Raw genomic sequence first — 72,089 nt, 5'->3', positions numbered from 1 at the left:
CTCAATCAACTTTTACTAGTGGAACTAGGTTCTTTTTATAATATGGAGACCACGACTGTACACAGAAATGCAAATCTGGCTTCCCAAGTGTGTTGTACAGATTAAGCAGAAGCTCTGTGCTATATTTTCAAAATAAATTATTAGCATTTGTAATCACTTTTATTAATGGTCTACTTGTGGGTCATGAGGACTCCACTAGGATTTCCATTCCCTTTGCCCTCTATATAGATGCTCCTCACCCTCCCATGTGTAAATGTATATAATATTTTACCTTCTGTGTGTGAATCTTAATATTTATCATATAACATTCTCAGATTCATTTAATTCAATCCAGAGTATCAGGGATAATTATTTTCATTGACTGTTGACTCATGGAAATTGATCTCCATAAGTCTGAAGAGGAATCTGTCTCTGCATTTGTGGCCACAATTTCCTTCTTACGATCACAGTTTAAACTTCAGAGCCGGTGACCACATGGCAGTGAATCTGCTATTTCAAAATCATACTTGTAAACGATCCCTTAAAAATTTAATTTATTAAACAGAAATTATTTAGTTTTCTTAATCAACAAGCATTCTGATAAGTCTAAATTAATTGGTTAATTACTCATAAGCGTTGCAACCAAAAGTGCTGTGACTCCCAGCAACCATGAACTGGATTACCTTGGCTACAAAATAAAGGATGGATACACAGATGGAAAAATATAACTTGTCAAGGCTACCAGTTGAATTCAAGTTTGTGTATTATGCAATATGATTTACAGCAATTCATGACTCTAAGAATAAATAATGAAAATGGAATATTTCTCCAAAATCACCTTATACTTAAATCCCTTTAACACAAGGGACATCACTTACACTTCCGAGAAGGTAAATAAACAAGTAAATTAACAAAAGACATAGCTGGAAGGTGAAGGAATTTCAATTTGTTGTACTTACTTCATCTGTAAATACCCCCTCAGTAAATTTGTTTGGTTGGTGGAGAAAAAGAGCAGGAGAAAATGATGGGCTTCACCTTTGTGAGTCCTATCTTCTGTGGCAATCATATGCCTCACACTAGGGGCTATGTTTTTAACATTTCTATACTAAAAACATCATTGCGTGCTGAATTTATTGTAAATAAATTACAGACAATTTCTAATTCATAATTGACTTTTGCATACTTTTTAAGAAGTACATATTAAAAAGACATACACAATAGCCAGTAGGTTAATACCAAGCATCAGAGTTAATTATGTGTGGCAAAATATCAGCTCAAAAGCTCTCTTCTCAGACGCCACAGGGAACAGAATAGCATTGGGGCTTTACCAAAAAAGAAATGAATATCAATTTACTCCATCTTAAGTGCTCTAATTTGCCTTTCTGAACAAATGGTTTCAAAACAGGTATCACAGAAAAGCACTCTGAAGTTTTGCCATTAAGATTTCATCAGTGCAAGCAAGCATAAAAATAAGTCTACTTGCAGTGATGAAGCCCTGGGGGCAAAACGTCAGTGTGAGTTCCACACAAACTGCGATATCATAAACTAAGCAAAGTTTCACTAGTATATATTCAGTATCCTTGATAATGATGGCCATATTCATCTAGTCAATAAAAAGAAACTGAACTTATTGATTTCTTATAAAAATATTAGCACTTTTCATTTTATTACCCATTAAGTACCTTATATTGCCCATTATTAGTAACAAAAAGAAAATGACAGATTATTACAAGTCAAATATCTACGAGCACTGTAATAAACAAACACAAACAGTAAAAGTACATACAGTATAGTATAATCATATTTTCAATATCTTTTCTCATACTTAAAGCAGAATTCCAGCTTTATGATAGCAGTATAGCCTCATATCAAACGTCATTAGTCAAAACAAAAAGAGGGTGTGGACAAATTTGTTGGTACCCTTATAGCTGAATGAAAAAGTGCTGTATGTCTCCTGAAAAGTGATTAAATGAAAAGCAACAGTCCCATGTATACCTGCATGCCTTTGATACATCACTGAGAAAAGCAAAGCAAGTGTGAAAAGATATAAATCATTGCTTATTATATTCTAGGTATTCTAAAATGGCTTTGACACATTTGTTTTTACCCCTAGAAAAGATCACAAATAATTGGATTAGAGTGACTTTTCAAACTATCTGTTTTCTTTAATTAGTATCACACATGTCTCTAATCATGCAGTCACTTATTCAGCCTTTTTAAATTGAGAAAAGTAGTCACTCTTCTGTTTGGTATCATCATGAATCGCATACTGAACATGGACCAACAAAAGTAAAGGAGATAGCTGTCTGAGGAGATCAGAAAGAAAATTTGTTAAAGAGCAAAGGCTACAAGACAATATTTGAGCTGCTTGATGTTCCTGTGACAACAGTTGTAAATATTATTAAGCCGTTTAAGGTCCATGAGACTGTAGCCAATGTTGCTGGACGTGATCACAAGAGGAAAATCGACCCCAGAATGGGCAGAAGTATAGTGAGAATGGTAGACAAAAAGCCAAGGACAGTTTCCAAAGTGATACATTCTGAATCCAAGGTCAAAAGCCATCAATGTGGGTCTGCACTGTCACTTTTTGATTGACAGTGGGCTTAATGGAGAATTCCACTGTTGAAAGAAAAACTTAAAACAGTCTTTCTTGAATTTGTTGAAATGCATATTCACAAGTCCTTTGGACAGATGAGACAAACCTGAAGATTTTTGGCAAGTCATATCAGCTCTATGTCTAGATGCAAAAATGAAGCTTTCAAAGACAAGAACCTCATACCTGCTATGAAACATGGAGGAAGCTTTGTTATGTTTTGTGTATGCTTTGCCGCATCTGGTACAGGGTGCCTCGAGTCTGTGCTGGGAATAATGAAATTGCAAGACTGTAAGAAATTCTGGAATGAAACATACTGCCCAGTTTCAGAAAGCCCTATCTCAGTCACAGGTCAAAGATCCTCCAACAGGTCCCAAAACATACAGCTAAAAGCACCCAAGAATGGCTAAGAGCAAAACATTAGGACTATTCTGAAATGGCCTTCTAAGAGCCCTGATTTGAATCCTGCTGAACAGCTATGGAAAGAACAGAAACATGCAGTCTGGAGAAGGCACCCTACAAAGATGATACAGCTGGAGTAGTTTATTCAGGAAGAGAGGGCCAATCTACCTGTGGGCAGAAGCAGAAATCTCACTGAGAGTTCCAGGAATTGCTTGTTTGCAGTGACTGCCTCTAAAGGTCATGCAACATAATATTAGGTTATGGGTCCCTTCATTTTTGTTGATGGCATTTTCATTTGGGTTTATTATTTGTGTTGCTATTTGTTCTTAAGTCCTTACACTGGCTCCTGGTTAATTTTAGGGCAGATTTCAAAATCCTCCTGTTAACATATAAAGCATTAAATGGCCAAGGTCCCGCTTACTTGTCTGAACTTATCATGACTTACAAATCAGAGTGCACATTAAGATCTCAAGATCTCGGTCTGCTTATGATTCCACGGATTAATAAAACAACAGTAGGAGGTCGAGCTTTTAGTTACAGGGCCCCTAAACTATGGAATGGTCTGCCTTCTACTATAAGAGATGCCCCTTCAGTCTCAGCTTTTAAATCCCGGCTGAAGTCTCACTACTTCCGTTTAGCATATCCTGACTAGAGCTGCTGATTAACTGTACAGACTGCATCTCTGTTGATAGTCATTAACACTAAAACATAAGTAACATAATAGTTATAATTTGTTACTAACCCTCACCTATTGTGTTTCTCTTCTCGGTACTCAAATGTGGCACTTAGTGCCACAGCCCACCTGCCAACTTGTTTTGCCTGCTTAAGGTAAAGTCATCCCTGATGGAGGATCGCAGGAATCGTGGGGTAGAGGGGTCATTTCATCAGATTGGCTGGCCAAGCAATGTTTCAACTGTGGAATGGCCAAATGGGGGAGGCAGCTTGATGGCTGAGGTCTCCAGGACTCTAAACAAATCCAAATCATATTATGTGATATCCTCTACTGTTAAATTCTGGTCCATACTTGTAAAATTTTTATTTTTATACTGTACTGAGGATTTGTTCTGATCTGTGTATTGTATTGTATTGACCCCCTTCATTTTGATACCCACTGCACGCCCAACCTACCTGGAAAAGGGTCTCTTTTTGAACTGCCTTCCCCAAGGTTTCTTCCATTTTCTTCCCTACAAGGGTTTTTTTTGGGAGTTTTTCCTTGTCTTCTTAGAGAGTCAAGGCTGGGGGGCTGTCAAGAGGCAGGGCCTGTTAAAGCCCATTGCAGCACTTCTTGTATGATTTTGGGCTATACAAAATATATTGTATTGTATTGTATTTACTTGTAAATTTTGGTTGCTATACAGTGAAAAAAAAAATCAGAAGTGTGTTCCAGTGTTCTGCATCCATAAATGCCTTGATAAGTAACACATGCAAAGTTGAGTTACTGAAGTGGAACTGGGCAGATCCTACAATGTGTCCTGCCATGGAGAGATGTCAAGGATACACTAGGCAAGCACTGGGGTGCCCCGAGGATCAATGCTGGGACCTGTCCTACTATCTCTATACACATCTTCACTGGACCTTATCATCCAGTCACATAGTTTTTCTTATCAGTATTATGCTGGTGATACACAGCTGTCCCCCCAGAGGACAACAAAGTATCAACTAGAATCTCTGCATGCCTAACTGATATTGCAAACTGAATGAAGGAACACTATCTCTAGCTCAACCTGGAAAAGACAGACCTACTCGTTATACTAGCTTTGCAATCTATTCAGCACCACATTTCTGTACAGCTTGACTCACTATGGCTAGCACCTTCCTAATCAGTACACAAACTTAGGGTGGTGACTGATGACCAGCTGTCCTTCAGGGAGCATTTTGATTTGTTCTCTTAGTGTTATGGATTTTCTCTGTACAATGTCCAGACTGGTCCAGGGTTTGTTCTTGTCACGTCCAGACTACTGCAACTCTCTGCTGGCTGTAGCACTGGCATACGCCACCAGGCCGCTGCAGATGATTCAAAATGCAGCAGCATGTCTGGTGCTCAACCAGCCAAGGTGGGCACATGTCACTCCTCTCTTCAGATCACTACACTTGCTTAAGTTCAAATTCTTGATGCTTGCCTACAGATTGGTCAGTGGGTTTGCACTTCTGAGGTCTTATGCTCCTTTTCGACCACTCTGGTCTGCTGGTAACTGATGCCACCTCTGCGTGGTATCAAATCTCGGTCCAGAGACTCTTTTCATGTGTAGCTCCTAGCTGGTGGAATGAGTCTAACGGCTGACTGCCTCAATGTGCTTAAGAAGCATTAGGAGACTCTTTTGTTTGGTGAATTTCTATAGCTTGTACAGCTTGTATTTTGCTCTGAGCTCTTCAGTTGTGATTATCAATTTTGTACCCTTGTTCTGTAATACTTTATTCGATTATGTGGGCCTCCTTTGTAAGTCGCTTTGCTTAAAAGCATCTGCTAAGCAAATAAACAGAAATGGAAACTGAACTGTAGTCTACACTAAAACATGAGACAATATAATCAGCTTTTTTACTTTATATGAAGATTCATTTTAATTATTGTTATCTGGTGAGAGTGAGTGTGCGTATTTGTGAGTGTGTCCTGGCTATAGACTGGCTACCCTCCAGTGTTGGTTTTCACCTTCACCCATGCCAGACCAGGGGATGGTAGGGTGCACTTTTTTATCGGCAGACCAACCATAGGAAATTTTGCCTGTACTCGAGGTTGTCACTTCCAGTTCTGGAACCGATGACATCACTTCTGGTCCCTGCCCCGATAACATAATTTCCAGGTTCTTGCCACGATGACACCACTTCCCCTGCCCAGCTTTAAAACCACCATCTTTGCCTGTTATGGTTGTTCTGTTGTTGGACTGAAGTCTGTTGAGACCTGTTCTATGGTACCAACCTTTCAATTTTGGCAGCCTAATTCAAGTATAAGGGCGGCTGCCCCCAAACTTCTTCCTGTGTCTGTCCAATTTTTCACATTATATATTTTATGACAGTACTTGCACCATACTGTGCATAGAAAAAGAATTCCTCATCCTGGACATCTTCACATTTCATTGTAATACAACACTGAATCACAGTAAAATGGCTTTTTTGACACTGATCAACAAAAAAAGACTCTTTAATGTCTTCAGTGTTATAGCAACTATACTTAAAGGACATAGTCAATTCACTGCCTACAAGGTGTTAGAATTTTCTCTTCGTGTCTGATTTAGTTTTCTTCCAGATACTTCTGTTTGGTGCCCACATTGCAAAGATGTGTATGTTAAGATTGACTGGTAACTCTAAACTGGCCTAGTGTGAGTGAGCATGAATGTACGTGTAAATAGGTCCTGTGTTGCACTGAAACCCATCCAGGAACATTTTAAAACCAACAGCAGCTGGTTTCATAAACATGTGAAAGGACTGGCAGTGTTGAGTAAACCTGAAGAAACAGTAACTAACTGTAAATATGATGAGTCCAACCTGTTCTTTTTATATCAACCCCACAGTACAGGTATAATTAGTCACAAAGGCAGCTCAATAGAGACCACCAAGTAGCAAAGCAATGCAGCTCAATGTGGGATGTCACTAATATGACTGTTTACCGAATTAGACACACCAGCTCTGAAAGACAACCTTGTCTGATGACACACTCACTCCAGAAGTGCTACAATAAACTAAACATAAGGTAAACTCAGCACATTTTTTTCTGCCATATGCTTATGATGTTATTCTGCAGGGAACCAATTAAAAGTACAGTATAGGAATTTTGGAACTTGGCCACACTGCAGAACAAGGCAACTTGTCTTGTCACTAGAATGCTTGCTTAGTAGAGTGATAAGGGAGAAAAATTATTTTGGGCTAAAATACACTCTAAATATCACTGTCCCATAAGAATTTCTAACAAACATACATCATGAAGTTTCTGTGCTGCAATGTATTAGTAGAAATATGTGGGGCTTTTCCAGTCAGCCTGAGTTTGCATTTTTTATATTACAATAATACTAATGGGAATTTCCTAGTTCATTTTCTGCTACTATGTACTCCTGTTTGTTGTGAAGGATGTGAAGCGCTGACACACGGATGTGCACAACAAATTGGCTGGTAAACATGTGGAAAAATAAAGAAGAAAATGCAAGAGTCATCTACTACTATATCTTCAAAGGTTCTTTCTCCAGATTTTTAAAACATCTTCGAGAGGAAGGTCCTGACTGAATGCACAGTTTCTTTGGGAATGAGCCATTTATGAAAGGATCCATAAAAATTAAGGAACTGTTTATTTGCAAAGGGACTAAATGGAACGATATTGCCAGAGTGCAGTATATTTGCTGTATTCTAATGGTGTAACTACAATATGATTGGACCTTGTACCAAAAACATTAACTAAGCTCCCCCTCATGTGCAATTAAATTAAGTCAAATAAAAAAGACCATTATCAATGAAATACATCAAGCATATAAAGCATATGAAAAAGTCATAATTAAGACTTATGGAGTTATGGTCATGCTAACACCATTTACCTTTTCATTTCCACGTGAAGGAGGCAAGCATGATAATAAACAATACCTGGCAAAAAAATAACCATGCAGTATCCACTGGCCCAGTTCTATTATGATTATTACAGACTCTATTATTATAGACATTATTGACTCCTGTCAATCACGAATAATCCACTGCATCCACTGAACAGTGTCATCTCCAGGCAGAGGAGTAGCTTCAGTGACAGACTTTTGTCACTGTCCTGCTCCACTGACAGACTGAGGAGATCGTTCCTCCCCCACACTATGCAACTCTTCAATTCCACCCGGGGGAGTAAATGCGAACATTAATTTTATTTTATTTTTTTTTTCATTTTTATTACTATTTAATTTAATATTGTTTCTTTGTATCAGTATACTGCTGCTGGATTATGTGAATTTCCCCTTGGGATTAATAAAGTATCTATCTATCTATCTATCTATCTATCTATCTATCTATCTATCTATCTATCTATTGTCTCACCTGCACTACTTATAGTTATGTCACTGCTGTTTTTATAACACAAGTGAAAATCTTCATACAAAGTGATAAGCAGCTCTTACTTTAAATGTTCTGATATATTGTTATAATGATGGGATATATATAGTATGTGCACTGCAGCTGAAAAGCATCCTGCAAGGATATTACATTCAAAACAATAAACACAACAGAGGAAGATTAAACTAGATGAGCAGATTCTTTTCTAATAAGAGTTGTATTGTCAGGTATATAAAAAAGCAAGTGAAAACCTCCACAATTTTATTACTACTGCAGTTGTCTTCAAGAAACAAGTCAGCAATAAACAGAAGTTGGAATGCATCACTAATGTTTAAAAAGGCCCTCTGTGCATATAGCACATTGAATTCTTGATCGCTTTCTCAGTGAAATGTACATCTATCCATCCATCCATCAATTTTCTGTACTTGCTTATTCTAACACTGGGTGATGCCTAACAGAGGCAGCATCAGGCATAAAGCCAGAATCAACCCTGGGCAGGAGGGCACTCTCACACTGGCTTCAGGCAGTTACTGATTAATCTGAAAGCATATGCTTGGAATATGACAGAGAAACCTGAGGATGCAGTTAAAATGGAGACGATGAAAAAGAAAAAGAGACCAAGTTTGAATATAAACACCTCTGGAGCTAATCCATGCATACATGTGACTCATTTATCTATTTATCTAATGTAAAATTTAAAATTATTTATTGAAAAACAGGTGGCATAGTGGTTACAACCTATTCCTCGCAGGGCCAGGACTTCACTTCTCTTCCCAGATACTGTATCTTTCCATTAAGATTACATGGTGGCGTGTGGGGGTGTTTTCTGCATTGTTCCAGCATCTTGCTCACAGTTCTATAATACCTTGCACATTCTGCTGTAATGGTGCATTCAGGGTTACAGAAAACACTGAATAATTCAGGTTCGGAAAATGGAAAAATGGATGATCGATGAACACTCTTTCACATTTTAGCACAATATAACATTCTTAGACCCTCTTAATCCAGCTCAAAGTCACAGAGAGCCAGGTCATTTCTTGACAGGATCAGACGCAAAACTGGAAACGGCTCTGAATAGGGAGCAAGATCATTACAGTACCAATCATGAACACCACCAATCTGGAAATAACTAACCTGCAGATATTTGGGTATGTGGGAGTGATACAAAAGTTCTCTGAAAAATAACTCACACGGACATGGGGACAAGGTGCAAGCTCTGCACTAACAACATAAGGGTGTGAGATCTGAACTCAACACATTGAATCAGCAGTGCCACTCCTCTACATTTTCTTTAACTTAAATCATTAAATCACTGTATTAATCACAAGTATTATGAGCAGACATAGACTACTAAACTATGAATAAACAAGCACTCTAGAAAGTGCCTACTCCATTTGCCCTTGGTACATAAGTAACCCTGCAGTCATCATTATTTCCTTTATAGAGTAAGCTGTCATGTGAGTAAATGACCCCAGCAAGAAAAATAAGCTAAAGTTTAACTTTTCATGGTTTAGTACTTTTTTGGCATTAAATAACTCTTTATGCAGCTCTGACTTCAGTCAACAAGTATATTTTTGTATTACTTGTTAAAGTAATAAGAAGTAGAAGAAGAAGAATTTACTGCAACACTGAATTGAATAATGTCTAAATGTCCAATGTACCTACACCACCACTGAGACAACAGGCAGTGGCACAATGACTTCTTCAATACCATTCCTTGACAATACTCAAATAATAAATTTGCCGAATTCAGAGTTGCCAGGAGCTGAAGTTTCTCTCCCAGCCAGTCCATCACTCAAGAGACACTCACACAAATATCTGCTCCCAATTTGGAATAACCAGTCTTCTTACTAGCATGTCTTTGAGAGCCAATGAACTCAAAAGGAACCCCATGCAGATACTGGGAGAATATGGACAATGACTGGGAGCAGGATTTGAACCCCGTGTTGAATCCAAGGGGCAGCCACCACAGTGACATGCCACCCTGTTCAAATAAAACACACATTTATTTTTTTTTAACTCCATGTACCATGATGCCATACTCTGTACAAAAGCGCACCCTTCCTCTCCTTTGTTGAGGATGTGCTTCACATTCTTTCGAGTACGTAAAACACACAAGGTTCAGAAAACAAACACTCTGCCATAATGTCAACACATGTAAAGTTGACTCTTCAAATCTTCTAAAAACAAAGTCTTGGTCTCACCCTGCTCCCCTTTAATCTGCTACTTATAATACTGTATTTTGTAATGTGTGTTATCTTTTCAACCTCCATATAAAACTTCCTTCAAGCCCTTAACGTCTTTCAAAGTGGGTATCATTGTCTATGATGTTATGCTGTGCTTTGATAGATAGAGAGACGGACGGACAGACAAACAGACAGACAGACAAATTTATTATAGCACTCTGCATTACTATTAAAGACAAAATAGAATTTTTGCATAAAAATAAAATTACTTTGGAACAAATTACAATTTTTTGTGGTCTGCTTTGAGAGGCTGCATAAATAAAATGCCAATCTGTTGATTTCCCAGGTGCTTTAGATTAATGTAAATGACAGGACGAAGGCACTAATAAAAACACACCCTAAAGTAGTCTCATTTAACAGCGTAATTTTTTAGAATGTTATTTATTCAATAAATTAAACTAAATCTGGGATTTCGAATGGTGATAGCTGTAATCTTTCACTCATTCATCTCACAAATCCACTCAATTCCAGTACACGAAGCTTACTCCTGCAGCTTTGTGTACAGGCGTGAAAACCACACCAATCTATCACAAGGAAGTCCACACATGGGCATCTTTAGAGATGCCACTCAACTTAGCCCACACATCTTTCACATATAGAGGGAAATAAGAATGTTAAGGAGAAACTTTACTAAGAAAATAAGGAGAATGTCCATGTAGATAGTGAATGGGGGGTTTGAATTGACCCTGGTGCTGTAACGCAGGAGTGCTAACCAGTGTGCCACTGGATTCACTGGAATAAACCTAAGGGTAAATGTAATAAAAAAATAATAATGTCTGGTAATTATGCTATGAATTTAGCCAAATGTAAACAACATAATTACAATAGAACACATTACACATTATGAGTAATTTAAAAAATACAATTTTTTGTAAAAAGTTCTTACTGATTTTTGGTTGCTATATTCATTCAGAGGGGACTGGGCGGTCTCATGGTCTGGAATCCCTACAGATTTTATTTTTTTTCCAGTCGTCTGGAGTTTTTTTGTTTTTTCTGTCCCCCCTGGCCATTGAACCTTACTCTTATTCGATGTTAATGTTGATTTATTTTGTTTTATAATTGTGTCTTTCATTTTTCTATTCTTTAATATGTAAAGCACTTTGAGCTACTGTTTGTATGAAAATGTGCTATATAAATAAATGTTGTTGTTGTTGTTGATTAGACTGGCCAACAAATTTCAAAAAAGAAGACCTCTCATTTTACTGAGAAACCTATGTTCCTATCTTCACTTACTGTCATAAACAGCACTTGGTGACCAACATCTCAAGTTTGCAAGTGCAAGCATCAGTAAGTTTCACCACAGGGTTTATGGCCCATCGTGGTGTACTCCAGAGGAAAACATGAACATAGCTCACTGACATATGGACACAATGTAAATATTATCTCTCTCTCTCTCAACTGACCAAGATACACCTGGGAGCAAACTACATATTATGGCTAGAAAACAGACTCTGACCTTCTTTGCTTGGCCTGTCCCCATTATGAATTTCAACAGGATATAGTGCTACAAATGATGACATGAGAGGAGAAAATTAACGCAACTCACATTTTGTTTCTGAATTGGATAAAGTATTTTCAGAATGAGCATGTAATTCAAATGCTGCACCATTTCAATGTCATTAAGGGCAGGGGGCAAAGGAGGAAACTATAAATTGCCTGCACTTTTCATCAGTGTTTCCATAACACTGTACAATAATATGAGCTAAGCACCAGGAAGCAGGCTTTCTCCAGTCTTACTTAATTAAAGCAAAAAATGATTCAAATGATGTACTGTGCTAGCCCCAGGACTACTAAATAAAGAAGGACACAAAATTACCAAATAATGGTGTGAGATCTTATCATTTAATAGTCAAGCATATTATTTGTATTTATATTCCTCTGTTGTTAAATTCATTAAACAAATAATCTAATAGCAGGAAAAAACACTTAAGCCATGTACTTTTTGTATTTTTATTAACTATACTTTTGAGGAAAATAGTTTACTAAAAACACTGGTGTAATTTGAATAAAAACCAGCAAGGGTGATTAAGTGGCAAAGGATTTGGCTTGCATATTGTTATGCTCACAACTTCCACTGGGGCCACACGGCTCATCATAAAAGTATTCTCGCTGGGCCAGACAACATTTTCAAAGTAGCAATGCATGTTTGGGGACAAATCGTAAAAATCTTAAAAAGGGTTCTTTCTGAAAACCAGCCCCCCAATTAGCGTGTAATTTATGTGCACTCACATAAAAACACAACCAAAGTATAATCTTGATTTCTTGAAAAATGTGTTGAATATGTAAAGCAAAGATTTCAAAATGGAAGTCTTAAGAATAACATTTGATTCAGTAATTTATATATAGGGTGGCGCAGTGGTAGCGCTGCTGCCTCGCAGTTAGGAGACCCGCGTTCGCTTCCCGGGTCCTCCATGTGTGGAGTTTGCATGTTCATCCCGTGTCTGCGTGGGTTTCCTCCGGGCTCTCCGGTTTCCTCCCACAATCCAAAGACATGCAAGTTAGGTGGATTGGCGATTCTAAATTGGCCTTGGAGTGTGGATGTGTTTGTGTGTGTCCTGCGGTGGGGTTGGCACCCTCCCCAGGATTGGTTCCTGTGTTGGCTGGGATTGGCTCCAGCAGACCCCCGTGACCCTGTGTTCGGATTCAGCGGGTTGGAAAATGGATGGATATATATATACTAGGGGGCTTTACTCGCCAACCCCTGTGTTTGGTTAAGCGGATATACAATTTTAATTTTTTTTTCTCTGGAATTGTTTCAATTTCATTATTTGCACTTTTACTTTAAAGCTTCATTAAAAACAGAGACACATTGTGACAATGCAATGTATAACTGCCCGTGAGTGAATATTGTTTCTGCTTCTCTAATAAATAACCTGACTTTTTCTAATGTTTGTCCCAGTGATTTATTGATTGTCATAGCAAAAGATATTCTCACAGTGAACTGTAAACATTTTAATACGAATGGCATATCACGATCTCCTTTGGTGTGTAATGTTATTCACGGAATATATACATTACCTTTCTTTTTGCCTGTTAAAATTTGCATCGCTTCTCCGTGATCATAAATATAGACCTGACCAAATTGTGTATTCTTTAAAATTCAACTTGTTGTTGCTTTAACTGTTGCGGGACCACAGATTTTCATAGCGTATGGTCTATTATTGTGTAAATCCACGTTTTGTGCATAAGAATGATGCGAATACAAAAAGACTCTACTCTTTGCCTTTTATTTCTGATCTCGATTTGTCCTGCTCTTTTTTCAATTACACCTGGTTCTGATGATTAATCACCTTTTGTTTTGCGGTAATGCAATCTTTTCTATCTTTTCTTTGATACTGTAGTGACTGACATGATAAAGTGTCACAAAAGTTTTACTTGAACAATCGCTGACTTCGTAACCCCAAACAAAACTTTCTAGCACCCTCTCCAATCCCTCATTCCCCCACGTCTCGCCCCCACTTACCACATCAATCAACACCACGCTATCAGTCTTCCGTGCTGTACTCCACCATCCCTCAATCGGACCGAAGAGTCACTTAAAACCAAAAAGGCCGCAACCTGGCTGGGACGCTGCAATACTTTCAAATTTTACTGGTTTCATAATCTCTTATCAGCCTTTTTTTCTCTCCAAAGCCTTTGGGTGTCTGTTCTTATATGCTTTAATTGTGTTGAGAGCACAGGATGTGTGTGCACTACATGCTTTTACACCACTGACTGTTTTTTGATGGATGTACTTATATGATATCTGTTGTAAGTAGGGCGTGTCTTGCAATAATCTCATGTTCCACGTCCCCGCGAGATGGCCCAGGGACAGTCTCTTCGCACCAAGTCTCAGGTTTACGGTCCCCGCGAGAAGCTCCATGGCAAGTCTCTTTTGTCTCGCGGGTCTTTTAAATGTCTTTCAAGAACTTTCAAGACAATCACGTATCATCGCCTTGCTTTTGCATTCCATGATTTCTTTTTATAAAAGAATGTAAAACTGTAACCTGTTTTGCCACACTTACAGTCTTCTTCTTCTTTCAGCTGCTCCTGTTAGAGGCTGCCACAACAGATCATCCAAAATTGTTTTCCGCATATTTATATACCAAAATTTTACACCGGATGCCCTTACAGTCTAATATTGGCAATTTACAGTTAAGGTGTTCACTGGGAACTGTAGGATGGGATAAACATGGATACCAAGGGGTTGTATTCGGAGCCATACACAGCAGAAAAAATAATTTAGAGAGTCCAATCATGCATGAGCGACGCATGAAATTCAGCAATACCTGTTCTGTGATACCCTTAGATGTCTGGGGCTTCAGCTGCATTAAACTGAATGGATCAACATGAGTTTGCCTGGCACAGAGAGTCGTGGGTAAGCCACAGAACCCCATTTGTGGTGGTAAACGGGACTTGCAATTGTTCCCCACAATCCTGGAACTCCCAGTAAGTGTGGGATATAAACTCACACTGATACATTGATTAATGTTGCTCACATGCTCTTTGAAGAACAGTAAATTCAGAGTTTCCGAAAACTAAAAAAATCCATGTGAATAACCTACGAACTCGGCACTACAAGTCGGACAATTGGGAGAAAACAAAAATAAAATGTCAGACAAGTCTCATGTCATTTTCCAACAAGCAACTGTCTTCCAAACATTGCCTACCTGATGTTTGCATAGACATTCTAGAAAATCCACACTGGTCTGCTCCACACTTTCAATAGACCACTGCTTCAGGAACAATGCTTGGTTGGATGTGCCACACCACACCACTGGACATGTGTATGACTTCATGCCACATTGCACTACCCTGTGTAGCTCCCACGGAAGCCTTACATGATACACAGGATCCAGAGGTGTAGCCTCAATCTGGACCAGTACATCACTTGTTGGCTAGAATCATTTCCAGTCCATATTTGGCAGCTAAACTATATGCCAGCTGGACCACAGTTTCAGGGTAAAATTATATTTGGTCCTTAAATCTATCTTTATGTAAGAGAATTACATTTGTTCTTGTGATTTTGAATGATTATTTTTGCTGGAAGGTTACTAATTCAAATTGACTACTTTTCAGTGCATAAAACTAAAACATGCAGTGGCATACTCCAGCACAGTAAAGCTGGATAAATGTGGCACACAAGTAACAATAAAGTGAAAATTATTATTTGTCATTATTATTATTCATTACTTACACATATTAATTCTCATTAAGGTATTTACAGAAAACAAAGTGCATCATCATCATTATTATTATTATTACTAGCCATGTGCGCTCAACTACGTTGTGCGTGTTAAAGATGTCTGTGAAGGGCTCCCTGTTTAAACGCGGCTGCCAGTCGTGAACTGGGCCCTTCGTCGCACAGCATTATGATTTTTTATAAGGGAAACAAAATTACAAAAGAAAACCCTTGGACATTTATTCAATAGGAACGTTCTACTCGGAATCACTGTCCGAATAGTAATTATGTGGTGGTGTAGGAGCATTTCTGCTTCTGTCCGTTCACAGTCCGTCTCGTTTTCACGATGCTATTGTTTCCTCTCACGATGTTTTCTCAACCTTTCTCCAATCTCTCAGGTTGCTTTGTGGCAATCCAAAGAGTAAGGCAATATACACTGAGCAATGGTTATAAAAGGGGGATACATAGGTATCCAGGCTCTTTAAAGCATAAATAGGGATCACTTCACTGACATGTGAGCAAGGCACCGTACAACTGTGAGACGTGCAGCACTCGCCAGCTACAACGTAACAATAATAATTTCCAGAATGTGCTGTTACGTTGTCATTCATTTTACCCACTGTCTTTCTTTATATGTTACGTAGGCACGTACCTTTTATCTTCGGCAATCTCATTTTCTAACCAGGCCTCAGGAGCTAACCAGCGTAACACTGTCCACCACCCCTTTCGTTATTCCAGCGCATTGTTGATATCCGTGAGTAACAACAACGTAATAAATGAAGGTGGTCTACGCATGCGTGGAATTTGTAGACAAAGATCAAGATCTAAATGAAGATCTCTTTAGTTTATTTAAAGCACAACAATTTGTTTAGTTTGAATGTCTGTGTTTTGAGGTGTGACTGGAGCACTACAGTCTTCAGTAGCATAAGCCTGGAGGAGATTCTTAATGCAATGCCTATGTTTTAGCTGTCTCTCTACTGCCATCTAGTGCTTCTTCTAATTCATTCGCGGACAAACAAAGATCAAGATCCAAATGAAGATTATATATAGAGATTATTGTTGTTGTAGTTGTTGTTGTTACAAGAATGCATAAGACGTTAGTCAAAGATCTACAAAAACTATGTTAAGCAAAAGAAATGATGAAAATTCATTACCCCTGTGTTCTGAAACCATGAAACACTGTCAAATATTCCATGGTAATAATTTCAATAAAATCCCTTCAGTGTCTGGAAATCAGTACACAAGCTGATTGTGTGAGGATGACAGTCACACTCAGGAAAACTCTAGGGCAATAAATGTATTAAGAGCAGATCTGGAACTTCTAGCTTCGGTCTGTAACACTTACTTGTGTCTATATGGCCCTAGATGGTAAGAGGAAACTATATAATAGGGAACAGCTTCACATTTAGAGTAGCCATGTGGCAGGAACCAATCCATAGGACCACTTGGCTATGGAATTGTTGGCAATGGAGATTTAGCATAATAAGGGTTTAAAGAAACTAGTCTCTTAAAAGGACCAATGTCAGCAATAGCTACTGAATCCACCAGGAGGATGCACTATAAAGTCAAGTTCTCATGATTATGTAACCGCGACATTAAATACATGACTCCCATCGACGGCAGGTAAAAGGCCGCTGCTTCAACATGAGACAAGTGGCAGGAACTAATAAGGTCAGGTCTGAAAAAACTAAACAGCATATTAAAACAGGAGTGTTCTTTGGATTGCTACAGAAGCTAATCAGTCCTCCCACCGGTTTACTCTCCATAAACTGTATTATAAAGTATCTTGTGCAGTTTATACAGCATTTCAGCAGCAGGACATGAAAAATAGAACTGAACCTCAGTTAATGTCCTGACATTGCCACAAGCCACTGGGTGAAAAACAGGAAGTAACTTACTAACAGATTCTTATTTCCTGTCTAAAATATTCCCTGGGAATAACACCATACAAAAGTACCCTATATAACATGAACAGGTGAGGAAGAAAGCTAAATGTGTTTGAATATTGTTTTAAAACAATCTTCCAGTACATGTTTAAATGAGCATTTAAGCTATGTGAATGGTTAAAGGCAATACTAACAGTTAATCAGACACTGAAGTTAAAGTGTAATCCATTCCAAACCTGCCCCAATACTAAACTGTACAAGATAACCAAAGTACGGAAATTTAAAAAGAAAATCTAATTCATCTGGTGTTATTTGTCTGAATCATGGGAATTCATAGTGTCTCCTACTCTTTAAATAGTTCGATTTTTGCACATATATTTTTGTCTTCTTTTTTTCTACTTGAATCTATTTTCAACAAAACTTTTTGAAGTTTCTTCAATATAATTTTATTACTTTACCTAACTCTGCTGTAACAGAGAAGTTCAGCATTTCTCACCAACTATGGAAAAACCTAGCATGTCATATCTTTAAAGTTTTCAGCAAAATGAGAAAATGATGCCGTTCCTATAATTAATGATCTCTAGATTTATTTCATTTTTCCAGAGCTTCACATATACAGTATAGTTTTTTTCACAAATCAACAACACCTGCCATTTAAATCACACAGTTGCAGCATTTGAATCATGTGATCGTAATCTGACGTTTTCATTGGTAGGCAGTCTTCCCTCATTGGTCAGTGGAGTTACTAGGTGACTTTACAACCCATTATGGGGTGATGTTTGGCCATATCTTGCAGCATATGAAATACTGTGTACAAACTAGCTTATTCCATTATGCTATGACCGGAATGAAGACATATTTGGCCATCACCACTACCTTATAACATTAGGAAAGACCTAGTAACTCCAAAAACTAAAAAACTCAGTTTTGAAAAAAATGGCAGCTACTAGATTTTTCCATTGCACATGAGACTTCCACATACAGTACATGGATCTCAACCGTGAAGCGGATTAAGCAAGTGTAAAAAATGAATGCATCTGTAGGTAAAACCAACATAAATGTTTTCAAATTTGGTCTAAAATTAAAGGGGTGCACTTTGTTTCATGTTAAGCACTGTGTAAATCTAGTGCAATTATATATATATATATATATATATGTGATAAAATGTCACATGATACCAAATGCTTCACCGGCCCAAAGGATTGCAAAGTATAAATAATGAAAGAAAAAGCTATACTGTATACAGATCTGCCACAATACTCAGTAATGAAATTTACTATTTCAATCCTAGAATGACGTTAGAACATTACAATATTAGAACAACAGTTTTGATTAGGACAGGCTAACCAACCCAACAATGTACTGCAATTATATTCACCTAATTTATCCAAAATCACATCAACTCACGCTCTGAAGTTAAGGGCATCTGGGGTGACTGACATGTAAAACTGCATCATCAGCACACCTATGGAAATCCACCCTTTGTGCTTTGATGATTTTGCAAAAGACAAGAATGTATAATAATAATAGTAACACGTTTTTTTGTTTTTCATTATGATTTAAAATTAAACTGTTACTGTAAGAGCATCCTCAAACCTGAAATGAATTACGCAAGTTCTAAAATGGATAGAGACCATTCAGAGAAAAGTTCTGACTCATTTGCCCAGTTACACTGATCCTACTTGACAATGTATAAGAAAAACAAAACACACACACATCCACATACACATTACACATTCCTTCATGTAAGCATACAAAAATGATGTTCATGGCTTTCATCTTTTTTCCTAATTATTTCTTAAACTAATTCAGAACTTGGGCTTTCGTGTATCTGTCTATTATTTGGTGTTTAATGTTTTAGATTAGTTTGCATTCTTTGTTATTAATGCTAGCTTTGCTTTTATTCCTATTGTATTCCTTTAATTATTTGTGAATCACTTTGGGCATGGGAAAGGCACTATATAAATAAAATGTATTGTTATTACTTTAAAAACATTTATATTACTCATTAGTGTTTGAAAAGCCCGATACTGCTGAACCAGGTTAAAGTTAGTTAAATTGCAGAAACGAACACAAGTCTAGAGGTTAGTGCTTCCGCCATTCCATTCCCGATTCGGTCGCTGTATCTGTCCTTAGTGACGATTTGTTGATTAGGGGACAAGTGCTTGAACGAGTCTGCGCTGTTATAAAGCGACGTCCCGACTAGGGCTACCTCATGCCTTATTCCAGAAATTGCGGATAGGCTCTACGAATAACTATTAGGGAATAAAAGGGTGGATGCTTATTCGATGCGAGAATTCACTTCAAATAATTCATATAGCTAATGTATAACATTATAGTGAAAGTCTATTGTTAATGAGCAAAGAATAGATACCGTAATCAGCATTGCTGAAGATGCTAAAAAATCCTGCATTGATCTGCCTTTGCAGCGGTTTTTAAGGTGCTGCCATCTTCATGCGCAGTACCCGTTTCTCACAACAACAGTAACATCCGCTGAAACGGTGCTAATAGCGCGCTTTGGAAGAGACTGATTGGTAATGCGGAGGGGGCGTTAAAAGATATCAGCGCGAGGCCCGCAAGTCGGGCTCGTTTTATTTGGCTGATATGGTCGAGAACAGCTAATCGTACTGCATCACTGACTTCTTTTCGCGTTCAACTTTTTCATTTTTTTCCAACAGCGCTCGATTTCGGTGAGCATTATCTGAAATATAAAGTGTATAAAGGCGCAAACACTTCTGTAACTTTTTGGCTGACTTGTTGATATCGAAACTCCAAAGCACACCAGAAAAGTACAGGAATGTGGTATCCTTTGTCAGCTTGTTCTAAAGGCACCTGACTGGAATAAACAAACAGACCACAAACATGACACTTCTGTAATACTGCAGGAGCCCTGCCTTCCGTGTGACGTGATAAGGGCACTGGATGCATGATTTCGGTAACGCCTGTCACCAGCATGTCAGGTAGTTTCATTTTTCAACTAATCATATTATCAGCGTACTCACCTCTTTGCATGTTAACCCTTGAAGAAGCTACTCCATGATTTGTTTTGTTTTTTTGAGCTCTCGTCGTGAGAAGTTGCGGAGTTACGTTCTCGCTCTCGCTGGCGCTCTCACTCTGGATTCCAGCAGGGAGGGATTCCCGCAGCGACTACGCACCGGGACTCTCGTTAACCCACAGACGGAACGCGTAAACGGACTTGGGACCAAAGTACGAGCACCTCCCAAGACCAAGCGCGCTCCCGTGACCGCCCTGCGAGCCAATCACGAGAAGTACTGGTGGGGCTCGCAACCCTGCAACCACTGCAACCATGGACAGCGCCCAAAAGTAAATCCTCGCGTGATGCGGAACTCTGCGGAGCAGCATGGACAAGTCCAAGTGGTGTTTACATCTACTCGTGAGTGGCAGTGGACTGCGGCCGAGTGTTGGGTTCGACTTTAACCGTTAAATGTGTGGCCGGTAAAGCAAGGCTCATGACGTATTTTTGTTCCTTTTTATCTGTTCATTCCATATTACTTTTTGGAATAAGATTAAGGAGGTGTAACAGTTTCAGCTCAATTGACCTTAATAACACTATTATACGATACTCTGCTAGTTATTAAATTAAGCTTTTCCTCCCACAATCCAAAGACAGGGATGCTGTATGCATTAGCCATTAAATATTGGCTTGCTTTGAGTATGACTGTCAGTGACAAGTCAGTGTACCCCTCAAATGGACTGGTGCAATATACAGGATTGATCCTATAGCTGGTACATGATGCTGGCAGTGTGGCATAATGATTAAAGTTTGGACTTCGAACCCTGAAGCTTTGGGTTCAAATCCAGTCCTGACATTGTGTGACGATGAGCAAGTCACATCACCAGCCTGTGCTCCAATTAGAAAAACTAAAGAAATTTAACCAATTGTGCCTCCCAAATGTTGTATGTCCCTTTGGATAAAAGTGTCAGCCTAATAATAAATAATAAAATAATAATGATGCCCCCAGAATAGACTAAAGCTCTCTGTTACTGAATTAAGTGGTTTTACTAAATGGATGTAATGCAAACTGGTGGGAGCATTTTTAACAGTTTACTTTGTTTTTCTTTGCTGTGAAAAGTTTTCTTAAGTTGCATTATATACTAGGCCTTTCTTTCCACTTGACTTTATGCTTACATCAAATGGCTAGGAGGCGACTTTACAACCCATTATGGGGCCATGTTTGGCCATAGGATCAATGGCAATCCTAAATTTGCAACAGGTAAACCTAGTTAGAGTTCCCTGATCCACCATGCCTCATACTGGCCAGTTTTCCTTAGTAGTTGTACAGTTACTTGTCCTGGTCTATCCAGCTACAGAGCATGACACCCCCTAGAGGTGCCTTTTTTACCCTGGCACAGTAATACATGTCATTCTTGCCAATTCCTGTTTCTCTCCTCTTGTAGGTCCTGCCCATGTTCTCTGCTGCATTTTTCTGCACTCTGCATTTACAATGTCACCTATCACTCTATAATGTGCATGCATACACATAGAGGCAGTTACAGATTGGCTGTTTCTAAGTGTGTAAGTATTAATATGTGTGTTTGTATGTCCTATGATGGACTGGAATCTCTTCTGCAATATTTTCTGCATTGTGCCCTCCACTAATGAAATGGTGACTTTGTGTTCTATGAAGCTGGTTATGCTATTATGCATTAATGTTCAAAAGTTTTAAACCTTTTGATAAAAACTATTACTTTTTAATCAAGGTACTATTAAAATTATTTTAAAATACAGCCAAGATGCTTCTAATGTTACACATGGAAATTACTGCTTGAAATGACAGATTTGTTGCTAACATTTGTTGCATACAGTAACATGTTATGCAGTTTTATCACGTCACATTCAGTCCATGGTACTTTAAAAGCTGTAGCATTTCTACATAAATACACTTTTTACATATAGATACACATACATGTGTGGTTGTGGGTGTGCATGTAAAATTAAGTTTTTTTCTGTCAATACCACTGCATCACCATCAAAGCACAATTAATTGCCATTCTTTCTTGCTGCCTTCATGAATTCCTGACAGATTCCATAATTTGTGTAGCTATTTCCTCACTGAATTTATTTTATTAACTTAGATGGATACATTTGAAAAACCTGAACTTTGGAATGATACAGTAGTGTTTCCCATGTCTAATGCCAGTAGGTCACGTTATCAAATAGTTTCATTCATTACAAACTCAAAATGAAAATCTAAGTCATAATATCTTTTTTTTATTGTCATTCAGCTTTTGGATTTGTAATTATACATTTTACATAATTTTTGCAGTGCCCAAAATCCCAGACACAACCATGCAGACAAAAGTACCAGGTACAAAATGTTTATTTTTATTAACCACTAGGGGGCTTTGCCTCCTGCTCGCGTCACTTGCAAACCCCCAGTTGCCTGCACTACGCACCAGCCACTTCGCGTCTCTGTCGCTCACATTGTGAAGAGGGGGGCTGAATGCACCCCAAGGAGACACGGTCGCTTCTCCGAAACCCCCTCTTAAATGATGATACAATGGAAACAAGTACAGTTTTTTTTTATCTCCTGTTGGCTTGATCAGCTGCTGCTGCTGCTGCCTTGCCACATGATCTGCATCTCACGCTGCACACCTCTGTCATATCACCTTTGTCCATACTGTATATTCAATCTTTCTTCGCTTTTGCCTTTTCATCAATATTGCATTGAATTTTGATTCCATGTTTGGAATTACATCGTGACCACCAAACATATAACTGCCCATGAGTGAATATCGTTTCTTTCTCTATACAAAAAATGTGTCTGTCAATATCTCGAGGGATGTGAAAGTGTCTCTCTGAGAAAATCACGTCTCATCTCCTTCCAAGATTTTTTTTTTATAATAGAGAGACAATACCTTCACAACAGGTTTTCTTACTCCAGCAAACATATATTTCACTTATTTTTTCCTCCATTCCAGCCAGATGGGCTTTGTCTGCCTCTTCACCCTACTCGTCTTGGGGAGATGGGACAGCTTTATTTATGTTGGAGTATTTCTGATTCCACAACATTGCGCCCAGGAAGCACTTCAGGGTCAGGTGGAACTTCCATGAAATGCGGTCTGAATCTTCTCTCAGCAATGCCCCAAATAACCCCTGAGAAACGTAACAAATCTGCTTTGTCAGATTACCCGTGGGTGTCCAAACTGGAGCCAGACCAGAGGAGCCCTGTCACCAGCTGTACAAGAGGAATAACTGTTGTTAGCAGGCAGATTCCTCCAGTCCATCCATTATATTTTCTACCCAACTGGGAAAGGAAACAGGACCCATCCTGGCTGAGATGTGTATCTATTCTTCCATAATAGCCTTGTGGTTGGATAAGGATTTACTCTCAAACCCAGTCAGGAGGCCAATCTATCCATTAGTACTATCAGAGTATGAAAAGAATTAGAAAAATATAGTGGTGTGAAAAACTATTTGCCCCCTTAAGATTTCTTATTCTTTTGCTGTTAGTCACACAAAATGTTTCTGATCATCAAACACATTTAACCATTAGTCAAATATAACACAAGTAAACACAAAATGCAGTTTTTAAATGATGGTTTTATTATTTAGGAGAAAAAATCCAAACCTACATGGCCCTGTGTGAAAAAGTAATTCCCCCTTGTTAAAAAATCACCTAACTGTGGTGTATCACACCGGAGTTCAATTTCCGTAGCCACCCACAGGCCTGATTACTGCCACACCTGTTTCAATCAAGAAATCACTTAAATAGGAGCTGCCTGACACAGAGAAGTAGACCAAAAACAACTCAAAATCTAGACATCATGCCAAGATCCAAAGAAATTCAGGAACAAATGAGAACAGAAGTAATTGAGATCTATCAGTCTGGTAAAGGTTATAAAGCCATTTCTAAAGCTTTGGGACTCCAGTGAACCACAGTGAGAGCCATTATCCACAAATGGCAAAAACATGGAACAGTGGTGAACCTTCCCAGGAGTGGCCGGCCGACCAAAATTACCCCAAGAGTGCAGAGACGACTCATCCGAGAGCTCATAAAAGACCCCAGGACAACGTCTAAAGAACTGCAGGCCTCACTTGCCTCAATTAAGGTCAGTGTTCACAACTCCACCATAAGAAAGAGACTGGGCAAAAACGGCCTGCATGGCAGATTTCCAAGATGCAAACCACTGTTAAGCAAAAAGAACATTAGGGCTCGTCTCAATTTTGCTAAGAAACATCTCAATGATTGCCAAGACTTTTGGGAAAATACCTTGTGGACTGATGAGACAAAAGTTGAACTTTTTGGAAGGCAAATGTCCCGTTACATCAGGCGTAAAAGGAACACAGCATTTCAGAAAAAGAACATCATACCAACAGTAAAATATGGTGGTGATAGTGTGATGGTCTGGGGTTGTTTTGCTGCTTCAGGACCTGGAAGGCTTGCTGTGATAGATGGAACCATGAATTCTACTGTCTACCAAAAAATCCTGAAGGAGAATGTCCGGCCATCTGTTCGTCAACTCAAGCTGAAGCGATCTTGGGTGCTGCAACAGGACAATGACCCAAAACACACCAGCAAATCCACCTCTGAATGGCTGAAGAAAAACAAAATGAAGACTTTGGAGTGGCCTAGTCAAAGTCCTGACCTGAATCCAATTGAGATGCTATGGCATGACCTTAAAAAGGCGGTTCATGCTAGAAAACCCTCAAATAAAGCTGAATTACAACAATTCTGCAAAGATGAGTGGGCCAAAATTCCTCCAGAGCGCTGTAAAAGACTCATTGCAAGTTATCGCAAACGCTTGATTGCAGTTATTGCTGCTAAGGGTGGCTCAACCAGTTATTAGGTTCAGGGGGCAATTACTTTTTCACACAGGTTTGGATTTTTTTTCTCCCTAAATAATAAAAACCATCATTTAAAACTGCATTTTGTGTTTACTTGTGTTATATTTGACTAATGGTTAAATGTGTTTGATGATCAGAAACATTTTGTGTGACAAACATGCAAAAGAATAAGAAATCAAGAAGGGGGCAAATAGTTTTTCACACCACTGTATACACAACTTTTTCCCATCCTATCAGCTCAGTATCTGATTCAAGAATATGTACAACTGTATCATTGATTATTGTAGAAAGAATATATGACAAATGCCGTTTTTTTTAGTTTAGAGAGTGTCCAAACTGTGATTGTTGTACTGTCTTTACAGAGTCTTATTTAAAAGGAACACTGAAGGAACATGTTTGTTGTTGCACTGGAAATCACATGTCTATCTCCTCTTTGCAGACAGGAAGAAGTCGACCTGGAAGAAGACTCATGAACCTAGCAAAGCGGCATCCATGGTACCATATACCTCCAAGATATCTTGGAGATATCTTGAGGTTGCATTCTCACTTTACCTACACTACCTGCCATTAAAGACAGTTTTCTAGGATTCCTACTGTTTGTTGATTTGCATCAAATAGCATTGAGCATACAGCTGGAATTTAGCCTTGAACAGATAACAGTCCACTATAGGGCTTAATCACTCATAAAATGCTTGGTTTACAAATAACAGTCAACCCACGTTTTGGGATGTGGGAGGAAAACAAGTTTACCTGGGGAAACCATCCAAGCTGACAATTCAATACAGATGGTGACATGGTAAGAATATAAATGACTAGTTTGTCAAGTTTGTAAAAATACTAAGCTAGATGTATTGGCAGATAACTTACAGTTTACTGAATTATTACAGACTGATCTGGACAGAAGTCAGACCTAGATAAATGTAGTCGATGAAATGTCATGCACTGCAAATAAATGTAAGCTATTACATGTAGAAAGCAGTGGCACTTTTGGCATGAAAATTCTGGTGAGGCTATACCACAATTTTCCTGTGTGTGCAGACTTCTTCAATTTTGTCATTAACTTACCTAACTAATCATATCCATCCCTCTTTTGCTGATGACTAGTGAGATCTGAAGGCTAAGGAATCGTTCACATCAAAAAAAAGCAAACAGACAATGGGATGCTGGTGTTTAGTCTTTCTCAACTGGCATCCAATCATTGCTATACCCTCTTATATTGCCATTATCTAATAATATACATTAATATAGAATGTTAAGTATACTGAAAGTCTTGCAATCACCTGCTTCCCATAAAAATATGAACTGCCCAAACTGAAACCAGGACTCTGTGTTTCTTTGAAACAGGGACATTGTACTGCTGTCGTCTTTTCCCACAAAGCAAAAGAAGCACTTGTAACCTTGCTTAGTGGATTTTTCAAATTCAATGTGGACAGGTGGTTTGTCCTCAGTGGTGCATGAAGAGCAAGACGCCTCTCAGGACCATCAACACAATGTCTTGTGCAAGATGAATTTGTGATATTAATCTGAATACACAATGGAAGGTCTTAAACTAGAAAGTACACCTTATGGGTAGTGAGGAATCATAGTGGACTCATCACTATCTCCATTCATAAAGCATATACTGTAGGTTCAGTTAAGACAGCTAACAGAATGTTAGGTTATAAAATTCAAAGTGTGTAGTACAAGTTGAAGGGGGTTATTCTTAAGTCCTATGACACACTAGTAAGACCTCACCTGGAGTACTGTCTGCAGTTTTGGTCTCCATATTACGAAAAATACATAGCAGCACTAAAGAAATTCCAGAGAAGAATGACTAGGCTGATTTTGAGACTGGGAGGTATGAGATATAAGGAGAAATTGAAGGAGTTGGAAGCTTTTTAGTTTAACCAAGCATAGATTAATAGGTGACATTATTGAATTGTTTAGGGAATTAACACAGTGGATTCCAGCTGTTACATATTCACCAAAATCATATTAACACAGCTGGAAATAGGTTAACAGTAAACTTTGCCCAAACATTATTTTTTCTTCACACTGAGAAATATATGTAGATACTAAAGGGGTTCACTATCCAACCCCTAACCCCCCACTTCCTGCACTTTGCACTGTTGTGAAGAGGGGAGCTGAATGCACCCCAAGGAGATGCATCTACTCCTCCGTAACCACACTTAAACGGTGATACAATGGGATACAAATAATTTTTTTTAACTCCTTTTTGCTCGATCAGCTGTTGGTTTGCTGCTGCTGTTTTGCCGCAAGATCTGCACTTCGATCACCTACCCCTTCCCTACACCCCGGCCAGCACTACGTGCCATTGTAAAGAGATGGGCCGAACGCACTCCAGGGTGAAACAGTCGCTCCTCCTAAACCCCTCTTAAATGGTGAAACATTGGGAAACAAGTAACATTTTTTTTTTACCTCCTCTTTGCTCAATCAGCTTTTGGCTTGCTTTTGCTTTCGTTTCATGTGATCAGCATTTCGGGCGGCGCTTCAGACATTTAAAATATCCTGTACAGGACCTATCCCTTTGTCCTTAAACACTATGCGATCTCTTTCGCTTTTCTGTTATTTGACCGCGTAATATTTTCCATTTGTTTGTGCTAATGTGATCTTTTCACTCATTTTTTTGAGACTTTCAAATTTTCCTACTTCCATCATCTCTAACCTGCTCTGAATGTGTATCATGGGACTTGCTTACAATGGTTGTAAGTTTGACATGATGTGCTTGTCTCGTGGGATGTGAAAGTGTCTCTCTGTCTCTCTTCAAAAGATCACATCTTGTTGTTTTTATGTAATAGAGAGATATGAATTGAGAAATGTGGTTGATAGAACTTTAGGGACCATCAACTCTCATCTTCATTTTATTTTGGCAAAATGAGATGAACAATATTAATACTCTATGTTGGGTTGAACTAAAATGTTTAGGGAGTGTATGAGTGCAACACATTCTTTCCTTATTTTAGATGATACATTAGTCCAGGAGGAGATGAATTATATTAAGAACATAATTGTACTTATGTTCTGATGTTCTAAATACTGTACTGCAAAGTTTATAAACAAGCATTTTTAGAGAACACCAAAATACTACAATCAAGCAAATACATTTCGATATATTTCATAGACAGAATAAAATTAATCTGATTAACAATCAGTATTGCATTATTTTGTATTGCTTAGACTAAATAATTTACTCTATGTTCTGTAAACCGTTTTATATATTAGTGTCAGTCAACAATATTTTTACTGCCATGAAAAAGGGAAATGTTTACATATATGAGTTAAAGTCAAAAGTATTTTGAAAGCAATAAGCCTGAGTCATGTTTGTGTCTGCATTTTCTCATAAGGATAGACAGGGCCTGATCCTATCTCAGGTTAATTTTGGTTACAAGGAAATGATCACATAATTGATGCTACTTAAAGGCAAACAGTATGTACAGAGTAATGCTGCACTTATCATTTAAAGTAAAAATCACATAGCTTTCTGTAGAGACTCAATATAAGTATGTTTTCTTTTTTCTTCAACTTGCTTTCCACAATGTATATTTTCTCATCATTTATTCATATTGATTAACCAGTGTATTTTGTAACTTTGAGGAAGAAAGTATTGTTTATTTACATTTAGATGTTCTGATCTTGAATCTTTTTTGAGAAGACTACTGATATTGATGTTTGCTTAAAGAACAGTGATGTTTTTTAGGATGGAAATATGATACCTAAAAGTTGGAGATGTGTTGCATGTTGGATAAACATATAAGTAAGAATTTCAATGTACTCTGCACATATGACAATACTGCCACTAATGCTACTGCTATACTTATTTTGCTACAAATATTTTTAACAGTTAAAATTTTTTAAATACAATGCTAACCAATTCAATTTATTGTATATACCAGTAGAATCCTCGCATAACCAGCCTGTTAAAATAAAATAAAAGTTCTTCTTTATATTATATGTATGCACTTCCTTCTTTCCTGGAAGGTGTGAGGTATTTTAAAACCAGCAAACAACAAAACAGTGTTCAAATTAAATAAAGTGCAGTGCATCAAAAGTCTTATTTAAATAAATAATCCATTAAAACGAGTGAATTAGTGGAGGTTAAAATCCATTAGTAAAAAAACAAGTCCTTTAAAAACAACGCAAACGAGGTTAAAACAATGGCTGGTAGCAGTCTCTTAAAATCCAAGGCACGGTGCCTTCTTCTTTCTACCTGGCGGCTCCCCTGCTTCTCCCAACGGGCTTCGGAACAGGTGAGTCACCCTACCTGCAGGTGCAGCTGCCTTCCACACTGGTCCGGTAGCCCTCCGATCCCTGGCTACGTTGGGCTCCATCCGGACCGAGACTTTGGTTCTTTCCCCAGCGGCCAGGGCACTCACGCTGGGGCTAAAGCAGCCCAAAGCCTCCACCACTGCCGCTGCCTTTCGACGGCCTGTAGTCTGCATTACCGATCAGCGGCGTGATCGCTCAGCTGGACCGACAGCTTTCTTCAGCATCACAAATTCCCCTGGTAAGATCGGCCACACATACCAAGCCCACTCGCTAAGCCGAGTGTGTGGCAATTATTTATTTAAAAAGTGGCCTTTTTGACTTGAGCTGTGGACCCGCTACACCACACTGACTAGTCGTTGTACGAGAAAAAAACCCGTGTGCCAAATCGTGCATGAAGCCTTGTGCCAAATCGTGGATGAAGCCTTGTGCCAAATCGTGGATGAAGCCTTGTGGATATGGCTTCTTCAGGAACGTCGAAGAAGTACAGTACATACCTTAGAAATATTTTTTACATGAAAATAGGTATGCGTCGGATTAATCGGCCAAAACGGCAACTGGCCATGCGGGTCCAGTCCCGAGGTGGCTGGTTAAGAGGGATTGTACTGTAATACTAATGCTAAGGACATTATTTCTCTTCCTAAATCCTCTAGAAGCCCTGTTCACTTGAAAACATGTTCTAATATTAAACAAAAGACAATGTTATAAAGGAAAAGTATCTTGAATTACATCTTGTAGCATTACCAAGAAGTAAAGCATAAATCATTATAAGTTTAAATTTGAATATTTCTACAATATCACACGCATAAGCTTGGGGAACAGCTTAAAGGTTTATGTGAATGCAATTCTCCATGTGAGGGGCCACTGTGTAATAATGATCTCTCTTCTCTATCGCCTTCTGCAGAAAGGAAAACTGACATATTTCCACCCATGATGTCACTTATGGGGTCAAACCACCTGGACCCACCTCTTCCTCCCAAAATCTTTCATAATACAAAGCACCTTCATCTTGGGCAGTCCAACTAAAACTTTTACATTGTACAATGCATTTTTTTTTTTTTGCACCTTTTGCATGTCCTGTGGTGTCCCGGAACTCTTACTTTGCTTATTGTGTCTTTACAACAGCAAAAGAATTAAGAATTAAGAGTGAAAGTGTAATTTTTTTTGCAAACAATTAGAACCATTATCATTATAGGTTATTTTGATTAAGTTGAAAGGCACAGATGTAATATATATCAAACAGGTGATGAAAGAGGCCCTCCATTTGGAAATGCAGGTAAAAAGTTGGCAGGGTTACAAGTGGGCATATAAGCTTGAGTTTTGTTGTCTAACTAAATACTTCATGAACACTAAAATCAGAGGGTTCATAGGTGATGGGCAGCAGCAAGGCAGAGATCTCCTAAAGTGTTAGGTGGCGTTATGATATGGCTGCTATTTAAAAGTTTGTTCTGGATTTTCTGTTGCATTTTTGGTGAGCTTTTCTGGCTCATATTGGGTTTTGAATTTTTTTAGGATCTAAATTTCTTAAAAGTTTTTTTTTATTTAAAATTGGTTTATTATAGTTAAATTCTTTTTGCGTCTTTTTTCAATACCATTTTGTTTATTGTGGGCATCGCCATTTTGTGAGGAGCTTCTGTCGTGTTGCTAAGTAAATTCCGTGGGAGTGCTCTGTTAATAACATTACCAACAAGATTGTATAAAGGTCATGCAATGCACTTCATCATGATCTTAGTTAATGTTAACTATGCATCAGGAGCGGGGAAAATGTAAAAGGAGCAGAGAGTTGAAATCTAGTATCAGTCCCACCATTTGTCTATACACAAAACAAAGCCCAAGAATTATAAAGAATTCCAAAGTAAATGTCAAGAACCAAGAAGTCTACAGAGCAAAACTAATAGATGCACAAATGTTGTTTACTTTGAATATCTGCAAACTTGTATAGTGACACATCTAACGCAGCAATTCCTATAGTGGTGCACTAATGACACCAACCATTGAATTTAACCTAATAGACCACATTCCATAGTCACCACTGCTGCATCATGACGACAGCAACACAACATGGCGGCCCCTTTGGAAAAACTAAATATTCAAATCTAATCACAATCATTTCTAAAGACACAAATTGATATTCCGCTCCACACAAAACTCCAAATAGGAAATACCCATTAAATAACCCACTTGGACTAAAACTTGCCAACATACACAATCAAAGCAGGTGGCACCATAGAGCTCTTTTATGGAATACAGTAGGTGCTGCAAATGACACTGGATCCACGAAAGTGTGCCTTGACCTTTACCTGCATTTTGAGCCTCAGAAATTCAGATGTCACTGGTGTTATATCTCAGTCAGGGTTGTCCCCCAGGCTGGGGTTCAAAGGCTTGGTTTGTGTATTTGTTGTACATTTTTTATTTATTTCCTTATGTTGCCATTTCTGTTGTTTTTGATTTACAATATTAGCTACAGTTTATGTGTCTGTATCTACGCCTGTGTTAAGTTCCATGTATTCTGTGGCTAGTTCCCCAGGAGGCGGTTCAACCTGCTAATTATCAACAGGAACTGCCCTCCGCCATATAAATCCTGGGAGAGAGAATCTCCCACAGTTTCTGGTGGTTCATGGTGACTATACTTTGGAGTTTTTGGTGAATTTCTGGATTGTTATTGTGCTTATTTTGATTTACTGTTATTGTTGACCTGTTTTCTTTGGATTTTTGTATTAGGACTTTTTTCACCTTGGACTTGCCTTTGCCGGCAACTCCTTTATTCCTTCTTCAGTCTTTAGTGCTTTACAGTGTATTTTGTGAGGAAAATGTTTATTCTATAAAGATCCTGCATTCATCCTCTTATCTAGTCATGGTTTTGATGATAATATGGTGATTACTGGAAGTGTTTTTTTTTATGAGACATTTTAGTGGTTTGAGACTCGAAGTTCTAAACAGCTTAAGGAATCCATGACATGGCCTCAGGAAATTCAGGGATGTTACTGACCATAGAAGTGATTCTGAGGATTCCACCTGAAGGATGCAAGTATGGGATTCAATTACAGCTGCTGCGTGAGACTGTGAGGCTTCAGGAGGTAAATGGGAGGGACGGTTATAGTGGCTGAAGAGCTTTAGGTGGTGAGTACAAGGAAACTCCCCCAACCTTATATTTCTGTCTTCGTCATTTCATCATTTGTCCCTGGTGTGTTTACTGTATATTATATGAAGATTTGCATTTTTGTGTCTTTTGTATCAGGTTAGGATGGCCTGCAGAGGTACCCCCTCACCTTGTATCACCTTATTTCTAAAAAAAAATTGCTTTTGTGACATAACACATGTAGATCACCACTGGTGTTCCAATTGTAGTTGTTCTGAACATATATACTTATGAGAGGTAATCACAAAACTACATGACTGCAGTAAAACAGTATGTGATAGAAATACTTAATGGTGACTTTTGTGATCAACAGGCTATCTCTATATATATATATATAAAATCCAATGTCTGTCTGTCTGTATGTCTTTCCACTTTTCATGAGAAAACTACTTAACGGACTTAGATCATGTTTTTTTCTATAATTTGCTTGAACATTCTGGGTGATTTTGTGACTTCTCTCATTGCGCTATGTATCATAGTTCGCTTGCGGTACCAATTTAATTGCACGAATCCGAGAGACACACAGCGGGCCGAGACCCTCCTCACTCACGTGCCAGCCTCAGGACATGTACCATACCTCCGCTTAGCTAACGAACGAGAGAACTTCTTAACAGATTTAGATCAGGTTTTTTTCTATAATTTGCTGGAACACTCCAATTGATTTTGTGACTTCTCTCATCATGCTAAGAATCATTGCAGGACCGATATATTTGCACTAATCCGAGGCAGAGGCTGCGGGCCGAGGGAAAGGGGAAGCGTGACGTCAGGAGTGGGGAGCTGGGCAGGGCCCTCCTCACTATCCTGCTCCACTACTACATGGGTGGAGCCATGGGGGATAGCTAGTAACAAATAAGATAAACGCAAAAGTGTTTAAGAAGAAAAATCTTCGTTGTCAAGTTGGTTGTGCTTCCTGTTCCCTAATCTATCCCTTTGCTTCAGTATAAAATGTCCAATTGGCACATATAGTCCTGTCACTGTTAACAATCAGCATGGAAATAAGTGCATGGCCAGCAATAGTCATATTGACTTGAGTCTGTTCATAAATAGTCCAAACTCATTTATCACACCAAATGTAACAAATTTCCTTACTCATAGCAAATGGTCACAATTTAACATTGTGCTTAGGTTTGTCAACCTCAAACCCATATTTTCTCATTTGACATTGTGCTAAATTTCACTTGTCTCCCTACAGTTTTGTCCTCAGATTTCAAGCCTCCTCAGTACTATACAGGCCAGTTACCATAAATTGTATGAAAGAAGTTCACACTGTATCCTTTTACCTTGTGTATGTCCATGCGCGTGCGTGTGTGCATTGGTGTCCCAAATACCCCTAGCAGTAATCACATGATGTGAAGGCAAAGGCAGTTATTCATAAAATAAAGTACCAGCAGCTTCTCTTTTGCTACCCTGATTGCTATCACAGACTGAATTTTGCTTATTCTTAGTTATAGCTAATAAAGTACAAATTTTACTTTTTAATTTGTCTTTCATTTGTGAAAACATGCTGATTTTTTTATTGTCAGCCTAAAATAGTGAAGACAAATCTGTTTTTATAGCAGTTGTCAGGATGTAAACGAATATGTTTATTTTTTGCAATTTACTTATTTATTTTTACCATTTTGCTGTTGATGTCATTCTGTGCCATTTTTTGCTATGTTGCCATGTGTTACTAGAGGACGTGGTTCTATATACAGTATGCTGTATGTATATTTTTATATATATACTGTATATAAATATGTGTGTGCGCGTGGCATCATGCCAACAAACTGTCAAGTGTATTATAGTGTCTGAAGGTTGTTGTTTAGCTCGGAAATATTGGAAATTTCCTTTAGGAGGTTTTTTGATGTTGTTTCCAGTCCTATGTTTGTCCCATTTTTGAGTTAATTTTTGTCTTCTAGCTTTTGGTGGGATTTCTGTTTTTCTTTTTAATTGTCTCTGCTTTTCATTTACATGAAAATACTATTTAAAGCATGGCATAAGCTCAAATCACAACACGAGTGACCCAGACATCATGTTATGTTTAACTTTAAAAATTATGCTTAAAGGTTATTTCCATACTTTAATGGAAAGAAGGTTAAATACAAAAAAACTCTATGAGGTAAAAAATGAAGTTGTCACAAACAAAAAATTAATAGAACCATGGAAAAGTGTACCTGGAATTTACTAAAAAGGTTATAACATGGGAAAGGGTCAGATGAGACCATGATAGAGCTTTTAGGCCAAGGTTCAAAGAGATATGTGTCATACAACTATAGTACTGATCACACCTCAAAAAACACCAAACGTGCAGTGAAGTATGGCGATGAGACTGTCTGTCACCAGCCACGTAGTTCGCCAACACAGACAAAAGAATGTATGGTGGAAAATACAACAAATACTACATGAGAACATGATTGTCTGTTATAAACACTGAAGCTTGGGTAGAAGTTCATCTTTCAGCAGGGAAATGATACCAAATATAAGGCCAAAATCAGTGGCTCAAGGACAAAGAGGCGAATGCTATACATTGGCTCTCTTAAAACCATGATTTCATTCTAACTGCTTTAAACTTGCAGTGCACAAGACATAAAGCTGTTTTTGCTGCAAATGGAGCTTGTCATTTCATTTACTAAACTGATTAATTCAGACCAGGGTCAGAGTGGGGGCTGGAGCCTATCCCAGCTAGTATTGGGTGAAAGGCAGGAACACACTCTGAACAGGGGGCCAGTCCATTATAGGATGTGAGAAATAAAAATGCGATAGCCAGTCAAATAAAGTTTTGGGGAAACACCCCGTATAATGTCAAACAGACAGGTCAAAATAATGTTGAAACAAAACAGGTTCAACCAAGCATTTGACTAAATCATAAGGTAAAATGGGGTATTTATACAGAAACAGAAATGGCTACAGGAAATTAAAGGAGGGAAGTGATGTCTTGTTTCGGACTTCTTTGTGACGTCCTCAACGAGGGCCGGAAATACACTTCGGCCATTTTGGCTCCACGATACTTGTTTACTTTTCTTCTTTACTTCTGCGGAGAAAGAAAGAGAAAGGCCAGTACCCCTTTTTAACCCTCTGCCTTGCGACCATCAAGTCACTGTGGGTTTTGTCTCCTAATTGCGTGTGCGTGACAAGGGCAAACACTCATCCACACCCCCAGGCCAATATAGCAATGCCAGTTCCCCTGCATGTCTTTGGACAGTGAAAGAAAACTGGAGCACCCAGAGGAAAACCATGCAGACATGGGAAGACCATGCAAATTCCACACAAGAAACACATGGGACGTGAACCCTGATATCCTGTATCCCAGGAACTCTGTAGAAGTGCCTTTGGCAGCAATCACAGCTTTGAGTTTCTTAGCTAGAAACTTTGACAGCTTCTTAGGTAAGTCCCTACAAGCTTTGTGCCCAAGAGTCTTATTGGGTAAGCTTCTACAAGTTTTGCACACCTGCATTTCGGCAGTTTATCTAATTTATTTTTGCAGATCCTCTCAAGATTCTCTTGGATTGTATGGGAAGTATCTGTAAACTGCCATCTTCAGGCCCCTCCACAGATGTACTATGGGATTAATTCTGCCACTCAAAGAAAGTCAGAGACTTGTCCTAAAGCCATTCCAGTGTTGTCTTATCTCTATTCCAAGACAAAGGGTCATTTTACATGTTAAAAGGTCAACCATTGCCCCAGTCTGAGGTGGCATACACTCTAAAACATGGTTTCTTTCTGACCATACTCTCTGTCCCTGCCACTGGGAAGCCCCCCACCATACCATAGTATAATGCCACCACCTAGCTTCACTGTAGGGATAGTATAAGGCAGGTGATGAGCAACAACAAGAACAACAACATTTATTTATATAGCACATTTTCATACAAATGATGTAACTCAAAGCACTTTACAGGATGAAGAAACAGAAAAAACACAAAATATATAAGAAAATAAAATCAGGTAACACTAATTAACCTAGCATAAAAGTAAGGTCCAATGGCCAGGGAGGACAGAAAAAACAAAAAAATCTCCAGACGGCTGGAGGAAAAAAAAAATCTGCAGAGGTTCCAAGACCACGATACCGCTCAGCCCCCTCTAGGCATTCTACTTAATATAAATGACCTCAATCAGTCTTCATTGTATTCAGGGTTCTCGTGGAAGAACTTGATGACGACGGTCATGTGGACTTCTGGCCTTTAATCCATCAATGTAGGGAAATCACGGTGCTTTGATCAGGTGGTGATGGTGGCACAGATTGCCACCACAGAAAACCGGAAAAAGAACAGCAAAGAAACTAGGGGTTAGTATGGATTACGGAGCCACCAAGAATGATAATGATAATTAATTAAATATACAGAGCATCAGGATTAAACTAAAATGAAATTATGAAATAGCCATGTTAAAGTAATGTGCTTTTAGCAGTTTTTTAAAAAGCTCTATCGTATTAGCCTGACGAATTTCTATCTGTAAGCTATTCCAGATTTTGGGTGCATAACAGCAGAAGGCCACCTCAACACTTCTTTTAAGTTTAGCTCTTGGAATTATAAGCAGACACTCATTTGATTATCTAAGGTTACAATTTGGAGTATAAGGTGAAAGGCATTCTGAAATATACGATGGAGTGAGATTATTTAATGCTTTGTGAACCATAAGCAGTATTTTAAAGTCAATTCTAAATTGCACAGGTAACCAATGTTGTGACATCAGAACTGGAGAGATGTACTTGGATTTTCTTTTCCTAGTTAAGATTCAGAGCCTAGTTAAGAGCAGTGCCTGGTCTTTGCCAAACATAGTGTTTGGAGTTCTGTACAAAAATACTTTTTCCTCATGCTCTCACAGTCCTTTAGATTGTCATATGCCTTTTAGTCAAGAGTGGTTTCTTTCTAGCCCAGGGGTGGCGAACTCCAGGCTTGGAGTGCAGCAGTAGCTACAGGTTTTCATTCTAACCCTTTTCCTAATCATTGACCAGTTTTCACTGCTAATTAACTTTTTCCCCATCACTTTAATAGCCCTGTTAGAAAAGTTCAGCCCCCTGAATTGATTCCTTTCTTCATTAAATGACAGCCAAGTAAAAATGAGATGTGAAACGGGCTAACAGATGCCCAGCTAAACTGGGGCTTCAAGCTCCAACCAATTTCACTCCAATCACTTTCTTAATGAGAAGCCAATTCTCCCTGTTAATTAAGCCTGTTATTTAATTCCATGGCTTGTTGCTGCTCTCATTCTGCTACAGCACACATTTCGAAAACTTTTGTTTTTCTGTTTTTTCTAAGAGAACCGTCAAAATATTTTGGTGACCTGAGAGATCAACCTTACCAAGACATCACCTCTGTTAGATTTCAGATATTGTGTAATGGGCACAGGGGAGCTGGTCGTGTGGTGGCTTGTTTTGTGTCTCATTATTGTTTGGCTTCTGCTTAAAGAAAAAGAAACAACTATGTGGCCTCAGTCAAGTTAATTAAAAGAAATAATTAGCGTCAAAAACTGTTCACTAATTAAGAAGATGGTAAAAATGAAAACCAGCAGCCACTGCGGCACCCGAGGCCTGGAGTTTGCCACCCCTGATCTAGCCACTCTACCATAAACACCTGATTGGAGTGTTGCTGAGGTGGACATCCTCCCAAAAGGTTATATCAATAGAATACTTCTGCAGCTCTGTTAGAGTAACTACTGTATTTGGTTCTTGGTCACCTCCCAGACCAAGGCCCTTTTTCCCAGTTACTCACTTTGGACAAACAGCCAACTGTAGGAAGAGTCCTGGTGGTTCCAGACTTCTTCAATTTCACAAATACTGAGGTCACTGTGCTCCTGGGAATACACAAAGATTTACAAATGGTTTTATACCCTTGCCGTGATCTATGCCTCACCACAATTTGATCATGGCAGTCTACAGACAGTTCTTTGGGCTTCAAGGCTTTGTTTTTATCTTAACATGCAGTGTGAATTGTGTGACCTTATACCACTCCATCTGAACTAGTGTGGTGCTGAGATATCACCCGATGCATGGCTGCAATCGGGTCGTAATCTGGATCCTGAGTAGGTTTGTCATGTGGTGGGTAAGGCAATGTACTGTATCAGTGTGTGTTCCTAACCTATATACACAGGAGTACACCTTTCTAAACGATGCCCAATAGATTTAATTTGCCACAGGTGGACTCACACACATCTTAAGGAGAATTAAAGCAAACGGGAAGCACCAGACCACAATTTGGAGGGCTACAGCAAAGGGTCTGTTTACTTGTATAAACGAGAGATTTCAGTTTTTGATTTTTAATAAATTTGCAAACCTTCTTTAAAAACTTTTTCACTTTGTCATGATGGATTATTGTGGGCAAAAATGGCAATTGTTTCCATTTAAAATTAAATCTACTACACAGTAGGGCATGCAGAAAGTGAAGGGGTCTGAATACTTTCTGAATTCACTGTACTTATGGCATAGATGGGGAAGGTTACAACCAATCACAACAAATTATATTTTATATATACTTTTTAATTATTATTATTTTGGCAGGATGGTACAGTGGATAACACTTCTCCATGCTGGCTCATTATACGTTCATGAAGGTGTATGAGTGCATTATAACATGGACTGATGCAGGATAGATTCCTTCTCTCCACCCCTGGCTTCTGGGATAACTTCCACTCCTTGTATTGCACTCCTCCTCATTTGAAGAATTTATAAATGAGCGTTAATAAATTCATTTTTATTTGTTAAAGCTCTTTGTCTGCCTTGGGGCAGACCCAGGACACACTGAAGAGGTCCTTTCTCTTGGCTGGCCTGCTTACGCCTCAGTATTCCCCCGGAGTTGAGGAGATGGTAGAGAAAAGGGATGTCTGAGTGTCTTTGCTTAGACTGCTTGCCCCCATGACCTGGATCAGGATAAGAAGCAGAAAAAGGAAGGATGAATAAAGCTAGATAAAAAATAATATTTTGTAGATGTACTTATTGTAGGGTCATTTTTATCACACGTACAGAGTACAGCGAAATTCTTACTTGCATGTACTAATCAACAGGGAGCCTCATTAGTGGTATAGTTTGTTAGGTCATTTAATAAAAACCTTGAAGTTTGCTTGAGTTACGGGATAAATCAGGCAGCAGTTTTTATTACTGCTGGCCATTTAGGAGGCACATGTGCAGCTGCATTACTGAGAGACAAACAGAAATATATAGAAATCTGAGGGGTATGTTGACTTTTAGAGAAATAATCATTTGTTTTATTCTTTAGTGATTTATAATGGTTATTTACTTTATTTTATTAATTCTAATATATGATCTATACTTAAATGTATTTTCTTTCTTTGATATGAATTGTAACTATGTAAAACACTTAGAGATTACACTGTTTATACGGTGTGTTATATACAGTAAATGTATAGAATTTTTATTATAGGGACAAAAAGAGTACTCCCTGTTTTATATAACAAACTCTTAACAATATTGTTAGACAATCACAACCTGCTCTATAACTCATTCACCAAAATTGAAGGGAAAGTTGGAAATAAAAAAATATGGATTTACAGAATGAGAACATGAGAATTTTACAATATTGTTGAAGATCATCTGCTGTTCTTTCTTCTTCACTCTGTTCATGAATAAGACACTTGACAAATACATTTAACATGAAGAAGGACACTTTATATTATTTTTAAAAAATAAACTTGTACTACATTTTTCTGAGGACTATAAATGTAATATTGGTAGTAATTCTGATTTGGGAGATTACTCGATACAACCATTCTCTTTAAATTTTAATAAAAAATGAAGGCTGACCTCACACTTTACTACAAAATTTTTAAAAATCAGTTTTCCTCGAGGGCGTTAGTGCTTAACTAGCCTTGCCTTATCAATTAGCTAACCTACATTAAAACACACAATATTCTTGACTTCACAATGTGAGGTTTTGTATTTGTGTCATTTATTTAAATCTGTCTATTGCAGCATTCTGTTTTTCAAAATGAGAGCAGTGCAAATGTACAGTTTTCCTCAGCTTCATTACCACTCCAAACATCGGGTATTTATCTCTTATGTCACTTATGTTTGGGTATTCCACTTACTCCCAAAAACAAACATGCCAGATTAGCTGGTGACTCGAGAAGTGGCCCAGTTTGAGTGAGTGTACATGTGTGTGAGTGTGCCCTTTGATTAACTGGTGCACCATTCATGGCTGGTTACTGTCTTGCATTAATGCCGGGACTGGCTTTTTTACCAATAATAGTTGGGAGGGCAGACTGTAGCAGGTTTTAGTGTCAACCAATATATGAATTAAAAAACAAAACTTTCAGTTAATAAAACATAACTAAATTTGATATTTCACTTTTTGTTCCAATTATCATGCTAGTGGAACAAATTCCTATCAGTGTGTCATTTACATCTAAAGGAAAATCAACCAAATGTCCTTTAAAATTGAGCAGACTAAAACTCCTCATGTTTTTTGCCTTAATTTCCTTTTTCTAAATTTTAAAAAAAGATACATTATACATGCCAAAATAAAACCAGTGCCATTAGCTGGTTAAAGGGGCGGAGTGGTGGTTCTGAGACTAAGGATCTGCACTGGTATCCCAAAGGTTGCCAGTTCAAATCTCCGTCACTGCCAAAAGAGATCCTACTCTGCTGGGCCCTTGAGCAAGGCCCTTAACCTTCAATTGCTCCAGGGGCGCTGTACAATGGCTGACCCTGCACTGTGACCTCAAAGGGTATGTGAAAAACCAAGTAATTTCCTTTGGGATTAATAATGTTATATTTCTGAATTTTAAAGAGAATGAAAGATGCATTTTAATAATTTCTGCAGACAGCTATAGTAAGCCATCTAAATAAATGAAACTTTGAGTTACCAATAAGCACTGATATTAAAACAAGAGAACGGAAGAATGTAAGTCTGTAGTTAATGCAGCCGTCCAGTACCAGGACTGGACACGCCGGTCGTGATAGATAAGGATGGATACTTCCAGTAGTCCCACTTAACATTCAAGTCAGGTTTTAGAAGAAATCACTGTACAGAAACTGCACTGGTTCAAGTAGTAAATGATTTGTGGGTTAATGCGGACAGAGGCCGTATACCTGTTCTTGTTCTCTTAGACTTGAGTGCAGCATTTGATACCATTGATCACAGTATTCTTATAAATCGCCTTAGTCAATGGGTGGGCTTCTCCAGCAACGTTTTAAATTGGTTTCATTCTTACTTAACAGACAGAAATTTTTTTGTTAGATGTAGTGATTATACCTTGTAGACACATGATATTTTAAGTGTGTACAACAAGGATATATTCTGAGTTCACCACTCTTTTCGATCAACATGCTTCCATTAGGTCAGATTATCTCAAAGCACAAAGTGAACTACCACAACTATGTAGCTGACACACAGCGTATTTATCAATAGCACCTGATGACCATGAAGCTCTTGGCTCTCTGAAACTGTGTCTTACTTGCATCTCTGTTACACTATATGGGCATTGAATTATGATTTTCCTCTGGGTTCTGCAACTCCATACTAATCTGTACTATTCTCTGCTCTCTTTTCTGGTTCTTCTCTGATGGTGATCTCACACCACCTTATCAAGATACTACACTATCCTGTGATCATGGATTGAATGGCAGGGGTCCCAGATGTCCACATGACCATCATCATCAATTTCTTCGATGTGAAGCCTGAAAACCATGAGGACAGATTTAGACCATCTATGTTAAGTAGAACGCCCAGTGGGGGCTGGGTGGTCTTTTGGCCTTATTTTTTATTTTTTTTTTCTGTCCTCCTGGCCATTCGACTTTATCTATTTCTTTGTTGCACACTGTATAATATTATTGCCTAATCTTGTTTGTTTATGTTTTATATTAACTTATTTTATTTCATTTTCTAAAGCCCTTTAAGCTACATTGTTTATATGAAAATGTGCTATATAAATAAATGTTGTTTTTAATAAGCCTGCTTATTCAGTTTATTAAGAAAGCTGACATTACTCTGGTGTTTAAGATGCCCCTGCTTTTAGATGGAGAAGAAATTAGCTTTGATAGTATTTGAGTTTAATTTAAGATCATATAGAAACTCTTTGAAAATTAAAGGCTGAAAGAAAATGTAATTTCTATCATTTTACTTGAAAATATATAGGAGATTTATTTGTTATCCTCTGAATTTGGATTGTATTGTTTATGTAACATTTAACAGGTTAACAGCAAATTTTCAATACACCATGTTCAAAGAAACATTCATTGACTGGGCCTTGAATGTACAGAGTTTATATTGTCTCTGAAATTTTACATGAAAACTGATGAAAACATCAAATATAACTGCTTACAATGTAATAACAGTAAAGTCTTCATTATTTTAACCATTTTAATAATAAAAGAAAAAGGGAGCTAGAATCTAGAATTAAATTTCTGCACCGTACCTGATGTTGTTGGAACTGGATCCAACTCTCTGTGGCTCTTAGTTGCAATAAGCAGGTTTAATAAATGAATGGATGGATGAAAGAATACAAAAAGAATTAAAAAATCAATACTGTTCAAAAAGGTCTTAATCAGGAAAAAGCTTCATTTATTGAAAAGAGGATTCTTAAATGCAAATTAGTAAGTAGAAAGAGCCAAATTGCTATAAAGTTTATGAAAACTAAGAAAGTTGGCTACTCTCTGTTTTGCTTACTAACCATTCTGGGCTAAGTTTAATAACATTAATCTTCTCTTTTCGATGTTCATCCCAATTTCATATCACTCATTTACTCAGTTAAGGTTTTAATGTTCTAAACTTTCCTTTGTGGTATTAAATTCAAGAACCAGGAGCCTCGCTTATAAAATTTTGCATAGATTCGAGTGTGAAAATAAAAAAATCAGATATATAAAACCTGATGTATGCACATTTCTGTGCAATTTACCCTTTATAAATCACAATCACTTAGTAAATGTGCATACATGAACTCACTTTGAACACTGCCCTTATACATTAATATAGGCTGAGCCAAAAAGAAGTACCACATTTCAAATGTTTATTCTACAAAAGCACTACAAAATAAAATAAATTTCATTACGACACAAGAAAGGGTATACAATTAAGATTTCTTACACTGTTTTAAAAATTATGTCTTTAAGGTGGTGGCCATCATTAGCGATACACTCTTTGAGACGAGTGAGAGACTTGAGAGATTTCTGAACACTCATATAACTCATTCGGCCATTTCAGCCCAATAGTGAAAGTTGTGTTTATTTACACAACCATTCAAATGGAAAAGTGCCATGTCGCTTTACATGACAGCATCTCGATACACGGTTTGCAGAAAGTTCGTGCACAACTCTCTACGGTTCTCTCAGTCTGTCTTACTAAGTTCCTGCACTACCATTGTTCCTGCACTTTGTGGATGGAAATTAAGGTCCTTATGCAAAATCCTCCTTAAAGATGTGTTGGAAATGCCTAAGACAGAAGCATGTTTATGTGCTGAACGTCTAGGAGACAGCAAAATTGATGCCCTTACAGATTGGATGTTTTCAGGCGTTCATATATTCTGAGGACGTCCTGGAGATTTTCTGTTCAATGTTGCACCATTCTGTCTAAATGTAGCCAACCACTGAAAAATTGTTTTCCGATTTGGGACGTCACCGTTAGGAGGAATGCTGAAGTGTGTTCGGAAGGTGCATTGCGTAGTGATGATGGATTCATTGTTTTTGAAGAACAGTTTGACAACAAAAGCACCGACTGAAGACTACAAGGGATCGCCTATCAAAGGACCCCCACTCCAATCCACTCAGCTGCCTCTACCTTGCACAGTGCCTTTGAGAAATGTGGTACTTCTTTTTTGCTCATTCTGTATATGGAGCCAGCTAATCAACCGCATACATATGCAGAACTTTATTGGGTGGTAGAGCAGCCTCCCATCTGATGCTTCGAGACCCCACTTCCTGCATTCAAGTGTATTTGGCCGTGCTCCCCACATTAAAGTGCCTCTCCTCTTTGTTCTGGGGGTCAGGAAAAAACATAAGGCACCACTGAGTGGGTAGCCATTATCACCTGGTTACAATGAACTCTACAGGCCATATGAAAAACTGTTGGTTCTGCCAGTTACTTTACCAGCAAGCCAACCACCACATACAGCACTAAAACATCTATCAAAACTACTTTGCCTCAAAATAAATAAATCACAGGTTGACCCAAGCCACTGAGACACAATGTTCTGGAGATTTATCCTGTCTTTGAAAACAGCTTTATACTTCACAGCAATGTGCAATTCATTTTCCTTGAGTTACACACTGCCACATAACCACTGACCAACCACACAGCTCCTCCAAATTGATAGTGGCTTCTTTAAAGCATCTTTCATTGCTCAGGGTAAAAGATTACACAAATAAAGGTAGACAAAAATCTATAGAAGTACACAAGACTAAGGCATGAAACATAACCCTAAAAGGGAGCAATTTTATGCAGCAAATTCATAACAAAGCACTCCCATTGGGGACTGAATACAGCTAAAGAGGTCAGTCAAGTCATGCAACAAATGTTCAGGTTTCACTGTCCTGAGAAATACATGTAACATCACCTGACCTGCCGCTACATTGCACAGCATCCACGTTGCCATTGTCAGTCTAGTAGTGAATGCAGAAATGTGCAAAAGCTCTGCTCCACAGAAATGTAAATGAAACCTGGAAGCTTCTTGTGTTTTCTTGATGCAGTGCTAAATACTCTCAGCTGCCACCCTCATCCCTTCTCCAATAATAATGCAAGGATGATTGTATTGATACGTCATTTTTTGAGACTTTGCTCACATCACAACCTTATGAAATAAGAGAATAGACACATAACGATAATCAGGCAGAGGAAGCTCCCTTCTGTATTTGATATATAACTTGTGTTTAGATGCAGTTTCATTTTGTATACTCACAGTCAACAGCAGATGCTCTCCACAAGTCTGACCGGTAGTAGTAATAAGAAATAGTTTAACCAAGAACTGAAGGGTAAACTATAGTGCCGAGATTTAGTCCCTGATATAGGGGGCATTATGGAGTTGACAATTCACATAAGAGATTGTTTGAATTGACAAATGGAAAGAGGTGGACAGCTGTTGGAGGTCAGATACCTTTATATACATCACCTGGCCCAATCATGAGCACATGGATTGGATTTGTGCATGTTCAGTGTACCTGATTAATAAATCCAGAGTATGTTTTTGCTGAAACTGTGGCCTTACTACATGAAGAATGGATACTAATACTGTGTTTTGTTTGGCAATTTAAGCAATGAGTTGGTTTAAGAGTGGTGCCGTGATGTCTCAATAGTTGTTCTTCTCAAATAATTCATCTGTAGAAAGATGAGATCTAACATTTCTAAAATAAGAGAAAATAAGAGAGGGAATAAAGTAAATACAGTTAGGGACAAATGTGAACTCTTGGGCAGAATCTATTATTGTTTGAAACTGACATGAGCCAGGATTCTGAGGATTGGATAAAAGGTATATATGATCACCAGTGTCTAAGCAGTTTTGGTTTCAATTTAAAGAAATATTAACTGGAGAACAGAAGTAATTACTGCAAGTGCTGTGTTTATTCAGTTGGTGCTCCACATACAGAATGCTAGAAGCAGCAATGGAACAAAAACATACACTTTTCTCTCTGTCATGTTATTCATTTTTTTTTAAATCTGCAGTACAGTAAGTTTCAAACATGGTATATTATATCTCACTATAGCATTAATTTTCACTGGCACGCTGATAATAATGCTGTCTCTGCCTACTAAGCCTGAAGCTAATCACTAAGCCTTTATCGTACAACTGCTTATTGGATGTTAAATGCTAGATGCAGCTTTATTTCCTGAGGCTGGTATGTGACAAAGCTGAGGTCATGTTAATTGGCTCTAAATTAGTGTTGTACATGACTACAAATGTCAAGATGACATGGCTTGGAAGTAAACATGGTACAAACATTGCTATATCACCAGAAAATGCATTTTAATAGCTGTTTAAAATTTATTTTGGAAAGTCTTATTTGTGTTTCTTAGAGTAGCTTTATAGTTAAATAACAATTACTGTCAAATGTTTAAAATTAAAGTGTGGAATACACTATGGTAATCAGGGGAATCCCACTAGTGCTGGTTAAACACTGAAATCTTACTTTGAAAATGAATAAGCTATGCAGAATGCTGTCATATAGGATATATTTAGCCCAAGTGGATAAACTACATCATACATGGATTTGAAATCTGAAAACCAAAGCCGCAAAACCTTGTTTTTCTAACCAGCGTTGTTCCCGAGAGCCACTTTTTATGACACCTGTACATTTAGTTATTGTGGGAGAAAACCTGCTGCAGTGCTGCACTGGTCTTTTCACTCTGAATGTCAACTTCAGTGTACGTCAAACAAGGCCCCCCTGCATATACCTGCAGATTTCTGGGAATTTACACCTCTGCCATGGATTCATCGCAATAACAGGTTTGTGGATTGAACAAAAATAAACAACAGCACCATACTGTAAGAGACTAATGAGATGGACGACTTATAGTAACTTTCCATTTTTAAAAGATGCAGGAAACACCTCAAAATGCACAAAGCATACAATTATTCAACTTATCGAGTGCATCTCTCTCTCTCATTTAAAATTGTCCAAAATGTTTCCCAGACAAGATCCAACCTGCAAATGTTGCAATCAAGTTCCAGCCTCACTGGGCCACATGTGTTGGGCCTGCACCAAATGAACATCACTATGGACAAAAAATTTTAAATGCCTATCAGACAGCCTTGGTGTCACAATCCTTCCTAATCCACTACCATTTGTGTTAGGTGTACTCCCAGATAGGCTTAAAGTGAAGAAGAACAAACTGCAATTGCCTACACAACACTATTGGCATGCAGACTTATCTTGTTCAACTAGAAGAGTCCTAACCCATCTCTATTAAGTCACTGGGTAACTGATGTTATACTGTATATTATCTAAAATTGGAGATAATCAAATTCTCACTAAGAGGATCCATACAAAACTTTTTCAAACCCTCGAATCATCTAATTAATAGCATTTTAGAATAAGCATTTAGGAAATGAGGAAATAGATTCTGTCCCCTCTTTTTCTATTTTATCTATCTTTATTTATTTACATATTTTTATTATTATTAAAGTGCTACTCTGCTGACCTAGCTCTCTTTCTCATTGGTGGGGGTTGATTTGTTTCAAACCAGTTTTGTTAAACTTGACTTGCATATATGGAATGTTTTTTTGATTTTAATAAAATAAAATATAACAAAAATGACAAAACGGGACCAAGAAACAGCTGTACACACTCAGCCAGATGTCAGGAGTATTTAAATAAAAATGGATTCAGGAGATGTACTGGAGTTTTATTAGAGTTTTTTTCTCAGTTGCTTTGAACCAATTCTTGAATGACAACTATGGTTCTCAAAACTATATGTAAAAACCTCCACACCGTTCAATCACTTGCTCACAGCAGTATATTATTTCTCAAAATTGCAAATAATTTAGTGTATTTATCCAACTGACTAAGTATAATTCCCTTTGAATTGGTACAGTTATCATTTGTGTAAGTGATGTTGATCAAAATTGATTATATTCTTCCTCAATAGAGCAGTCTTACAATGACATTTAAGCATCTATTCATCGGGTAACTCAGCACATGTGGGAAGGTTCATTCATTTGTCAAAATATGTGAAGCATATATTTCACACATTGTATGGTTATAATGGTTGTTTACAGTGCATGGATAAGTTGTTCATCAGGTGTATCCTGAATTTCAATTTTTAAGGGGAGTGTCTAACATATCAGAACTACCATTATGACATTATGTAGTCATGTGGGATGATGTCGGCTTCCACCAATCAAATATCATAAGGCAGGGGTGCCCACACTTTATCGGCTTGCGAGCTACTTTTAAAATGACCGGGTCGAAATGTTCTACCTACATTAAAAATGCTATATATATATATTGCATAGTTTTACTGTCAAATAATGCAAAGAGTACGCGACACGTGTTTCTCCCTAATTCTGGGCTCATCAGGCGAACACATTCACTGCACCCCCTCTCATGGATCGAACCTCGGACATCAGCATCGAAGCCTCTTTGCACTGCGCCACAGTGTGTGGTTCGTTTATTTGACAGCATGTAGATCGGGGTAATTACATTCGTGGCATTCATAGTCTGAATCACAAGCTGATTGTATGGGTGCAGTGACCCAGTGGCCTCAGACTGGCCGCGCTGTATGTCAATCAAGTGGCAAATGCCATAGGGAGGATATATGATAGACTAACATTGAAAAAAAAAAATTGAATGCAATGCGATCTACCTGCACTACTTTTCCGATCTACCAGTCGATCGCGATCGACATATTGGGCACTCCTGTCATAAGGCAATGGTTTGATGTCCACCAAAGGATGCAGATGGAGTACTGTTTACTCTCCATTCCTGAATCGGATAGAGTACATTTTTTCTAAGGGGAGATGAACAGTGTACAATTAACAACCTCACAATCAAGTTACTTGCATGTTGTAAAGATTGTTTCCTGTGAGGACATCACAGCAGAGGTTTGCACAGGAAGGCTACAGCACGATGGAAGATTTGTCCATCGATCCAGTTTGAGGTTGGTGAAAACCTGTGGCCAGACAGATGGGAGTAACAGGATATCCAGTGATGTGGAATGAGTCCACAGTATAGCATCTTCACTTTGTGACATGTACTATATAGTGCATGTAACAACAGTACATCATTTTGTTGTGCGCATATTGATATATTCAGAATTATAGAAAACAGTGCTGTGTAATTTTTCATTTTTTTCTCAGTTTTTGATTCCTGTGCATTGTACTGCACTGCAAGAAACTTACCGTAAAATAAAAAATTGTTTCCTTTCATGTAAATAATGTCATCCCAAAGTCTTTTCCAGTGCTATTGTTTCTAACAGTATACAGCAATGGAACCTTACAGTGTTTATATGTAGTACTTTGTCGAGCAGCCATACCACATGAAACTAATAAGAGGTCATCCATCTGAAGCTAAGTATGTTTGACCCTGGCCGGTACTTGGATGGGAGACCATCAAGGAAAAAGCTCAGGTTCCTGTTGGAAGAGGTGTATTCGTGGGGCCAGCAAGAGCACTTACCCTGTGGTAAGAACATAGCAGAGGAGTCAAAATCTAAAATAATTACGTGTAACCAAAGACAAAAATTGTAGTTAAAGAATTCAGTGGCAAAAATCAGACTGAAACACTAATGAGAATGCTAGTTTAATCACATGGTGTACATGCTATGAAAACTTCCATTTGAACTTGTCTAGCATCTGTTTGGCAGCCAGACCAAAATGGCGTGCCCACATCATCATCACAATGGTGCAGCAGCAAAACCTATTTACTTTTAAATGTTACTGAGAACGTATCCACACAAAAAATAAATGTACCCATTGTGTTCCATTGGCTTCCCAATCTCCCAAAAACAATGAATTTGCTATTTTAAAGGCCAAGGAATGACTCCGAACAACTAAACTACAACTGCAAGATCAGGATACTGCTAGCTTCACACTTTTCCCAAAATAAGCACTGTTAGTATTATGGTATCAGCAAATGCCATCACATTCATCATAGCTGAGATAATTCTCCCTGTAGGCACAGTCTAATTCATTTTCTATGAACGTCTTTGCTCTTTTTCTTAAATCCTCTTGATTTCAAAGCTGCACTTCACTTCTTTCTTATCAGGCTTCAGCAAATCAAACACTCGGTCCTGTACAGCCTGTGTAAAAAGCTCTTTGCACCCTGCTAGAATATTCCCTCCTATAATTCAATATACATTACATGGCAAAAACTTTATGGATAACCCTTCAACTTACTGAGTTCAGGTGCTTCAGTTGCACCCATTGTTAACAGAAGCATAAACTCAAGCGCATAGTCATGCAATCTCCATTTACAAACACTGGCAGCAGTATGGGTCCTACTGAAGAGCACAGTGACTTTAGAAGGATGCCACCTTTGACACAATTCTGCATGTGAAATTTCTGCTCTGCTACATCTGCCCCAGTCAACTGTTAATTCTATTATTGTGAAGTGGAAGCATCGAGGAGCAACAACAGCTCAGCCACAAAGTGGTAGAGCAACCACACAGACTCACAGAGCAGGGCCACCAAGTGCTAAAGCATACAGCTCATAAAAATCACCTATCTTCTGGTGCATCACTCACAACAGAGCTCCAAACCAGCTCTGGAAGCAACATCATTAGAAGAAATGTGCATTGGGAGCTTAACGAAATGGGATTTCATAGCCAAGCACCTATACACAATCCTAAGAATACTGCATGCAATGCCAAACATCTGCTGGAGTGCTGTAAAGTATGTCACATTGGATTCTGGAGCAGTGGTAATGTGTTCTGTGGAGCGATTCATCCATCATGCTTCAGTAACTGGCAGCCTGATGGATGAATCTGGGTTTGGAAAATGCCAGGAGGACACCACCATCCAGACTGCAAAGTTTCTACTGTAAAGTTTGGTGGAGCAGGGATAGTGGTGTGGGGCTGGTTTTCAGGGTTTGGGCTAGACCTCTTGAATTCAGTGAATGATACAGTGAATGCTGCAGCATACAAAGACATTTTAGGCAATAGTGTGCTTCAAATTTTGTGGTAACCATTTGGAAAAGGTCCTTTTCTGTTCCAGCATGACAGTGTCCATGTGCACAAAGCCAGGTCCATGAAGACAAGAAGGAACTCAAGTGGCCTGTACCGAGAGCTGCCCTCGACCCTACTGAACAACTCTAGGATGCATTGGAACGCTGATGGCAAGTTAGGTCTTCTATTTCAACTCCAGAAACTTGTGGAAAGCCTCCCCAGAAGAGTGGAGTCTATTACAACTGCAAAGAGCTGGTCAACTCCATGTTAATGTCAATGGTTCTGGAAAGGGATGTCTCACAAAGTTGTACAGATGTGGTGGTCAGGTGTCCACAAACACAAAACATTGAACATATAATACATGTGTGCGTGTGTATGCAGTATATATACACTGGTTGTCTGCAAAGAAATGGCTCAAAAATTAGTTCCTTAATAGCAGTTCACTGTTTTTTGTGATTCCTTCCCTAGCCGTTGCTTGACAAAGAACCGTTTCATCCTAATAAGGATTCTTTGCTTAGAAAATTCTTCAGGCTTTGAAAAAGAGTCCTAATAAGGGGACAAAAATAAAATAAATATTGGATACTAGGCAACCAACTGATACAAAACTAATACTAACAGATTGAGAAAGTTTGAATTTAGCCTGCAGTATTGTATTTCGCAAAAGTTCTTTCAAAATCAGAAACCCATTGGTGTTTCACAAATCTGTTATCATTTGTTCATGATTGCAACCTAGGATCTAAATAAACTAATGAGGATGTTCCATTGGGAAACAAACATGGACCCCTATGGCATCGCTCTGAAGAGGCACCATTATTTTTAAGAGAGATAAGGAATCACACTGGCCATTAAAGTGATGTTGAAGAACAATTATTGTTCAGAGTGTATATGCAGTAGTGCCAGTAATGTTCCATATACAGAGAACAATGAAATACTTATTCACATGTCCAACAATTAATTACACTGCCATAATAAAACACATACATAAAAATCAGCTTTCTTAAGAGGCCCCCTTCCCCGTCCACTTATTTAGTTTTGTTCCGAATTCCTACAACCTCACAAGAAAAAACTCCTGTATATTAACTTTAGTCTTTTAACTATCAGTCTGACAAAAATCATACAACTGAATGATTTTGGATTGACTGGCATTTTACCAGCTACAAAAAATAAACAAGTGCTGAAAATGGATTAAAAAATAAAGTTAAAGTCAAACCATGAACACTTACCTTTAATTGGCTTTTGATACAAACATTCAGTAAAGTGCGTGTGATTCGACATGGCATCTTTAAAGTAACGTTAGTTTGCGTGAAAGCTTCCTTAAAACAAACGTTAACAGAATCCTAGTATTCCGGAAATGGGTCTTGTGCCAGTACAGTATTAGTTCAATTGTACTTTGACAGATGAACAAAACTGAAAATAATTTCTGTTTCTGGCAATGGTTTCTGCATTGACTGCAGATACGCCATCTATGCATTGGGCCGACTGGAGCCGATCGCTCGTTTCTACTTGTAGTACATTGTAAAAATAACACGAAAGAAAAACCTGCATCCGCGCGTTATTATAAAGCTCCTTAAAACTCAACGGTAAAACAATAGCACCTGAAATGCTGTTTGGCAGGTCTGTGTAAGATTTATGTTGCAAGTGTTTTAAGCCGTCCGGCAAATCGTGTAATGCCGGTCTATTCAAATGGCGGCCTGCGGGCCACATGCGGGACAGAAGTAGAGTGGCCCAGCCCGCGTTCCCACCAGAAACGCAGAGTGAAACATATTTCACGAGCCTTCAGAAATTCCCGCTTAAATTCTTACTGTAGTACAGACCGTACAAACTCCGTGTAGACTAGCAACATTCAACCCACAATGTATTGCCTTTTCTTGTGACGGAACGGCACCTCGGCTGCGAGAGCTGGTCGTGGCATCGACTACATATTTTATGATTCATTAATCAATTGTGTGCGGAATCTTATCTGTATTCCAGTTTTATCAAGTGAGTGCAAACGTGGGTTTTCGCAAATTAATATAATTGCTACTCCAATGAAAGTGTCGTTACTGACGGTCTGCGGACTTCTCTTTTTACCTTTGGTTGGCCCCCCACTCACACTCTTTGATCCGGCGGATTTATGGCTGTTAACGAGGACGACGATCAGCCATTGACACTCAAAGCAAAGAGTGAATTGGGAAGACTGCATTTCATGAAAACGTGCAAAAAGTTTGGAATTTTCTTTAAAACGCAATCAAATTAAGTAAGCATTGATTGCTATGCAGGACTACATAGCAGCTTTTTGTAGAATGTAGAGCTTGTTATTAACCTGGTGTTAATATTCTTCGATTTCGTAAATTCTGTGTAAATGTAAACTATTAAGGATAATATTAATGCAGTAATGTTACGTAATGGTAGCACTGCTCCTTGATAGTAAAGAGCTTCTGGGTTCGCGTCCCGGCTCCACCCTGTGTGAATCTTGCAAAGCGACTTCGAGTAGTGAGTAAAGCATTATATTATTGTAAAGAATTATCATTATAATTGACGATTTGTCAGTTTCAAATTGTAAACGCTGTGATTTTTTCACCAAATAAATAAAAAGTAGATCTAGGACTTTCGGCCTCTATGTACCTTCACAGTACGTCAAACTTGATCTAAATGCGACCTGTGCATCTTTTTGTTTAGAAGATAAAGACACCTCTAATCACAACTATGGTTCTCTCGATGTGAGCAGATGTTATATTCATGTGTGCTAGCCACTGTTACACTTTTTATGGGTTTGTGCACCGACAGCTTTATAGCATTGATAGATTATTTTTATTCTGTTAAATGCACTTTGTGATGTGCCTGGGTCATATATGAGCATAATATTTACTTTCTGGGTCAGATGTGAGCAAAATGGTTATTTTTTATTTCAGAAGTGGAAAAAAAGTATTGCTAATAACTCAGTTTCTGTTCAGTTATAATTTCTATTGTTTTTGTATCGCACTTTTTGACGTTCATGTGCCAGATATGACCAATTTAAAAAGGTAAACAATGACTAAACATGATTTATTTTTCAATACATTCGTCATGGTTTAAAATGCGATATTACCTGCTGCATACTTGAACTTGTCATTGAGCAGCCCTGTCGTAATGTCGTGATGCGCGTGCCACGTGCCGATGTCACACTGGACTGACGCGATCGGCTCCACGACTTGTTGCGACTGTGCCAACGCGAGAGCCCAGTTGTGTGAAGCGCTAGGTGATCCGCAGAGTTGCTCCCGACGGTAACCTGAGTATCTGAAACTGGACGAATGCTTTCTTATGAACATTTGTAATCACACCATAATGCCTGCATGTGATACCAGACTTGAGCCTGCGTTTCTTCATAACAGTACTGAAGTCGTGTGACGTTCGTCCAAAAAGGTGCCTCAAACAGTAGTAGTATTACTTTGCGTCATTTTGAAGAATTTTAGCATCCAAAATTAAGGTCGCTTTCTAAACGGAGATCTTGAAGACGAGGCACGAGTAAATAAATTAAGAGTCCCCGAAATGTAAAGCTGACATTATGAATTAAGACCACAAAAACGATGTTTTGCAGTGACGCTCGCATGACTAGGCAGAAAACGTTTTTACCATCTTTTGATCTGCTTTAGCTTCGTTAAAAATGTGTTTGTAACAAAATGCATTTTTTTTCCAAGAGAAAATACAAGTCAATAAACATACAGTATTGATAGCTAAAAACGCAGAAAGAGCTCATAGTGATCGTCTCTGAAAATATTTGATGGAATGACAATCAGAGTAAAGTAATGGAAAATGCTAAAATAAATAAATAAATCCGCGCCGCATTATTGTATAAAGATTTATGGATTTCTACGAGTCGAGGGAAGATAATACTGTACTGCTAAATCCAAAATTTCGGCACAAAAAAAAAATCAGTTCAGTTTAGTTTGTATACACGCACCCTGCTGCGTCCGAAAATAAGACAAGCTTATCCAGTCGGGGATTTAATGTGGATGTTAAATCATTTGTGTTCAGTGCTGTCTGTGTGCTTTGTCACTGCCGAGCCCTCATTTTCCATCAGAACAATTCTAATTGATTTAAATGGTCTGTTCAGCCCCACTGCACGCATGATCACATCGTAAGTGGTCTTTAGGACAATTAGAATTTTTAGGACAATTAGAAATGTCGGCAATTTTTATTATTATTGCAAGGAGAAGAAAAAAAAATGATCGCCAAGAGCAAAACCAATTATTATGGCAAAATATGCAAGTACAAATGTTATTCGGTACCTTTTCTGAATGTTTGTTTCGCCAGGGCTTTCTTTTTTCTTTTCTTTTCTTTTTTTGTGAATGGGGAGGAGGGGTGGTAGCTGGAGAATGGAGAGTGTGTGTATATCTGTGCGCGCGTGTGTGGTGGTGGTGGTGGTGGGGGGGGCTTAATGTATGCAAAATTAATTGATATATCTTTTATAATTGATGTGCTGTAAAATTAATGAGTAATTTATGTAATTAGTCAATTAAGGATAATTCCAGCATATGTTCAATATGCCCAGAAGGTGTACTTTACAAGTAGTTATTTGTCCAGGAGTTTGATGCTGAGAAAACTACCTAATTAATTTTTTATGCATATCAGCTCACTATCTATTTAACAGCTCCCTTTGTGAGAGCAGATTTAATATTTGTCTAACTTGTCTGAAAGGATATACAGCACAGACCTGAATTAGCCTCATGGTACCTTTAAGATGCATCTCTAATATGGAGACTAATACATAAATAAACCAATAACACCCCCTCTCACAAACAAACTGTATTTGTAAGAAACAAACTACTATATGTTTTGTTATTTAAGAAAACGTCACTTCGTTGTCACCAAAGGTTGCAAATGGGAATCATTAGAAAATATTTAAGAGCAATACAAAGATCGTTTGGACCCTCTTAATATTCCTTCCTGCTCACCCACTGACCCTTAAAGTAAGTCTGCAAGGACTTTGGTGCTTCAGAGGCATAATGAGCTAGATCTGTTGGCTAATTAATTGACACTGTTTTGAATATTCATAACTAATATAGCCAGTTCGCTCTTAATTACATTGTTGGACTTTTCTCTAAGGATGCTAAATCACCAAAGACTTAATTAATGTAATGTATTCCAGCCCAGCCTGGATGAGAAAGAAGACAGTTGCTGTCAGGAGTTGTACCATGACACCTGGCTGCTCTTCTTTTGTTATTCACTCTTCAACAACCAGGAGATGCCCAAAGTTTGCTTTTTTTTTCCAAGTCCTTTAAGGAATCACAAAGCTATTTAAGCAGACAGCAGCTTGTCTATAATGAGACTTTTTTTTCGGCAATTAACTGAAAGTTGTGTGGGAAACCGCACACTAGGCAGTTTACGAGCAAAACAGTATTAATCTCAGCATAGGAAAAGCCACAGCGCTGTAATAAACTCTCAGAAACAGACGTGTGTGTGCCCACGTGCTTCTGCCTAAAGGTGTGTGACTTTCTTTTAGTTTGTTGTTTTTACGAATGTTCTTTGCGTATTTGTCACGGTAACGGCATACTCTAATTTCTTAATCATTTCATATTAAATGTCGCTCATTAGTATCCTCGGTGAGTAGGCAGTGCTGATCGGAGTCTTAACGTGCCTCTCTGTCTTTCAGCGTCAGACATAAAAACAATCCGTTACAGCGCTACTAAGAACGATCACTTAATGAAGATAAAAAATAGGCATGTAAGGTGCCTTAAAAACGGCATCCAAACAGCTTCAGATAATATGAGGGTAGAGCAGTCTTAAGAAAATGACCCCACCACTGAAGCGCTCCATACGGACGCTTACAAATTAGCAGCAGTGCAGCATTTAAAGCGCAGAAGAAGATCAAGCTCTTTTCATCCTGGAAAATTCAAAAGGAAATATTTTTGCTTTAATTTCTTTACATCGATTTGGTGATGTTTTTCATGATATATCATTAGGAGTTAAATGAAGTTTAGTTTCTTTTATAGTTCTTTTTTTCAAATGACTGGTGTTTAATAAGAAAATTAATTCTTAAAAATTAAATATATTTAAAACTTTACCAAAATGTATATGACATTGAATAAAATATGTGGAAAAAAATCCCAATTACTAGCCACACCAACTGTAGGGAACTGCATAAAAGTCTTAACTTTAAGACGGCCCATTATATAGCAAAACAACAATAGGTTTCCAGACCCCACCATCCTTAAACAGCTAAACACTTGCGATAATTTTTAAAACACATTACATAACGTTATGACAAGCATGTACCCGTTTAAAACTAAAACGTTTTGCATCTAAATGCATGGATTTACAAATTACTGTACTGTCATTGACCAATCGGGTTTTATTTCTGGAGCAAAATATTTGTTAATTAAAAAACAAGCTTACGTTACAAAAAGATTAATCAACAAACTGAAGGCGCGTCGAAGTGGACATCCATTAATTCACCTCATTGAGCAAAAATCAAGCGGCCGGAGAAGTGACGTCACCAATTGGAATGTAACTGCGGAGGACCGCGTTACCTGCAAGGAAGGATATATTAACAGAATGGCTTAGGTCAACACATGCTATTATTGTATTTTACAGTTTGATTTGAAAAATAAAAACAAACTTTATGAAGTTTAATGTGAGTTTGACATGAGTGAGCTTTTCTTAAGTAAATCTGAAGTCAGTCAGACGGATAGATAGATAGATAGATAATGGAAGGCACTATATTGCATATTTTACAGTATTTTTCATTGCCACATATTCTATCTATCTGGCAATGAACAATACTGTAAAATATGCAATATAGTGCCTTCCATTATCTATCTATCTATTTATCTATCTATCTAATAACCTGACAGCTTATATGAAATTATGGAATATCTGTAATAAAAAAGCTGGGACGGAGTGTGATCCTCCGCGCCCCTTTAATTCAATTATTGGACTAAGTTATATATATATATATATATATATATATATATATACAAATGCACATATGACTTTATATAAATGTCTAAATATATAACGTATTTTTCTCATTTAGTGCAGTTGTAAAAGATTTAGTTAGTCATTAACTTGTATTTTTAAAACAGTTACCTATTTTAAGAAGCTAAAGCCGCCTTTCGAATCACTGTTGGATGTTAAAAGCGCAGCAATATTAACACATAAGCTCTCAACCTAACCGAACCCAAGATCTGGCAATTGATCCGCCTTTTTAATTTAATTTTTTTCCCAAAAAAAAACAAACAATGGAATTAAAAAATGTTTCAAAATCTGTCTTTTAATACCAGTCTCTAAATATTAAACATATTGGCAACTGCTTTAAGTAAACGGTGGCGCATAATTTACTTCGAAATTAATAATAACTAATCTACTATTATTGTTGTTGTTGTATTTTTTTAACTAATATTGGTGTAGTAGCGATGCTGTTAAACTATCTTCTTAAGGAAAGGTAACAATTACTTCAAGGTGCTAAAACCAAACTCTTATATGATTTAATTTGTTTTGTCAGCCATAAAAATTACAAATATCAGTTTTTAAAAAAAATTTAAACTGGAAATCTTAAATTAAATTATTATTTTTGCGTAACGTTTGCAGATGAAGGTTCTTAAAATGGTCGCGTGAAGATAAACTTAACAAGTATTTTGGAGTTAATACTTTTGAATCAATAAGGTGTAATTTGGCCGTTAAACTAAAATGAAGTGACATGAATGCTGTTTACACATAAACCAAAGGTTTTCAAACATGTTTATCCATCCTTTTGATTTTTTTTATCCATTAGAGTGTCCCAACATGTTTATGTATCTACGGTCGAAAACACTAATAATAATAATAATAATAATAATACGATTGTGTGCATTTAAAATCGGTGCATTTTCAAGCCCTGCAGTGTATGTGATTGTGCGCATTTTTCAAGTTGTACATCCCTAACTTGCTTATCGCTCAATCTGGGAATGACCTGACAAAGCTTCACTTAAAATCAGTTATTCTAATTTAGTCTTTCGGAAACCCTAACGCCCAGGTTTGCTTACTTTCATTTGAAAACAATTTTCATGTTGATTATACCGCTCATTCTTGATAAATTACCAATAGTCCCCATGTTGACAGTAAGCTCAGTGTGTGTGTATTTGTGTGTGCGATAGATAGATAGGCACTGCCGTGCGTGGCCATTGCTGCATACCTTTGCCCCCAAGGTTGCAGATCCAACCCGACTCTGTGTTCACATTCGCTGCTCGATTTCTATTGGCCCGATTATTTCCTAAGTAGGTGCAAATAAGACAACATTAGAGACCCCCTTTTCCCTTGAATTGTCCCAGAGCGATTGTCATGTGATAATAAAGAGGGACCTGCAGGGGTCTCAGCATCTCTGTGATCATTACAAAACGCGGCTGCTTAAGCAACAGAGCGCACATGAAACACAAGCGTTTGCCACCGACGAAACGTGAGCTGCCTTCTTTCGTGCGATTTGAACTGGTTGATTAACTCCAACTTACTTCTTCGGTTCCGCTGTTAAGAAGCCTCGCGTTAACTCGTTCGGAAAGTCTTGGATTTGCGTTGGCATTGCTGTGTGTGGACTGCTGTTTTTTGAATCTGTCTTTAGAGAATCCTTGGCGAGAAACTTTTCTGCACTCTTAAGCTCCTCTTTAAATCATTTTAATTGGAAAGTTGTTTGCAGTACTTCGGTGATCACTGAAGTGGGGACATTGCTACTTTCGGGAGGAAGGAATATTTAGAACGGCTAAAGGTATAACCGAATATTTTTTTTCTCTTAACACTCACTTTTCTCAAATATATATATAAATTTAGAGACTAACCTCCGGCACTAGGAGCCCTGGATCGCCTTTCTGTAGAAGAGGTCAGCATTCAAAAGTAATTCATATGTTGTGCCGTGCCTATCAGCAGGAGCTGTAGGTGTCTGAGGACCACAGCTTAAAGACCAGAATGCCTCGGCCTGGAAAGAACTCCTACAGTGACCAGAAACCTCCTTACTCCTACATATCTCTCACTGCCATGGCCATCCAGAGTTCCCAGGAAAAGATGCTCCCGCTGAGTGACATTTACAAATTTATCATGGACAGGTTTCCGTACTACAGGGAGAATACGCAAAGATGGCAAAACTCTTTGAGACACAATCTCTCGTTCAACGACTGCTTCATTAAGATTCCGAGAAGACCAGATCAGCCCGGGAAGGGCAGCTTTTGGGCGCTGCACCCAGACTGCGGAGATATGTTTGAAAACGGCAGCTTTTTACGTAGGCGGAAACGATTTAAACTTTTAAGATCTGAGCACTTGTCATCTAAAAACTCACAGATGCTTCATTACTTTCACCATCAGCACCACCCAGCTAAAATATCGATCGGCCCACCAGAGTCTGCCACTGGCGTGGGGAGGCTGCCCCACTTTCAGACCTACAGCCTTAACGGAGCTCAATCCACAGGATTCAAGCACCCGTTTGCCATCGAGAACATAATTGGAAGAGATTACAAGGGCATGATGGCCAGCGGCCTGCCAATAGCTTCAGTGATGCATCACCTCGGGTACCCAGTGCCAAGTCATCTTAGCAACATGGTCAACAGCATGTGGCCACATGTTGGGATGCTCGACTCCATGGCACCGATGCCAATTTCTGCCGATTACGGGTCTTTCGGTGTTCCCGTGAAGACGCTCTGCCATCCCAGCAGCCAAGCTATGCCAGCTGTCCCTGTGCCAATAAAGCCCACGCCGTCTTTGGCTCACACTGTACCGGCACTTACAAGCAGCGCGGCGCAAATCTGCGCGTCCACCGCGTCCGTTGCGCTGCTTGAGCAGACTCTCTCCGACTCGGCGGACGGCAAAAACGGACCGCTGCTGTCCGCCCTAGTGCATTAAAGAAGTGCTGGTGGTCGGCGGCACCAGGCAGAGGCTCAGTATTACCTCAGTATGGGGATTCACTAACGGGCCCAACGTGGTGTTTCAGAAAGTGCTTACACTCCTCGTACTAAAGCCTGTGGCCGCACACAAAGTGGCAGATCTGTACTGCGTTATTTTTGGTTTAGTTATTTTATTTTTTATATAATTGTCGTTCTTGCATCATTTATTACTTAATGATACAACTTCCTCATTATCTTATATTTGGCACTGGAAGACATTTTTATTTAAAAAAAGAAGATAAAGATATTAGTAATTCAGCTTGGAAGAACAAGTAAAATCCTTTCGCTACTGCTGGGAAAAGTGACTTTTATTCTTATATCTGCATCTGGTAAACTTTTTAATCAAGTAGTTTAATGTTCTAAATTTAGACAGGTTTAGGATATATTTTTTGCAGTTTCAAATATAAAAGTAATGTCGCTAAAAAATCCATACGAATAAAAAGAAAGTTTTTATGTTCAAATGAATCTATAAATGTAGACGAAGAAACCGAAGAGAAATGTTGAAAAAGAATGCGAAAATTCAGCATTTATGTAATGATGAACTGAATATTGCACAGACGTCTGCTATAATTTCCATTGTCTAGGCACGGCGTTCCAGCCGGGACGCTGATCATTCGCTTGAAAGGCCAGTTCGGTTTGTCATTTATTAAAACTTTGTGGGTCAATCAGCGGTGAGTGGACTGGACGCCGAGAGAAGCGAACCACTCTGGGACCACTCTAGTGAAGGACGTGACCTTACTGGTAATCTGGAGGAAAACGCAGAGCTCAGTACATTAGTATTGTACTTTTAACTACTGAAACTGAAGGATTTAGAGGAAGCACTTTACTTTCGTTATGTCAATCTCAAGTGGAATTAAACATGCTTATCTCCTATTGTTTTGCATTGACGCAAATGTTACTTGTTATATTAAGTCGTGTCTGTATTCAATGTGCGAATATAATGAAGCTATTTGTGTATAATATGTTGGAAATAAAAATAATTTTTATTAAAAGGCAAAAAAGTGCATTTTTTACTTTGAAGCATTATTACAAATATATCAAAGTACATTTTAATATAAATATATCGTGTCTTTGTTGATTATTATTATTTTTCGTAAAAAGCATAAATCCTTATTATATTTTGCTTGCTTTATACTGTAACAATGTCTCGACATGTCACCGGCATGAATTGTGCGCTTTTTTAACACACCACTTGTTGCTTGTAGAACAAGGCTTGATCTGCGCTGGTTCGTATAAACCTGTTTTTTTAGTTTGATTATTTTTTGCATAGGGCATTAACAATTATTGATGTTCTTTTATCGTACACTTCATAAATCACCGTAGTACCCTTGAAAGATATCGTATGTTACATGTACTTTGCACCCTTTAACATCTTCTTCTTTCTTTCGGCTGCTCCCGTTAGGGGTAGCGGATCATCTTCTTCCATATCTTTCTGTCCTCTGCATCTTGTTCTGTTACACCCATCACCTGCATGTCCCCTTTAACACAGTTTATTGAAAATGACCTAATAAGCCATTCTGTATATTTGTGAACATCAGTGAATAAGAAACGGGAACAAAACAAACCAAAAATGTAGCACCCATACCTCAAGATGAGCATTAGCGAGCAGATTTATTTATACGTCTATCTATCATTTTATAGTGCATTTCATTATCTATCTATCTATCTATCTATCTATCTATCTATCTATCTATCTATCTATCTATCTATCTTTGCCAGATGCTGTCTTTTCTTTTATTTTCTAAGTTTCCTTCTTAAAACAGAGCGCAAACACGCTCCGCTAAAATTATTATTCTTCACTAAGTTTCACTAATCGTCCAAATTAAGGTGTTGTTTATTGCAAGAGTTCTGCTAATAATTCGCGTGAAAGAAATCAGCCTGGTATTGGTGAGAATTCTTTCAATTCCACAGATCATGTTTATTAAAGATAAAGATCTTGCAATTTGTGCATAGCGTACATATATGCTTTTCTATCACTTTTAATTGTTGTGTATATTATAACTATAAAAACAGTTCAATATTTATTGATAACTTTATAAAAATGCTGACCAGCTTATGCATGTGGTACCTGCTGAAGTTAGAAACAAACTTGTAGGTTTTATAAATAATCCTCTTTTAAAAGTAAACTTTCAAAACGTAAAGTAACATTTGTTAGCGGAGGCTACCAAACTCACTACTTTTCGTTTCATTTGCTATGATCTGCCATTTTTGACGTATTTTTGTCCAGCGGTGATAGCCGTCAGTTTACTTCACGTTATCATCAGGATGTCCACCGGACATATACGGTCTGATATTAGTATTAGTGCGGTCGTTTTTTTGCACCTCATACTCACGTCTATATATTCCGACTGGTCAGGATGAGAGGAAACTGAGCCCTGCCTTCTGTTTCTGACAAGTCCGTGCTTACTTGACAGGTAACACCTGATAGATGCTCCTGAAAAACAGAAGAGCCAACTCGTTACAAATAACGTGAAGTTTAAATGTATCGTCGTCTTAAATGTGAACACTGGTTTCTTTTTTGACACAATCATATTTGTTTTTATATAAAATCATTTTTAGTACTGATTATTTTCACACCTGTTTTGTAACACATTTCTTTTTTATGCAGGCCTAAATTCCTTTAAATATGCCTACTGTCAACAATTTGAAAGTCAGTATGTGTGTGTATATATATATATATATATATATATATATATATATATATATATATATATATATATATAATTTCATTAGTGACTCCATTTCCTTAAATTTCATATTTGTTTTCTACCTAAACTGACATTTAATGAAAGCAGCTGTATTTAAGCTGTTAATGGACCAAAAAGCAAAAAATGCTAAGAGATGTAAACCTGACAGCTTTACTGTTTTTTTAGTAACAAATACTTTTCTTTCACTATTTGAAATTTATGAAGGTTTCTCATGAACCCCAGTAGGTTTTTAATGCAGAATTGTTTTGGGTTTTTTTTTTTTTTTGCCATTATTGATAATTTTAGTTAAAATTACGATGAATCAATTTCACATACAAGAAAAGCAAAGACAAGTTCAAGACACACTCATATTTGGATTACATTTACACACATCATATTGACATTTAGGATAAAGTCACCTGTCTTTTGATTTCATCAGCAAATTCTATTTTGCTTTTTGATATATTTTCTTATTTATTAGAATGCTAAAGCATGCATGGTTATATGTTGCATTCACTGAGCAAAAATAAAAATTCAAATAACCTATTTTCTTCACATAAACTAGTGAGCCAATAAAATCAGATAATGGACCAATGTGGTTGTTTTCTCAATGCTTTGAATGGTTCAATTATACTTTTATAATTAATATTTGTGTCCAAGATGAATACTTTAAAATATGTGTATACTCTTTTGTGCATTGCACTGAAGTCAAACAAAACATATACTGTAAATGCTAACATGATCTTGTTTAGGACAGAGTGTGCTTACTGTATGAAAGATAAATAATTAAGTATATATTATGTAAAAATATTATTTATTCTTAAATATGTTTCTCTTTCTTCCTTTCCACCTCTATATGTGTGTGAATGATGTACATACAGAATATACTGTTTAATGTATGGGTGTATTTCTGTATGGAAGTTTAATTGCATTTTAATAAACATATATTATTGTTATTATTATTAAATCTTCATGATATAATTGCAATTGACTTGACAATGCGCAAAATATAATATATTCAGCCATCTGAAAGTATTTCTTTTGCTTTGATAAGTAAAAATCTGTCACACAAGCCTTCAGATTGTACGTAACTAAATAATGGATTATCTCCGTTTCAAAGATGCACTCCGTCTACAGCATGAGGTAGGAGAACACTAAACATTTCTAGCTTAATGCTATTTAGGCCTATCATGTGCCACTTATATAGCATTTATATTCCTTAAGGCATTAAGTTAGAAAATATCAATTAAAAATGTTCCTTTTAGTAAATAGTGTAGATTAATTAAAATGACTTGCAATGAAAAAGATATGAATGTAACTAGATGCCGCAACTATTAAACAAATCTTTATAATGACAGGATATAAAGTATGGTAAAGTAATGTGGAACAAAGTTTAAAAATATATTTTGCTTTTCCAGGCATTTTCATCTGAGTTTTTTTTTATTATTTCTACAGTAAAAATCAAAGCATGTTGTAATAGCTACTGTTTATATACGGTCAAAACCATACATTGTTCTCATTTATTTATCGATTTGTCTTGTTATTGTTTTTAAAAAACATTTAATTATTGCTTAACATACATGAAGATTTGTAATACTGCCTTAAGCATAGAAGCCTTCAAACGCTCTTCTTTGAAAAGGAACTGCAAACATCTCAAAGTTCTGTTGATATGTTTCGGGTGCTAAGATTAGCTAAACCATCGAACTGGATGGACCGAGTGGTCTCTTTTTGATTGTCAGATTTCTTATGTTCTTATGTTTGCAGTTGTTTTTTAATACCAAGGCCAGATGTAGTAAAAAGGGCTGCAAAAATAAGACATCTTCATATCAGGCACAGATAATAATATACTCTTTTGAAAAAATGCAACTCCTTCTTGTAAAAAACATTTTATTATTTATGACATGCATGTTTTGCAGCTCTGCTCATTCAGCTATGTTACTTGGTGAGAGTTAAAGTTCTTGTCTTTTGCATTTATTAAAAACATTATCTACCACACTGGATTATCCTCTCTATTAACAGTACTACAGGCTAAGCTCAAACACACTATGTGATAGTTTCTCTTTCAGGTTACCACGGTTTTCTGTTTATACATTTCTTTTTCTGGCTGCTTTATATTTTTTGATAGTAGTTTGACTTTTCAAGTTGTTTTATAATTACATTTCCTCAAACATTCCTTCATGGAATTCAACCTCAGAAAACGAGTCCACAGGGTACCTTTGCACCAATATGATGAGCCGTGTCCTTTGGTGTCTCACTCAGTGGCAGGGAGACGACCAGTAGATTCTTAGCTAAGTAGTCTGATTGGGGTCCTGCAATATCATTCGTAGTCATTCTGTGTTATAAGGAATAGAGAACTCTCAGATGGAATTGTTATAATTTCTTAATGAGTTCTTAGTTAATGGGGTAGGACAGGTGGACCATAAATAGCGACCACATAGGATTTTAGTTTTGTGGCTTTGGGAAAGTTTACTGACAGCATGTATTCTGTTTTGTGGTCAATAAGAGTTTTGCTTCATTGCAGTTTTACTTTGCAGACCCAGTGAGTATAACTTTTTTTTTCTACCTTGTTTCAAATTCACCTTAACTTCTGTTGTTTCTGTCACTCTGATTTGGCTCATTTGCCATCGAGAGGACAGGGGACGTGCACCATTACAAGCTGATTACCCACGTAAAATTTCATGTTTAACACATTCTGTAATTTGCTAAGTAGTTGAGGACAATATGTCACGTAAATATGCCACAGTTAAAATGATGTTATGTTTAGCAGAGGAAAACATAAGATTGTAATGTACAATATGCAAACTTCATAAACGGTATGCATCCCAAAAACCTTTTGTTTTTATTACTTTTCATAGCTGCCTGTACTCTTTCTCCAAATCAAATTAAATTTATGTATCTTTACATTCATTGTTGAATCCACTTACCAGCAATGGGACATGGGTATTTATGGACACAAGTATGTAATTGTGTATTTATTTTTTGTTGCTGTATTTCTATTTTCACCATAAATAAACTAATTTTAGATCATCAGGAACAGAATTTCATCAGAAGCATCACTTGCCCAGCGTGCCTATGAAGAGAATGAGAGCGATGCAGTTGAAATCTCATTAAAAGGTACATAATGCGATTTGCTAAGGAACAGGGACTACAAATCTGAAGCAATCTAATGTAACGTATATGCGGTGTCACCACCTAAAGTCCATCTCTTTTTAACAGGATCATCTGATCAGACCCATTAATGAATTCATTAATTAGATGATGAGTTAAATAATAAGAAGATTATAGTTATCAAAGAAAGAACCCAAAAGGTGAGTCATTATATCAAAGTAGGCTTAAAATGTCTTTGAGGTAATATATATTCTATAAATGATGTATATTATCTTTACTTTGACCATATGTAGAAAAAAACTAGGATCCAATCCATGTAGATTCTACAATTAAATGATACCAAATTTGCAGTTTGAAGTAACAGACATCCATGTTCACACTTTCTGTTTACAGTGGTCTATTAATACCATATGCTCTGTAAATAGAAGGGACCTCTCATAGCATCCTTCTTTGCAGAGAATAAGCCAAAAATATCAAAACTGGTGTGCATATTTAAGAGAGCCCACTGGGGGGAGACATACAAAAAGGTCAACACAAAAAAACAACCTCTGATTCCACTCTTGGCCTGCTTATACATGGCTTCTAGCAATGTCTACTCACCAACTTGCCTACTTCAAAGGTGTAGCCCCACACTCTCATCCTGACCGCCCACTCTCTCTCTCTTAAATGACCAACTTTAATGTGAGTGACTGTGTTTATGAGGGTCCATGTTTGTGTAATTGCATGAGAGTCCCCATGACAGATTTATATCCCATCCAAGGCTTTATTCCTTGATTGGCCCTTTTAACTAATGGCGTATGGATTGACTCTCACAGGCTAAATACTGTGAAGTTCAGAAAGACATGGTGTTCTTCAGGATGATTGCTGTAATATGTTATTAGCATTAGCAAGTTTCTGGAAATAAAAGTCAATGCTAAAATAAGAACTTCTGTCACAAACCAAAAGCATGCCGTGGTGTTGTGTGACCACTGAACAAATGCAGCATCTTTCTCATCTCCCAATGCTTTTGCTGCATTTGTATGTCAAAGGACTGTGGGTTTATTTCCCTTGTCAAACATCAAACTGTTTCTTCTTTCTGAATCTGCTATCTAGTACTACGTCTAAATAACCTTCTCCTTAAAAAGGCTCACTTTCTAATGGATCGCCTTACCTTTGCAACCTGTAAATAATACATTTCTGTCTTACCCAACCATGATTATTATTCATGCACAGTGATGGATGAAACTATTCACACAAAATTGCAAAAAAATCCTAAAATAAATTATGTTTCATTTCCAGCGAAACTCATGATATTCACACAAGCAGAAAGGTGTTTAGTTCCCATCTGTAAATGTTTACATGCAATAATTTCTCGTGGGTGCGTCTGCCTGTCATTTTGTATTTCAATAAAGATATCTAGTAAAGGAAATCACCGGACGTGTGCATTTCCTAAACTGGGATAAGGTGATTGCTACATAACAGGGAGGGGATGGCAGTGGTGGCTTTCCATATAGTGAAAACCCAGTAATGTGCACATATTCGTGTGGAGAATATGCAGTATATCAATTTTTTTAAAAAAACACTGTGGTGATGTGAACAAGAGACACACAAAGAACTTAAAGAGTTTAAAGAGGTGTTACAGATCAGATGTGTTACGCAGCACACCGAAAAGAACATGGAATTGTGAACAAGGCTTTAGGAAGTAACTGTCCTCGTTTTCTAACCAAAAAGAATGCCTTTAAAAGCCCTAAAAGTTTTTTTAGCTTGTTTTGTATGTCACAATCGTAGAATTACCCGTAAAGCGAATTTTTAGTGTCTGCAAAACTGCATGCAAACTGAAATTTACCTGTATCACGCATCACTAGTCATGTGACTTCTGGCTTCCTGAAAACATGGATGCTTTAACCTACTTGAAGCTGGGAAGCCACCTTGCATTGGCTCATTGCTTACCACTCGCTTCAGTACTTTGCATCCTTCATGTAGCACAACTTTTTCTTTTTACTAAGACTGTGTTTGCCTTTCACTCTCTGATCATATTTGGTATAGTATGGATCTTGTCTGCTTCAGTAATGTCCTGTTGCCCTCTAAGTGAAGATTTCTGCATCAAACCTGCTAAATCCAGAGCTTCATGAGGTAGTAGATTGCCTGAGACCCGGTGCCAGCCTTGTCCTAGATTCTTAAATTGAGTTGTGAGTTTTTACTGTAGGTAGTCAAAGCAATAGATGAATGGTGCCTTCATAGTTTGCACATCTAACATCATAATCCATTTTAATTTCTTCTTTCAGCAAGTTTTCTATATATTTCTTCCAGGTGTTATTGATTGCATTACACTTAATTATAAAGTTTCCTTTAGCATTTTCCAAGCAATTCACTTCCAGCTTATTCCATCTTTTTTTGCCATCTGCCACTAAAGAATTTTCTCTTTTCGTTGTTAGGTATACTTGAAAAATTGTTCTTCTTGCCTTCCTGTACCTTCATCACTGCTTTTGTAGTATTTGATTTTTTTTAACATTTTCTAAAACACTTCCTTTCCTTGGTTGAGGTTATTGCGTATGAGGTATTCTTCAGTTTCTGAGGTCCCTTTGCCCAACAGCTAACTTCATCCATTATTTTGCATTCTGCATGCCAGATGCATTTAAAAGTTAATGAACACATAGTCAATTCATCCTCCTCATTCAGGTTTCACATATTTCATCTTCTCCTAAACTATTCATCATTAACACATGTATTCTTCCTCAACCAATACTAAAAGTATATAAGCAACGTCAAGTCTCATCCTCACATTTTTTTTAATCATTCCTCAGCCATTTCCTTTCACTATCAAGTAGTCTGACGTGCTCCTTACAATATCACTGACAAAATCATCACCTTCAAAATCCCACATATGAAGACCAAAGTCTTCCTTTTATCCACTGTCACAAAAACAGACCACAGACATCAAAAGGTTTGGGGCAGCCACCCGTATATTGTGTCTTGGCTGCAAATGGGTTGAATTGGTTGTGATGTTCACAGGTTTGAGTCCAAAACAGAACTGATTGTAAAATGAAAACGTGGTGGCTTTAAAGCCCAAGACAGGAAGTGACATCATCAGGACTGGAACCGAAAGTGACATCTTCTGGTCCGAAAGTGACACTGGCACCAGTACTGGAAGTGATGTCTTCGAGACTGGAAAGTGACATCATTCATTGTGCTGGTACCAGAAAGTGACGTCATCACCGGCTCCGGGACCTAGTGAGATTTCCCATGGTCTGGCATGGTAGTACTATTCTTAAGGCCTTTCACCTGTCTCCCAATAGCATGTGTGTGACTCCACCAACATAGGCTCCAATGTGTACATTCAAAGTGTTATCCAACAAATATTTCACCTGACCTTCCCTTGACAACCCCCTCTACTCCTGAAAATCTCTTTTCACCAGTATTTTATATTTGTCTAAGCACATTAATCTCTAACATAATCAGTTTGCTCTGTCCCAAATCTCTACTTTTTGAATGTATTTTGCTAATTTCTTCTTGATAATCTTTCATGCTACCTCATTTTATTATCTTCCCCAAAGTTTTCTTTTACTGAACCTATCATCTTCCATCCAGAAGTGGCTGCATTGTTTAGGCACAGTAACAGCAAATGCATCTTTAATTTCATGGTGGAATTCTGATGTCTCTTAACTCTTACATTTTGGAAAGCATCATCTTTCAATCTTACTCTTCTAGAACTTGCTGTGGCAATGATTAATGAATCATCAGGTTCATATTTTGCAGTGCAACCTCTGTGCAACCAGATATCCTGCAATGGGTGTTGTTTTCTCCTTCTTTCTTCCAAGATATTCTTCGTATGAGGCCTGATGTGAAGGTTTTGTTTCTCTCCTTGGTTTTGTTGAGGAAATTTTCATTTTACCTCTTTCAACTGCCAAATTTTGTGGTTGGGTGGTGTAAAGGGGCTTTGTTATTTTTACTGTTGGTTGGTATCATTGTCTTCTTATGACTTTTTATTTTACGAGAAACCTGCTGATTATTGTTGTTGATTATAATTACTACTACAACTCCGATAAACCGTTAATTTAATTGGTAGTTAATTTGTGCCAAATTTTATCCAGACTTTTAAAACAAATGAGTCGATGATTTTGCTTCAACTACATAACTTGGTAGTTTGATCACCAGTTGTTTTATCGTGAAGACTTTCATTTTGTCCTGAAAGGCATTATACTTGCCTCCTAGGTTCTCTTTTATTGATAAACAAAACAAGTGGCCATATACAGTATCCTAGCTTTTGAGACATCTGAAAATACCCTGGAAACTATTTTAAGATAACTGCAAATGCATTGCAGATATACAGTGGGTACGGAAAGTATTCAGACCCCCTTCAATTTTTCACTCTTTGTTATATTGCAGCCATTTGCTAAAATCATTTAAATTAATTTTTTTCCTCATGTACACGCAGCACCCAATATTGACAGACAAAAAAAATAATTTTTGAAATTGTTGCAGATTTATTAAAAAAGAAAAACTGAAATATCACATGGTCCTAAGTATTCAGACCCTTTGCTGTGACACTCATATATTTAACTCAGGTGCTTTCCATTTCTTCTGATCATCCTTGAGATCACCTTCATTTGAGTCCAGCTGTGTTTGATTATACTGATTGGACTTGATTAGGAAAGCCACACACCTGTCTATATAAGACCTTACAGCTCACAATGCATGTCAGAGCAAATGAGAATCATGAGGTCAAAGGAACTGCCTGAAGAGCTCAGGGACAGAATTGTGGCAAGGCACAGATCTGGCCAAGGTTACAAAAAAATTTCTGCTGCACTTAAGGTTCCCAAGAGCACAGTGGCCTCCATAATCCTCAAATGGAAGACCTTTGGGACGACCAGAACCCTTCCTAGAGCTGGCCGTCCGGCCAAGCTGAGCTACCGGGGGAGAAGAGCCTTGGTGAGAGAGGTAAAGAAGAACCCAAAGATCACTTTGGCTGAGCTCCAGAGATGCAGTCAGGAGATGGGAGAAAGTTGTAGAAAGTCAACCATCACTGCAGCCCTCCACCAGTCAGGGCTTTATGGCAGAGTGGCCTGTCGGAAGCCTCTCCTCAGTGCAAGACACATGACAGCCCGCATGGAGTTTGCTAAAAGACACCTGAAGGACTCTGAGATGGTGAGAAATAAGATTCTCTGGTCTGATGAGACCAAGATAGAACTTTTGGCCTTAATTCTAAGCGGTATGTGTGGAGACAACCAGGCACTGCTCATCACTTGTCCAATACAGTCCCCACAGTGAAGCATGGCGGTGGCAGCATCATGCTGTGGGGGGGTTTTTCAGCTGCAGGGACAGGACGACTGGTTGCAATCGAGGGAAAGATGAATGCGCCAAGTACAGGGATATCCTGGACAAAAACCTTCTCCAGAGTGCTAAGGACCTCAGACTGGGCCGAAGGTTTACCTTCCAACAAGACAA

The 72,089-nt window shown here is 37.9% G+C and overlaps 1 protein-coding gene and 1 long non-coding RNA gene across 2 annotated transcripts; both read left to right on the top strand.

Moving 5' to 3' along the window:
* The first annotated feature begins 19,728 nt into the window (after nucleotides 1-19,728).
* Nucleotides 19,729-42,311, top strand: LOC120527356. The gene is made up of 3 exons (XR_005633321.1): nucleotides 19,729-20,674; nucleotides 21,700-21,817; nucleotides 42,015-42,311. It is a non-coding gene; the product is annotated as an uncharacterized LOC120527356 (long non-coding RNA).
* A 17,591-nt stretch (nucleotides 42,312-59,902) lies between these two features.
* On the top strand, nucleotides 59,903-60,829 carry foxb2 (forkhead box B2). The gene has a single exon (XM_039752861.1). It carries the CDS (start codon nucleotides 59,903-59,905, stop codon nucleotides 60,827-60,829), a length of 927 nt encoding a protein of 308 aa, XP_039608795.1.
* The last annotated feature ends 11,260 nt before the right edge of the window (nucleotides 60,830-72,089 follow it).

Source organism: Polypterus senegalus, chromosome 4, assembly GCF_016835505.1.
Source record: "Polypterus senegalus isolate Bchr_013 chromosome 4, ASM1683550v1, whole genome shotgun sequence".
Taxonomy (NCBI): Eukaryota; Metazoa; Chordata; class Cladistia; order Polypteriformes; family Polypteridae; genus Polypterus; species Polypterus senegalus.
Note: the sequence above shows the minus strand (reverse complement) of the source record. Positions and strands in the feature narration are given on the sequence as shown.

Bases quoted from the DNA above. Each gene is read 5' to 3' on its own strand.
- foxb2 (XM_039752861.1), top strand. From the start codon at position 59,903: ATGCCTCGGCCTGGAAAGAACTCCTACAGTGACCAGAAACCTCCTTAC.